Genomic DNA, 72,089 nt, shown 5'->3' with positions numbered 1-72,089 from the left:
AAGAATAGCAGGCTGGATTTGGCCTGTGGACCATAGTTGTAAACTCCTGGCCTGAGGGATGACTTCATGTGCACGTCAGGAAGAAGGATTAAAGTGGTACAGAAAACCATTGTTGCCTTTAAAATAAGCATATACTTTAAATCTTTAAATGACTTCTGTTTACCATAGGAGAGAGTACAAGCTCCCTAGTGTAGCAGGGACCCGTTATCTAACAATGAGCTGTATTCATCTAAATAAAAGTAAAGATATGTTTAGAATAGAATAGCAATGTTTCTTGTCACATTTGCTCTCGTGCGCGCGCGTGTGTATGTTGTTCATTAAAATCACATTCAGTTTCTTACTCTCTTACCCTGCCAGACTAAACTCATCTTAGATCTTGACATTTGGGGGCTCCTGGATGGGTCAGTTGGTTAAGCCTTTGACTCTTGGTTTCAGCTCAGGTCCATGAGATCCAGCCTCTACATAGGCCCGCATCAGCCATTGTTGGTGGAATCTGCTGGAGATTCTCTTCCAGCCCCCGCCTGCTCCCCCACCCCTCACACTCACATGTGTATGCTCTCTGTCTCTCAAATAAATAAAATCTTTAAAAATAAGATAAAATCTTGACCTTTTAACTTAGATTATTATTACAATGATAACAGCTACCATATATAGAGACTTGGTCTCTGCCATTTCACAGGCAAGGAATGCAAGGCTCAGAAGTTGATTAAGCATTCCCCCAAACTATATTGCTACTAAGTGGCAGAGCCAGCATTTGCATATGGCCATCTATTCAGAGTACATGATCTTGAATACCATGTTATACTCCATGAAGCCTGGAGGGAGTTAAATTATACCAGAAAAGCAAATAGTTGAACAAATAGTGAAGAATTTTCTTGATTTTAATAATGACTTGTGATCTCTGTCAAATAAATAAATAAAATCTAAAAGAAATGTTTAAAATAATGACTTGTTAAAAATATTACATGCTAAGTTTGATTTTACAGCTATCACAGATAGTCTCTATTGGGAATTTACATAAAGAATATTAAGGGAAATTACATTTCTGCAGACATTGTAGAATGAATGTCCTTAAATTCTCAGCTATCCAACACTAGATAATATGAGCAAGTACTGATATATTTGGGGGTGGGCCTGAATGCATGCATAGAATTGGAGAGAAGTCATGGAATTCTGAAAGCAGATTTTTAGAAGGTCATGTATACTTGATAAAGTTCTATAACTTAAAATAAATTTTCAAGGGTGATACTTCATTTTTTTAAATAATTTCAGAAAGGCATATACATTTTAAGCTGATATCCAGAAACTATTGTGTCCTTTCTTCCCTTGCCAGGCTGAAACACTTTTCCAGCTAATCTGCCCCAACGAAGACTTCTGTCCACCCCCACCAAATCCTGAAGACATTATCACTGATGGGGACAGTTTACAACCGGAGGCTTCTGAATTCAGTGTCATACCAGAAGCTAACTCAGAGACTCCCAAGGAAAGCACAAGCCTGGGAAACCCAGAGGAGGCCTCTCAATAATGGATATACAGCAAATTGAATACCCCACTTTGGAAATCCCTCCTGGCCTCAGGGTCTTCTTCATGGAAGAACTGAAAAATGTTAGAAAATGGCAGCCAGTTGACATACATAATTACCAAGAGGAGCAGGTCATAGAAATCCAAAAGGGGATTTTCCTTAAAGAGGACATTGTAAGAACACAAAACACTTAAAAAGCACATTGGCTTGCCTGCTTCAAGATACCAAACCTGTAGAATTAGCAGATAAATATAAATGGATTGGCTCCCGGGGTATAGTAGCTATGAATATGAAAGTGTACCTATGCATTGTTAATAATTCTGTCATATTCAGAAAGCTTTTTCTTACCGCTTTGGATCTTTGTTTGAAAGCCACATCTTCAAAAACGGGTCACCTATTCCCTATAAAAAATATTTTTTTATTATTTTGATTCTGTTTTCTTTATGGGTATGTGCATGATGACACCAATGATAAAAGCACATGTAAATAGTGGAGGAAAGCTTAAGTATCATGATCTAGGCAGGAGCCTGCGTTTGGAAAAGGTTTGTTTTTTTTTTCCTATCTTGAGAATTATTGAAAATGCCAGTATTAAAGTACACATTTTTATAAATCATGAGTCCATTACTCAACATTTTTTAATGTTAGTAGTGATATTTTTAATGTGACTCATTTACACACTAGGAAAGCTTTTTAGGACTGAAGAAATGGAAGGGAAAATTTGGATATGCTCATTAGTATGCAGAAATTCTGTTTAGTCAGGTAACTAAAGCCTAATTGTATATGGACCCAATTTAGTCCTAACTATCCTAATGATATTAGACAAATTGTTCAACTTATATCCCTCACTTTCTCCATATGTAAAGTGGAAACTGTTACATATTGCCTACTATAGGAGAATAATTTTGAAGATAAAAGCAATGCAATCCTTAGAATGGTATTTCTAGGGGGAAAAAAGTTGTTTTCCCCTTGATTTGGAGGTGAATATCAAAAATCTCATGCAGCAAATAATTGCTTGCTGTCAATCCCCCAACACAAAAGATCACAATGTTTTTATTGCAACTAAGCTTTTAAAAAAAAAACCTGTTTCCGGGACGCGTGGGTGGCTCAGTTGGTTAAGCAGCTGCCTTCGGCTCAGGTCATGATCCCAGCGTCCTGGAATCAAGTCCCGCATCCGACTCCCTGCTCGGCGGGGAGCCTGCTTCTCCCTCTGCCTCTGCCTGCCACTCTGTCTGCCTGTGCTCACTCTCTCTGACAAATAAATAAAATCTTAAAAAAAAAAAAAACCTGTTTCCTAAATTAGTATTTTGTAGTCTTATAAGACTTATAAGACCAGTAAACATAGTAACATGGAATTGTGGTTTTGAATCTTAAAAAGGAAAGCACGCTATAAATTCTTCATATTCCTTTTCTGCTAGGTAAACCTGAACCACTAAGGACTCTGAATACAATATGACAGTTGGTAAACCCTAATACACTTAACACAAAAATGTTAGGGCTATACATAGCCAGCAAATCTAGTTACAGTGGCAGTGACTGTTAAAATTTTTCCAGATGCCAAGTTCTGATGGTTTGCTCTATTTGAGCAATAGTTTGGATTTATTTCAATAATTAAATATATAAAAAGTTTGTTGTGCATTCTGGCCTACATTACCAATCAGAGAGCCATTGCTACAGTAGAAAGCACATAGTTGCAATGAGGCTATGACTTCTCCAGATTTCAGAGACAATCTTAAAGGAAGCTGGCTCTGTCAGGTCATAGATTCATAGAAATTGGAAAGAACCAAGGCAGGTAGCTCTTGCCTCACCTTTCCAGTCCCCTATGGATATAACTGAATCCGAATGGAAGGAAAACTTTCCCAGCCTCTCAGGCTGCTCCTAACTCCTCTGCCCATTGTACACCCTATCTCCTACCTCTTTGGCCCTCTCTCTTCCTCTCCTTCCCCCTTTTGTAATGTCCTACAAATCAGGAATAGTAGAATCACATTATAATTCACTTTGTTTTATATATTCAGATTTTTCCTAAATCAAATCATGTTTCCTGAAATTCAACTATGCCATGTGCTAAATGTACAATGCATACCTAGAAGCACCAGGTATTGGCCCTATCCCTCAATACGAGCAATATAAAAGGTTCCACTATATGAAAGTACTGAGTCCGAATACAATTGCAGTAAGTTGCACCAATTAAGATATTGTACTTTGTTATAGTCTTAAGAGTTAAGGCCTCTTGAATGCAGCATACACATTTGTAAGCAACCAATCAGTGTAGGCCCAGAATAGTAACTAGGAAAGACTATGATAGCTTTACTGCAGCTATCTATATGTAGACAAAGAAGGAAATGCTCTGTGGTCTCATGTCTCAACCCATATTGTACTGTAATTTATCCATTAGCCAGCATCATCATCTCTCTTCCAGGTTATTTATTAAATACTATTTAAATGTTTAAAAGCTCCTGAATATGATTAGTTGTGATTAAAATATTATACAACTGTTAAAAACATTGTGTTAGAGAACTTTAGGTATATCCTATTGCCTCAGAATTAATAGAAATTATTCTAAAAGCTTTCTTTCAGCTATCTTAATTACTGCAAATCGGTTTTTTTTTCATAGTTTTAAGCCAAAAAAGGAAAAATTTTTTAGTTTTGTTTTAAAACCATAAACCTGAAGTTACATGAATAAAGTTAACATGTTGTATATGATACAGAAATTTCAGTAGCTAATTTAAAATTCTTAATATTGTCATCAATAAATTTTGATTCATGTGTTTAAAATGTTTAGTTATATACATGCTTATTAGCCAAAAATGATAAAACCATTCAATTTAGTGATCTGTATGAAAACCAGTTCCCCAATGTTGCTGCTGTGTCTTTATTTATCTAGTTGGTATGCCTGCCCAGAAAAGCAAATAGGTAGGTAGGTAGATACTATAAATGTAGGTATTTTTCTATAGGAAAACTGAGTTACAATTTCCCCATCCCTGATGATATTTAGTCGCCCATAGTAAAATGGCCATGTTAATGGTTAACTTCTAGAATGGTAGTTTCTGAGATTAGCAGCCCTTTATCTAAAATAATGGCCATGCTAATGATTATAACTTCTGTCATAGCTATAGTTCCCAAGAAAGCAGCCCTTTGTCTAAAGTCCTAAAAACCTCAAAAAATTTTGTTGAAATTTGATCACTGAGTAGTATTGATCCTTTAAAGCAGGAATTAAACAGTTTTCTTATAAGTAAGTTATTTACTGCTATTGATACTGAATAATTTATCTCGGTTAATTTTCTTATATGCATTTCAAAGGCATAAATATGATGATTCATAATTTTCACACTGTTAGCAGTAAGTTTTCAGACGAAATAAAAGTGTTTTGATGCCTTTCAAGTGGTTTCCTATTTTTTAATATTAAAACTTTGCATATATGCCAAGAAATTAAAGATTGTCTTGGAACCTATTTGTTGATATAACTATTATTTAAACAATTGTCCAGCTGTATACTTGATTTTGTTTCTAAGCATTTGTCAACTGTGTCAGGTTTGTGAGAAAGGCAATCAAATGATACCTGGGTTGATTTACTTAGCAAATTGTTCTAGATGCCAGCATCAGACCTCATTCTATTTGAAATCAGTGTTTGAGGGATGGGCTATGGCTTTATAGTACATTGATTGCCTACAAACTGTTTTCACATCTCACTTAGTATATGAGAATATGAAATGTTTTTCATATTTACTTGCTGAATGAGAACCTGAGATGTTTTTTTCTCTTTGGTGTTTGAGTCCACAACAGCTTACTTGAAATACATAAGAGACTGCTGACGTTCTTTGTATGCAAAAATCATTCATTGAACTATGATTTGCTCTTAGATCAAATAACTAAAACAGAGTGACGTTTTCTGTCAATTCCAGGTAATTTCCTAAAGCTTCTCAGAATGCATTCAGAAGATAACAGGACTCCTTCAAAACTGACAGTTTATCTGAGATTATTCATAAATCAAATTTAGGAAAAATAAAGTTAATTGAATTTTTAAACAAGTAGTTATATTGTCCTTCAGGCACCTTGGAGCTCATACAGTACTCAACACTTCTTTTGGTGTTGTTTTAAAAAAAAACAAAACAAGCGATTTGGGGCACCTGGGTGGCTCAGTGGATTAAAGCCTCTGCCTTCGGCTCAGGTCATGATCTCAGGGTCCTGGGATCGAGCCCCACGTCAGGCTCTCTGCTCAGTGGGGAGCCTGCTTCCCTTCCTCTCTCTCTGCTTGCCTCTCTGCCTACTTGTGATCTCTGTCACATGAATAAATAAGATCTTTGAAAAAAAAAAACAAGCGATTTGATGTTTGAATTCTTTAATGATGGCTTTTCTAAAATGTTAGGGGCACTTGGTGAGGCTCAGTTGGTTAAGCGGCTGCCTTTGACTCAGGTCATGATCCCAGGTCCTGGGATGGGCCCCACATTCGGCTCTCTGCTCAGCAGGGAGCCTGCTTCTCCCTCTCCCACTGCTGCCCCCCCTACTTGTGCTCTCTCTCTCTCTCTGTCAAATAAATAAATAAAATCTTTAAAAAAAATTAAATGGTTTAACACTTAGAATCCCATGTCACATTTTTTTAAAAGATTTTATTTATATTAGAGATAGCATGAAGGGAGGAGCAAAGGGAGAGGAATAGATTCTGTGCTGAGCACAGAGCCTGATGCTGGCTGGGCACAATCCCATGAACCTGAGAGCATGACCTGAACCAAAATCAAGACTCTGACAACCGACTGAGCCACCCAGCACCCCCCACATCACATTTTTTAAGGCCAGTTTTCTTTGCATTAATACAGTTTAGCTGTGGGGCTGCAGTGAAATGCTGTTCCCATACAAGTTGCTGTGTTTGCTCTTTCTGGTGATGATGATTCTTAGGGCCATTTGACATAATCATTAGAATTTGAATCCTAGTAGCCCATAAGAGTCTTTTCACCTATCACCACAGAGGGATTCATGCTGGTAACTCCTATTAATGTTAATGGGACTTGTGTAAATCCTCTTCCTCTCAATGAGACAGTTGACCCCTAAGAGAAATATTCTTTAGATTTGGACACTTGCTGAACTAGAAGCATTAATAAATTGTTCTATTCAGGAATTTCTTGTGTGGGGAAAAAAATAGACTGTACCAAATTAGCAGAGGATTTGTTTGTAGAGCATGAAAAGATAAAATACTACCTCTTAATTTTCTCTTCCCATTTCTAATAATATCTAATATTTTAATATCTATTAGATACATTTTCATCTTGCTTTGTTTTGTTGCTTTGGCACCAACCTTTTATTCTAGAAACTAATAAGCAAGAATCAATTATTATTATGTCTTTCCTGTAAAAATTGTATTTCAGGGTATTCAAATAGTTGTTGAAGGAAAGTTCTTATAGAAGAATCACCATTAATAATTACTTGAAGAATGAAAAAAATCACCATTTCATAAACCCAGTGTAGCAATGGACCTAGGCAATGATTATCAATGGTTGCTAAAACCTTTAGTTGAAAGTTTGATGCAGACATCACGTGAACCCAGTGATCTTAAAAATCACTATAAGGAGAAAATAAGATGCTATAAGCCTCCTAATGCATTGTAATAGGAAGTACACAACACTAACTGGGAAGAATTCTTGCTAAAATAGAAATTAAAATAGAAATTAAAAACAATCTGAATATAATCAAGCCTCTAGATCTAACTACCAATTTATAGACATTAGGGGGATAGAAGAGCTTATTCAATGACACCATGAAAATACAATGTAAAAAGTTCTACTACTGGGTATTTACCCCAAAGATACAGATGTAGTGAAAAGAAGGGCCATCTGTACCCCAATGTTTATAGCAGCAATGGCCATGGTTGCCAACCTGTGGAAAGAACCAAGATGCCCTTCAACGGACGAATAGATAAGGAAGATGTGGTCCATATACACTCTGGAGTATTATGCCTCCATCAGAAAGGATGAATACCCAACTTTTGTAGCAACATGGACGGGACTGGAAGAGATTATGCTGAGTGAAATAAGTCAAGCAGATAGAGTCAATTATCATATGGTTTCACTTATTTGTGGAGCATAACAAATAGCATGGAGGACATGGGGAGTTAGGAGAAGGGAGTTGGGGGAAATTGGAAGGGGAGGTGAACAGTGAGAGACTATGGACTCTGAAAAACAATCTGAAGGGTTTGAAGAGGTTGGGGGGTGGGAGGTTGGGGGAACCAGGTGGTGGGTATTAGGGCACGGATTGCATGGAGCACTGGGTGTGGTACAAAAACAATACTGTTATGCTGAAAATAAATTTTTAAAAAATGATTATTAAAAAAAAAGTTCTACTGGACAAATAACCTGACTTTATCAGCAAATAACTTGCACAGAAAAAAATGAAGGGAGCACTGTTACAGATTAAAGGAGACTTCAGAGGTGTACCAAACCAAGTGCAACATGCTGACCTTGTTTGGACCTTGTTTTGAATAAATGAGACCTTCAGAAAGAGCAAAACAAACAAACAAAAAAAAAACCGATTCATTTTGAGACAATCAGGGATTGAATATTTCCTGGGTGTTAGTTGACATCAAGGAATTAATTTTAACTACTGGGTGTGGTGATGTTAATTTTTCAAAAAGCATTATCTGTTAGAGATTTTTAAAAAAATAGGTGAAGCAAATACATATAATAAAATGTTAATGATTAAATCTAAGTTTTGCTACATGGGATTTTTTTTCTGATTTTGTATTTTTGTGTTTAAAACTTTTCATAGCAAAATTTTTAAATGATAAAAGTCTATTGATTAATTTAATAATAAATTATAGGTAGTATCTAACTTTACGACACAACTACTTTTGTATTTCTGCAAAGAAGGACTTATATGTTCAGTCCTGTCCTGTGAATTTTGTTTTGTAATGTTTTGAAACCATGGGCTATAAAAACAACATATTTGAATTTATTACTTTGGGTCAATGGCTTCTAGGGCCAGAGAGAATTTTGCCGAGCAGCTTCTTTGGTACAAGGGCAATTGGGAAAAATAAGTATGTTTACAGAGTCTGTGTCAAATTGAAAATGAAAATAGCATTACTGAGTCACATGGAGTGGGGAAATTTATATTCTTGCAACTTTCACAGCCTGTGTTTTGTGCTTTGTTGGTTAAAGGTCAATGATAAAATTTTAATGCTTTTTAACCTCTAAAATATTTCTATCTGCATGTTTTCATATGTTGCAACATGTAGACTGCTACTAATTTCCAACATGAAACCTCTCTGGTGCCTGTACACATTTGGGCTTGTGACCACTACTCTATGTCAATCTGTTGAATATAATCATTTTTTTAGAAACGAAACTGAATATATACATATTGTAAAATAGAATATGTCCCAATTATCCACATCAAAAATTTAATCTTATTTCCTATATTAACAATATAATTCAACTGTTAGCACTGTTACTCTCAACAATTGTTGCTGACAGGGTAATAGATCCCCCATTCTTCTTAAAGGGCTGCTACTGATTGGAGATCAGTTATTTTTATCCAGTTAGAGCTACCAGTGGAACAAGTTAGTAAGTCAATTGAAATGTGAACAGATTTTTTATTTTAATTTTTAAAATTTGAGTATAGTTAATGTTAACATTAGTTTCAGGTGTACAACATAGTAATTCAACATCTCTATAGGTTATGCTATGCTCACCACAAGTGTAGCTACCATCTGAAATGTAAACAATTTTTTAAAATTGAAGTATTGATATGGTAGTATAAAAAGATCTATTTATCTTGCTCACATACAGGTAAAATTACAACTCGTCACTCCTCAATCCCCACATTCACTCAGCAGGGCACATAATCTTAGAAATATCTTCCTGATCACAGCTTCCTCTGTTTTCACAACCCACGGTTCTCATTTTCTATCAGATTGTTACAGTTGGTCTTCTTGACACAAAGTTCCCCATTCTACTCTCATTACCTGTTGAGGCAGAAACCACTGCATGGATTCCTTCTCAGGCTTACACATGGTGAATTGGAGTTTTTAAGCATAATAACACACCAAAGTTAAGTAAGAGTGAAGCTCTTGAGTGTGCAACCTTAACCTGCACCAAATATGGCTGTGAAAGGGTGTAGCTTGGGACTATGAGGTCCAGGTAGAAAGTAGAAAAGGAAATGAAGGGTGACACTTACAGTGCCTACTTTGTAGCAGGCACTATTCTATTAACACTTATATTCTCAAAATAACATGTAAGTACTGATCATTCTCTGTTTTACAGATGAGATCTTGATGATGAAACTGAAGGGCAGATATAAAATGATTTGTCCAAGGGCACGTAGTTAGAAAGATTTGGATTGCTCCTCTGGATTCTTTATGCACTGAAATGGGTTTGTGATCTGGTAACAAGATTATACTCTTTCTCATCTTAATGAGCTTATCTATCTGCCCTTCTAGTGACAGTTTCACTTAAATACAAATAATAGCCCTGATCATATCACTTCTCTCCCTAAAAAAACTTTTCCATACTAATTACAATCTGGCTTCTTTAGCATTGCATATGAGAACACTCTCCCCCTCAAAAAAATTATATTTCTGTTTGCCTTCATCTTCTGTCATTCTACCTCTCCTCCTCACACTTTACTCTTCAGCCACAATGAACTCCTCAGGATCTTCAAACTCTTTGGCCCATTGCATATATCATTTCTGGAATGCCATAACCTCTCTCTGTTACCACTACACCCCTTTTCTTCTAATCAACTTTCTATTCTGCCTTTAAAACCCAGGTTTAATGTTATTTCAATTGCCAACACTTTGGTAACCTCCCTTGGCAAAGCTACTTTTCCCTCTGTGCTCCCTGCAGTCCTGTTCATAAAATCTTTATCTCACTGAATTCCAAGTTTCCTGATTTTATTTCTGTCTCCTAGATAGTGAAAAATTTGAAGGTAGAGATCCTGCTATTCATCCATGTATCTCCAGTACCTAAACAACCCTTGGCTCATAGCTATGCATGTCCTGTGTAACCCTGCTCCTCTGGCCATACTAGTTTCAATCTGGGGTGGAAACAGGCCCCTGAAGCACTTTGGAATTAAAATTCATCAAGAGTTTGACATTCTGAGTGGCTGGCCCATAAAACAAAATTCACTTTAGCTATCAGCAGCTATATCTTTTATCAGGTGGCCAAGGGAGCAAAGTCAGTTTGCAAAGAAAGAAGCATTGGTGAGATGCTGAATTGCCAGGTGAACTTAATATTGGTTTCTGTGACTTTTCTAATTCCAAGATCCGGTCCTCTCAAAGGACCAGTATCAATGCTGCTCTTCAGTTTTTTGAGACACTCCTGACTCCTCATAATAATATTTCCTTTGATGTTCAGGAAACGTGTATTGGTTTGATACTGGCAAACACCAAGTTTTAGCTAAATAAATATGTTTGGAAAGATGATAGAGTAGTATGAGGACCCTAGGCTTGCCTCATCCTTCAAACAGCTACATAATTATCAAATCATCCTGAATACCCAAGAAATCTGAGGGCTGACAGAATAAAATTCACAGCTAGAGGGAGAGAAGAGGACACATTGTGGAAGGTAGGAGGTGCAGAGATGTGACTTGGAGGAGAAAGGATTGCAGGTGCTGCAGAGGGGAAAGAGCCCTGGTCATGGAGAAGAGAGAGAGAGGAACACACAGGGGTTTTAATAAGGAAAACACTTCTATAAAGACATTGACTGGGAAAATGGGAGGGACTGATTTTTGTGAGTTTTTACAACCAGCGGGGCTCTAACACTGGAGTTTTGGAGGTCCATGCCATGGCTGGTGTGGAGCCTGGTGGGGGCTACAGTGCTCCTAGGGAGAAGGAGGGCAGATAGGCCAGTAGTGGATGTTATGGTCTGAAGATCCCTTGGGACACACTGGAGACATGGTTGCCCCTCTTTGGAGAGCATCTGGGAGAGGTGGCATTGCCTCCCCAAGGACAAAAGAGCCTGTGGGCACCATTACCCTCCCCATTCCCTCACATAGTGCATAGGTGCAGAGAAACCTGCTGAGAGCAGCTAACCTTGATACTAGCTCTTTGCTGCACTTTACTCCAAAGTCCACCACCTTGTACTTTGGTGCAGCTGCCCTTCTGGGACAAAATTGCATCAGTCCTAGCCTACTGAAACCCTACCCCAGAGGATCAGTGCAGGTCCCTGCCACACCAGGTCCCTAAAGTTGAAGTTTTAAAACTCAGCCAACCTACCTGGGATAGAACACAGGTGCACAGGGGCTGCTGGGTGGGCAGATGGCCTGGACACAGGGTGAAGGCAGAGATCTAAGGGATGCTCAGGATACATGAGGAGAGATTGTTGCTCTTTTGGGAGGGCTTCCCAGACAGGGATGTGCAGGAACTCCCTTCTCATCAACAATGGCGCCATTTCTCTCCCCAATCCATCTGCATAAACTAACTTCAGAAAGTGGCACAGTGCCAATAGCGACAGCCTCAACTGCTTACAAAAAGCCCTGCCCCCTTGCACTCTGTGGGTGCTACTTTTCTAAGTCAAACATGCTTGAGAACCAGAGCAGTGGGCCCCTCCAGAAAACCAGCATGAAACCCCCTCACATGCCATGTATACTGACCACAGAGTTCTTCAAAACTTCAGCTCTCATGTAAATAGGACCAGGTCTCTTAAGCAGGCAGAGCATGCTTAGTTAAAACTCAGCACACTCTTGCTGAGAGTCCAAACACTCCCTATTGCAGGCAAGGAGAAACTCTGCAGAGTACTGACCTAAGGGAAGCAGCAGCCCAAACACAGCGCCAGAGTACACACAGCATATACCAGAAACACTTCCTGAAGCACTGGACCCTGGACAGTATATGAAATTTTCTTAATAAGGCCATTACTCTCAGGGGCACAAACCATAACAGACTGTCCTAACACAGAGAAGACAGAGACCTTGACAAAACACCAAGATGGAGGATTAGATCCCAAAGAAAGAACAAGAAAAGGCCATGGCAAGATATCTAATCAAAACAGATATAAACAATATACCTGATTGAGAAGATAAAGCACGCTCATAAGGATACTAACTGGGCTTTAGAAAAGCATAGAAGACATAGAAAGCACCAGGGAGTCCCTTACCATGGAGATAAAAGACCAAAAAATTAGCCAGGCAGAAATAAAAACTGCTAGAGCTCAGATGGAAAATTGACAGGATGTAATGACCACAAGGATAGAAGTATCAGAAGAATGAATAAGTGATAACTGAAGATAAAATTATGGAAAATAATAAAGCTGAAAAGAAGAGGAAAAGAAAAATATTGGATGACAAATGTAGATTTAGGGAACTCAGAAAATCCATAAAGTATAATAACATTCATATCATAGGAATTGCAGAGAAGAGAGAGAAAAAGGGACCACAGGTTTATTTAAGGAAATTCTAGCTGAAAACTTCCCTGATCTGGAGAACAAAACAGACATCCAAATCTAGGAGACACAGAGAACTCCCAACAAAACCACAACAGCAGCCAATACCAAGACATATCACAATTAAATTTGAAAAATACAGAGATAAGAATCCTGAAAGCAGCAAGGAAAAAGAAATCCTTAACCTACAAGGGAAGACAAATAAGGAGCAGATCTGTCCATAGAATCTTGGCAGCACAAAAGAAAGTGGCAATGTGAAGAGGAGGGGCAAGATGATGGAGAAGTAGGAGACCCTGTTTCAACTGGTCCCTTAAGTGAGCTAAATATCTACCAGAACACTCTGAACACCCATTAAGTCAGCCTGAGATGTAAGATTATATACTTCTGGATCTCTACAGGGGCAGAAGACATCAGTGGAGAGGTAAAGAGGAGTGGAAATGCTTGGAATGATATTGGAGGATCAACAGAAGGGGGAGGGAGCCACCAGAAGGGACCAATTGGAAAGTAATGCCCCAATACGAAAGTGTCCTGTGATTGGGGACCAGCATTAACTTGGAGTCTGGTTGAAGACACTCAAAAGGAGCAGAAGAGCTTAAGAGGTAACTCTTGGAATCTGGCAGACACGGGCATGGGCCTAAGCCCATGGACCCAGGACAGCTACCACCAATGACCACCCATGCTGGAGAGAGTGTGGTGGTGCCTCTGTGGTACCTGAGCCCCTGGGGTTTCACAGCTTGCACCACCACTGCACTGGGTGCATGTCTGCCTACATGTGAGAGAGACTAGTGTGGGCGCCAGCCGGCGTTCTTTAGGATCCCAACCTCCTGCCACTGGCTAAGGGTTTGGATGCTCCCAGCCCATGCCTGAGAGAACCCAGGGCAATCTCTGCTTGGGATCCCTTGACAGTGGCAGCCTTCTGCGACCTGTGCAACCATGAGGTCTAAGTGTGCCTTGCATGTGCCTGGACCCCAGACAGCAGTCCCGGCAAAGGCAGCCCCTGGAAGTGGGCTCTCTGGACCAATATTGCTCGTGGTTTTAGTGGCACAGGGGTGCAGAGACAAATGAGCGACAAGGCAACACTTGAGACAGTGGCAGGGGGTGTGCACGACCTGTGGGAGGTTGCGCCATTCACTGGAGTTTGCAGGGGGGAGTCTATGTTCTGGACCAACCAGAGGGGAACAAACTGAGGCTTCTCTCTGAGACAGAAGTCTGGGTGCAGTTTGCTTTCCACTAAACCTCTGAAAGCCGCAAAAAGCAGCCAAAGGACAAAAACCTCCAGAGAATAAAAGCCTGAAAAACCGGTTTCCACAGAGCCCAGCCCCTTGATAGGGGCAGGACAAGTCAACCCAAGAGAGACTGACTGAAAAACAATGCAGCAGGCCCCTCCCCCAGAAGGCCAGCAAGAAGAACAACGAGAGGACAACCACCAAAGGGTCCCCATAAAACTGTAAAACCCCGGAGACAAGATGGTGGGGAAGTAGGAGGAGGCGCCGTTTCAACCTGTACCCTAAAGTGAGCTGATTACCTACCAAAGAACTCCGATCACGCATGAAAGCAGCCTGAGATTAGAATTATACATGTCTGGATCTCAATGGGGGCAGAAGACACCAGTGGGCAGGTAAAGTGGAGTGGGAATGTTGGGCTGATATCAGAAGATACACAAAAGGGGGAGGGAGCCATCAGAAGTGACCCATTGGAAAGTAATACCCCAATACGAGAGTGCCCTGCGTCTGGGGGACCAGCGTTAACTTGGAGTCTGGTTGAAAGCGCTCAAAAAAAGCAAAGGATCGTGGGGGGAAATTGTGGGAATTGGGGTGGTTAGGGCAGGGGCTTAAGTCCCAGGACCCAGGACAGCCACCTCTGGTGCTGAGCCAGAAAGAGTGCGGCAGAGAAACCAGGTCTTGGTTCCTGAGCCGCGAGCACGTCTGAGAGTGCATGGGGTCTGGCTCCCGTGAGGGGCTCGGAGCCTCGCCAGCTGTCAGAAGCACAAAATTTTGTAGTCCCCATGCATGCGCCGTGCCGCACTATCAGAGCCTAGTCGCGCCCCACACCCTCCCCTAAGAGAGGTGCGTGCAGGCACCAGCCTGGCGCTCTCGGACCTGGAAAGACCAGGCATTCCCAGCCCAGGCCAGTGGGAAAATCTCAGTGTGCCATTGCTGCTTGGAACCTCTCCGGTGGTCTGGAGCTGCCCAGACAGCTGCCGATGTCATGGTTTTGGGTGCAAGCAGGAGTTCCTGTGTCCCCAGGGACTGCGACTCGGAACCTGCTCTGCCAGGGGCCAAGGTGGGAACTTATGTGCTCTGCAGCAGTCAGAGGGGAACAGACTGAGGCTTCTTTCTGAGAGGGAGGTCTGGGTGCAGTTTGCTTTCCCCTAAACCTCCAAAAACCATCAAAAGCTTTCAAGGTGAGAGAAAACAAAGGAACAAACAAACATAAAAACCTCCAGAGAACAAAAGCCTGAAAAACCGGTTTCCTCAGAGCCCACCCCCTTGAGGGGGGCGGGAGAACTTAACTCAGGGAACGCTGCCTGGAAACCCACCTGGCAGGCCCCTCCCCCAGAAAGCCAATGCGGGGGGGGAGACAAAAAGACAAGAGAACAACCACCACTACTTCATAGATACAACTTTTATTTTTAATTCGTTCCCACTATTCTGGTTCATTTTTTTAATATAGATAATTTTTTAACCTATTTACTGTCACAGTGAGATGTCCAGTACATCAAATTCCATAATAACCTTTTAACCTGAACTTTTAGATACATATATCCATGTTTTTCTTTTTCTTTTTTCTTTTCTAATTTTTTTAAATTTTATTTTAGTTTAGTTTAGTTTATTCTTTTTTTATTTTTATTTTTTAATATCCATATAGAGTTAAATGTCAAGGTAATCCTCTTTCCCCAATCAATGCTACCCCTATAGGTAAACCAATGTTTAATACCCCTTTATCTTAGGAAAGTTGAGTCCTTTAACAAAGATATCAAGATACATCCAGGAAAAATCAAAATAAACTTCCTCATCCACACTGAGAATTTATAACCACTCTCCCATCTTTTTCTTCTGCCAGTGTTTCTGTGTATTTGTGTTTGTCCTGACAGTATATCTTATACTTGGGGTTCTTTTTGACAAGGTTCTTTTTTTTTCTTTGCTTTTATATATATATATTTTTTTCTCTTGTCATATACTTTTATAAGTATTATTGTTTGTCTGTTTTTGTTTGTATACTTCATAAATCATAGTGTGGGGCCCATTTGGGCTTAGCCTTCTCTTTTATCTTTCTTTTTTTCCCTCTCTCTCTCTCTTTCTTCTCTCTCTTTTTTCTTTTTTCTCTCTTTCTTTTTTCTTTCATTTGGGTGGACTACTGATTGCTCAGAAGCATCCAAGTGTGCACCTTGACTGCACCACGGTTGATACATCCAGCTACATCCGTTCAGCCGTCTCTCACCAAAATGAATAGGAGGAGGAATGCCCAACAGAAGAAAAATTCAGAGGATGGTCCTTCTGCAACAGAGCTAATGGCTATCGACATAGACAATATGTCAGAAAGGGAGTTCAGGCTAAAAATTATCCAGGAAATAGCTAGGTTGGAGAAAGCCATGGATGGCGAAAAGGAATTGATTAGGGCAGAACTGAAAGCCACCAGGGATGATGTTCACAATGTTAGGGCAGAACTGAAAGCCAACAGGGATGATATTCACAATGTTAGGACAGAACTGAAAGCTACCAGGGATGATGATCACAATGCTCTCAATGAGTTCGAATCTAATCTAAATTCTCTAAAAGCTAGAGTAACTGAGACAGAAGATAGAATTAGTGATCTGGAGGACAAACAGATAGAGAGAAAGGATCAGGAGGAAGCTTTGAACAAACAGCTTAGAAGCCACAAAAACAGAATCATGGAAATAAATGATGCCATGAAACGTTCCAACGTCAGAATTATTGGAATTCCTGAAGGGTGGAGAAAGAAAGAAGTCTAGAAGATATAGTGGAACAAGTTCCCCATGAAAATTTTCCCAATCTCGTGAAAGGAACCAGCGTTCATGTACTAGAGGCAGAATGGTCTCCCCTCAAGATTATAGATTATTGAAAGTTCTCGAGACACCTAATAGTAAGAATGAAGAATTGTAATTGTAGGAAGGCGCTCTTGAAGGCAGCTAGGACAAAGAAGCTCCTTACGTACAGAGGAAAGCCCATCAGAATAACATCAGACCTGTCCACAGAAACCTGGCAAGCCAGAAATAGTTGGCAAGATATATTCAGGGCAATAAATGAGAAGAACACGCAGCCAAGAATACATTATCCAGCAAGACTGACATTCAAAATGGATGGAGAGATAGAGTTTCCAAGACCGGCAAGCCTTAAAAGAGTATGTGACCACCAAGCCAACACTGCAGGAAATATTAAGGGGGGTTCTATAAAAGAGGAAAAAATCCTAAGAATATCCTTGAACAGAAATATAGAGACAATCTATAGAAAGAAAGACTTCAAAGGTAACACGATGTCAATAAAAACATATCTATCAATAATCACTCTCAATGTGAATGGCCTAAATGTGCCCATCAAATGACACAGGGCTGCGGACTGGATAAAACGACAGGACCCATACAAGAGACCCATTTCGAACCTAAGGATACACCCAGACTGAAAGTGAAGGGATGGAGAAACATCTTTTATGCCAATGGGCCTCAAAAGAAGGCTGGGGTAGCGATTCTCATATCAGATCAATTAGATTTTAAACTAAAGACTATAGTCAGAGATACAGAAGGACACTACATCATTCTTAAAGGGACTATCCACCAAGATGATCTAACAATTGTAAATATCTATGCGCCGAATATGGGAGCAGCCAATTACATAAGAAAACTGTTAATCAAGATAAAGAGTCATATTGATATGAATACATTAATAGTAGGAGATCTTAACATGCCTCTCTCAGAAATAGACAGATCATCGAAGCAGAAAATCAGTAAGGAAACAAGAGTATTGAATGACACATTGGACCAGATGGACCTCATAGATATATACAGAACATTCCACCCTAAAACAACAGAATACTCATTCTTCTCAAGTGCACATGGAACCTTCTCCAGAATAGACCACATTACTGGATCACAAATCAGGACTCAACTGATACCAAAACACTGAGATTATTCCCTGCATATTCTTAGATCACAATGCGTTGAAACTGGAGCTCAATCACAAGGAAAAGTTTGGAAGGAACTCCAACACTCTGAAGCTAAAGACCACCTTATTTAAGAATGCTTGGATCAACCAGGAGATCAAAGAAGAGCTTAAACAATTCATGGAAACCAATGAGAATGAAGACACTTTGGCCCAAAACCTATGGGATACAACAAAGGCGGTCCTAATGAGGAAATACATAGCCATCCAAGCCTCCCTCAAAAAACTGAAAAATCCAGAATACACCAGCTGTCTCTACCTTAAGGAACTGCAGAATCACCAACAAATTAAACCAACTGCACACATAAGAAGGGAAATAATCAATATTAGAGCAGAGATCAATGAGGTAAAAACTAGAGATACAGTAGAACATATCAATGAAACTAGAAGCTGGTTTTTTGAAAGAATCAATAAGATCGATAAACCACTGGCCACACTAATCCAAAAGAAAAGAGAGAAAGCTCAAATTAATAAAATCATGAATGAAAAGGGAGAGATCACAACTAACACCAAGGAAGTAGAAACAATCATCAGAAGTTATTATAAAAAGTTATATGCCAATAAGTTAAGCAACCTAGATGAAATGGATGCATTCTTAGAAAACTATAAACTCCCAAAATTGAACCAGGAAGAAACTGACAACCTGAATAGACCGATATCTAGTAACGAGATTGAAGCAGTGATCAAAACCTCCCAAAAAACAAGAGCCCAGGACCTGATGGATTCCCTGGGGAATTCTACCAAACTTCCAAAGAAGAAATAACACCTATTCTCCTGAAGCTGTTTCAAAAAACTGAAGCAGAAGGAAAACTTCCAGACTTTTTTTATGAAGCCAGCATTACCCTGATCCCCAAACCAGGCAAAGACCACACCAAAAAGGAAAATTTCAGACCAGTATCACTGATGAATATGGATGCTAAGATTCTCAACAAGATCCTAGCAAACAGGATTTAAATCCATTAAAAAGATTATCCACCATGACCAGGTGGGATTCATCCCTGGGTTACAAGGATGGTTCAATATTCGCAAATCAATCAATGTGATAGAACAAATTAATAAGACAAGAGAGAAGAACCACATGGTCCTCTCAATTGATGCAGAAAAAGCATTTGACAAAATCCAGCATCCGTTCCTGATTAAAATGCTTCAAAGTATAGGGATAGAGGGAACATTCCTGAACTTCATAAAATCTATCAATGAAAAACCCACAGCAAATATCATCCTCAATGGGAAAAAGCTTGCAGCCTTCCCGTTGAGATCAGGAACACGACAAGGATGCCCACTCTCACCACTCTTGTTCAACATAGTATTAGAAGTCCTAGCAACAGCAATCAGACAACAAAGAGAAATAAAGTGTATCCAAATTGGCAATGAAGAAGTCAAACTCTCTCTCTTCGCCGATGACATGACACTTTATATGGAAAACCCAAAAGACTCCACCCCCAAACTACTAGAACTCATACAACAATTCAGCAACATGGCAGGATACAAAGTCAATGTACAGAAATCAGTAGCTTTCTTATACACTAACAATGAAAATACAGAAAGGGAAATTAGAGAATCAATTCCATTTACTATAGCACCAAGAACCATAAGATACCTGGGAATAAACCTAACCAAAGAGGTAAAAGATCTATACTCGAGGAACTACAGAACACTCATGAAAGAAATGGAAGAAGACACAAAAAGATGGAAGACCATTCCATGCTCTTGGATCAGAAGAATAAACATTGTTAAAATGTCTATACTGCCTAGAGCAATTTATCCTTTCAATGTCATTCTGATCAAAATTCCACCAGTATTTTTCAAAAAGCTGGAGCAAATAATCCTAAAATTTGTATGGAATCAGAAGAGACCCCGAATCGCTAAAGAAATGTTGAAAGACAAAAATAAAACTGGGGGCATCACATTACCTGATTTCAAGCTTTACTCCAAAGCTGTGATCACCAAGACAGCATGGTACTGGCATAAAAACAGACACATAGACCAGTGGAACAGAGTAGAGAGCCCAGATATGGACCCTCAACTCTATGGTCAGTTAATCTTCGACAAAACAGGAAAAAATATACAGTGGAAAAAAGACAGTCTCTTCAATAAATGGTGCTAGGAAAACTGGGCAGCTATATGTAGAAGAATGAAACTCGACCATTCTCTTACACCGTACACAAAGATAAACTCGAAATGGGTAAAAGACCTCAACGTGAGACAGGAATCCATCAGAATCCTAGAGGAGAACATAGGCAGTAACCTCTTTGATATCAGCCACAGCAACTTCTTTTAAGATATGTTTCCAAAGGCAAAGGAAACAAAAGTGAAAATGAACTTTTGGGACTTCATCAAGATCAAAAGTTTCGGCACAGCAAAGGAAACAGTCAACAAAACAAGGAGGCAGTCCATGGAATGGCAGAAGATATTTGCAAATGACAGTACGGACAAAAGGTTGATATCCAGGATCTATAAAGAACTTCTCAAACTCAACACACACAAAACAGATAATCATATCAAAAAATGGGCAGAAGATATGAACAGACACTTCTCCAATGAAGACATACAAATGGCTATCAGACACATGAAAAAATGTTCATCATCACTAGCCATCAGGGAGATTCAAATTAAAACCACATTGAGATATCACCTTACACCAGTTAGACTGGCCAAAATTAGCAAGACAGGAAACAACGTGTGTTGGAGAAGATGTGGAGAAAGGGGAACCCTCTTACACTGTTGGTGGGAATGCAAGTTGGTGCAGCCACTTTGGAAGACAGTGTGGAGATTCCTCAAGAAATTAAAAATAGAGCTTCCCTATGACCCTGCAATTGTACTACTGTGTATTTACCCCAAAGATACAGATGTAGTGAAAAGAAGGGCCATCTGTACCCCAATGTTTATAGCAGCAATGGCCACGGTCGCCAAACTGTGAAAAGAACCAAGATGCCCTTCAACAGACGAATGGATAAGGAAGATGTGGTCCATATACACTATGGAGTATTATGCCTCCATCAGAAAGGATGAATACCCAACTTTTGTAGCAACATGGACAGGACTGGAAGAGATTATGCTGAGTGAAATATGTCAAGCAGAGAGAGTCAATTATCATATGGTTTCACTTATTTGTGGAGCATAACAAATAACATGGAGGACATGGGGAGATGGAGAGGAGAAGGGAGATGAGGGAAATTGGAAGGGGAGTTGAACAATGAGAGATTATGGACTCTGAAAAACAATCTGAGGGTTTTGGAAGGGAGAGGGGTGGGAGGTTGGGGGAGCCAGGTGGTGGGTATTGGAGAGGGCATATATTGCATGGAGCACTGGGTGTGGTGCAAAAATAATGAATTCTGTTATGCTGAAAAGAAATTAAAAAAATAATAAAAAAAGCTGTAAAACCTCAACATCAGAGGAAAACAATATACTTAGCTCCTTGTATTGCCCTAAAACCTATATATTTCATAGATACATTATTTATTTTTAATTTGTACTCACAATTCCTGTTCTTTTTAATTTTTTAACCTACTTAACATTATAACTAGGTTTAATACAACATACTCCATAATAACATTTTAACTTGAACTTTTTTCATACATACACCTGTTTTTCTTTTTCTTTTCTATGTTTTAATATACATATAGATGTAAGCTTCAAGGTAATCCTCTTTCCCTAATCAATACTACCCATATATATAAACCAGTTTTTAAAGGATTTTTATTTTATTTATTTGACAGACAGAGATCACAGGTAGGCAGAGAGGCAGGCAGAGAGAGAGAGGGGGAAGCAGGCTCCCCACCAAGCAGAGAACCTGATGTGGGGCTTGATCCCAGGACCCTGTGATCATGACCTGAGCTGAAGGCAGAGGCTTTAACCCACTTAGCCACCCAGGTGCCCCTACCATCTCACTTTTTAAAAAGAAAATTGACATTGAACTTAGAGCAAGCCTTGAAGAAGAAAGGCAAGAAATGTTTGTTAGGCACAGAAATAACTGAAGAGAGCTCATATTGGGAAACAGCAAGAGATAAAAATGTAATCAATAGTAAGTAAATATATTGAATTTCAAAATTGTCATTCCAAGAGCACTGGAAGCAATTACTTTCAATGCCATAAGCCCTAAGACTCCAGTAAAACTGGAGTCACCCAGGCACCCCTATAAACCAGTATTAATCTCCCTTTATCTCTAGAAAGTTGAGTCCCTTAACAAAAATATCAAGATACACCCAAGAAGAATCAAAATAACCTTTCTCGCCCACATCAAGGATTTATAACCACCCTCCCATCTTTTTCATCTGTCAGTGTTTCTTCGTATTTGTTTTTGTTCTAGTATTACATAAATCTTATCCTTGGGGTTCATTTTGGCTGGGTTCTTTTTTTTTTTTCTTTTTTTTTTTTTGTCATTTACTTTTGTCGGTATTTTTGTTTGTATACCTTATAAGTCTTCCTTTTGTGCCTCATTCTGGTTGGATTTTCTCTCCCCCCCCTCTTTCCTACTCTCTCTCTCTCTTTCCCTTTTTTCTTTATGTTTGGTGGTGACTTCCAATTGCTCTGAAATGTTCCAGGCTGCACCTTGCCTGGATTGTGGTTGATATATTCATCTATACATCCCCTCTACAACCTCTCACCAAAATCACTAGGAGGAGGAACACCCAACAGAAGAAAAATTCAGAGATGGTGCCCTCTCCCTCAGAACTATTGGATATGGACATAAACAGTATGTCAGAAGGGGAATTCAGGGTAACAATTACCCAGGCAATGGCTAGGTTGGAGAAAGCCATTGGTGACAACATAGAATCTCTAAGGGGTGGAAGTGAGAGCCGAGCTGGGAGAAGTTAAAAATGCTATTAGTGAGATCCAGTCTAATCTAAATACTCTAACAACTAGGGTAACTGAGGCAGAAGATAGAATTAGTGATCTAGAGGACAAAATGATAGAGAAAAAGGATCAGGAGTAGGCATGGAACAAACAGCTTAGAAGCCATGAAAACAGAATTAGGGAAATAAATGACACCATGAAACGTTCCAATGTCAGAATTATTGGGATCCCTGAGGGGGTGGAAAAAGACAGAAGACAAGAAAATATAGTTAAATAAATCCTGGATGAAAATTTTCCCAATCTGGGGAACAGAACAAGCGTTTGTGTTCTAGAGGCAGAAATAACACTCACCAAGATCAACAAATGTAGAAAGACCTCAAGACACTTAATTGTGAAACTCATGAATCATAATTTTAACAAGAGCTTCTGAGGGCAGCTAGGGGAAAGAGATTCATTACATACAGTGGAAAGTCCATCAGAATAACATCACACCTGTCCACAGAAAAATGGCAAGGCAGAAAGGGCTGGCAAGACATATTCAGGACACTAAGTGAGAAGAATATGCAGCCAAGAATACTTTATCTAGCAGGGCTGACATTCAAAACAGATGGAGATACAAAGAGCTTCCAAGACTGGCAAGGTTTTTAAAAGAGTATGTGACCACCAAGCCAGCACTACAAGAAATATTAAGGGGAGTTCTATAAAAAAAAGAAAGAACCCAAGAGTGACATAGATCAGAAATTTATAGAGACAATCTATAGAAACAAGGACTTCACAGGTAACATGATGTCAGTAATCACTCTCAATGTGAACAGCCTAAATGCTCCCATAAAATGGCATTGGGTTGTAGACTGGAAAAAATGACAGGACCTGTCCATATGCTATCTACAAGAGACACATTTGGAACCTAAAGATACATCCAGACTGAAAGTAAAGGCATGGAGAAGCGTCTTTCATGCCAACAGGCCTCAAAAGAAAGCCAGTGTAGTGATTTTCATATCAGATAAATTAGATTTTATACTAAAGACTGTATTCAGAGATAAAGAACAACACTACATCATTCTTAAAGGATCTATCCACCAAGAAGATCTAACAATTATAAATATTTATGGCCACAATATGGGAGCAGCTAACTACATAAGCCAACTGCTAATCAAGATAAAGAGTCATATTGATATGAATATATTAATAGTAGGGGATCTAAGCATGCATTTTCAATAATAGATCATCCAAGCACAAAATCAATAAAGAAACAAGAGTTTTAATGACACATTGGACCAGATGGACCTCATAGATACATACAGAACATTTCACCCTAAAACAACAGAATACTCATTCTTCTTGAGAACACATGAAACTTTCTCCATGATAGACCACATACTGGGTCCACAAATCAGGGCTCAACCAATGCCAAAAGAATGAGATTATTCCTTGCATATTCTTAGACCACAATGCTTTGAAACTGGAACTCAAACACAAGAAAAAGTTTGGAAGGAATTCAAACACCTGGAAGCTTAAGAATGTTTGGATGAACAAGGAAATCAAAGAAGAACTTAAACAATTTACGGAAACCCATGAGGATGATGACACATTGGTCCAAAACCTATGGGATATGGCAAAGGGAGTCCTAAGGGGGAAATACGTAGCAATCCAACCCTCACTCAAAAAAATTGAAAAATCCAGAATACACCAGCACTCTTTACACCTTAAAGAACTGGAAAACCAACAACAAATTAAGCCAACCCCAAGCATAAGAAGGGAAATAATCAAGATTAGAGTAGAGATCAATGAGATAGAAACTAGAGATACAGTAGAACAAATCAATGAAACTGGAAGCTGGTTCTTTGAAAGAATCAATAAGATCAATAAGCCACTGGCCAAACTAATCCAAAATAAAAGAGAGAGGACCCAAATTAATAAAATTATCAACAAAAGGGGAGAGATCACAATTAACACCATGAAAATAGTAACAATCATCAGAAATTATTATGAACAGTTTTATGCCAATAAGAAACCTAGACGAAATGGATGCATTCCTGGAAATCTATCAAATTTTAAGACTGAATTAGGAAGAAATTGACAACCTGAATAGACCAATAAATAGTAACAAAATTGAAGCACTGATCAAAAACCTCCCCAAAAACAAGAGCCCGGGGCCTGACAGATTCCCTGGAGAATTCTACCAAACATTCAAAGAAGAAATAATACCTATTCTCCTGAAGCTGTTTCAAAAAATAGAAACAGAAGGAAAACTTCCAGATTCTTTCTATGAATCCAGCATCACCATGATCCCAAAACCAGACAAAGACCCCATCAAAAAGGAGAATTTCAGAACAATATCCCTGATGAATATGGATGCCAAGATTCCCAACAAGATCCTTGCTAATAGGATCCAATAGCATATTAAAAAGATTATCCACCATGATGTGGGATTTATCCATGGGATACAAAGGTAGTTCAACATTCACAAATCTATCAATGTGATAGAACAAATCAATAAGAGAAGAGAGAAGAATCACATGGTTCTCTCAATTGATGCAAAAAACCCACATTTGATATGATACAGCATCTGTTCCCGATTAAAATGCTTCAAAGTATAGGAATAGAGGGAACATTCCTCAACTTCACAAAATCTATCTGTGAAAAACCCACAGCAAATATCATTCTCAATGGGGGAAAGCTGGCAGTCTTCCCTTTGAGATCAGGAACATGAAAAGATGGCCACTCTCGCCACTGTTGTTCAACATAGTACTAGAAGTCCTAGCAACAGCAATCAGACAACAACAACAACAACAAAAGGTATTCAAACTAGCAAAAAAGAAGTCAAACTCTCTCTTCGCAGATGACATGATACTTTATATGGAAAACCCAAAAGACTCCACTCCCAATCTACTAGAAGTTATACAGCAATTCAGTAATGTGGCAGGATACAAAATCAATGCACAGAAATCATTTGCTTTCTTATATACTAACAATGAAAATATAGGAAGGGAAATTAGATGATCGATTCCATTTACTATAACACCAAGAACCATAAGATAACTGGGAATAATCCTACACCAAAAAGGTAAATGATCTATACTCGAGGAACTACAGAACACTTGTGAAAGAAATTGAAGAAGCCAAAAAAGATGGAAAAGCATTCCGTGCTCACGGATTGGAATAAACATTGTTAAAATATCTGTACTGCCTAGAGAAATGTATACTTTTAATGCCATCCCAATCAAAATATCACTGGCATTTTTATAAGTGCTGAAACAATCCTAAATTTGTATGGAACCAGAAAAGACCCCAAATTGCTAAGGAAATTTTGAAAAAGAAAAACAAAACTGGGGGCATCATGTTGCCTGATTTCCAGCTTCACTACAAAGCTGTGATCACCAAGACAGCATGGTATTGGCATAAAAACAGACACATAGACCAGTGTTTCAGAGTAGAGAGCCCAGATATAGAACCCCAACTCTATGGTCAACTAATCTTTGACAAACCACGAAAAAATATACAGTGGAAAAAAGACAGTCTCTTCAATAAATGATGTTGGGAAAATTGGACAGCTAGGTACAGAAGAATGAAACTTGACCATTCTCTTACATCATACACGAAGATAAACTTGAAATGGATAGAAGACCTCAATGTGGGGCAGGAATCTATCAAAATCCTTGAGGAGAACATAGGCAGTAACCTCTTCAACATCAGCCACAACAACTTCTTTGAAGACATGTCTCCAAGGGCAAAGGAAAGAAAAGCGAAAATGAACTTTTGGGACTTCATCAAGATCAAAAGCTACTGCACAGCAAAGGAAACAGTCAACAAAACAAAGAGGCAACCCACGGAATGGGAGAAGATATTCGCAAATGACACTACAGACAAAGGGTTGATATCTAAGATCTATAAAGAACTCCTCAAACTCAACACACACAAAACAGATAATCTCATCAAAAATGGGCAGAAGATATGAACAGACACTTCTCCAGAGAAGACATACAAATGGCTAACAGACACATGAAAAAATGTCCATCATCATTAGCCATCAAGGAGATTCAAATCAAAACCACATTGAGATGCTACATTACACCAGTTAGAATGGCCAAAATTAGCAAGATAGTAAACAACGTGTGTTGGAGAGGATGTGGGGGAAAGGAGAACCCTCTTACACTGTTGGTGGGAATGCAAGTTGGTGCAGCCACTTTGGAAAACAGTGTGGAGATTTCTTAAGAAATTAAAAATAGAGCTACCCTATGACCCTGGAATTTACCCCAATGATACAGATGTAGTGAACATAAGGGCCATCATACCCCAACGTTCATAACAGCAATGGCTACAGCCACCAAACTGTCGAAGGAGCCAAGATGACCCTCAACAGACATATGGATAATGAAGAGATGGTCCATATATACTGTGGAGTATTAAGCCTTCATCAGAAAGGATGAACACCGAGAAAAAAAAAAAAAAAAAAGAAAGGATGAACACCGAACTTTTGTATCAACATGGACAGGATTGGAAGAGATTATGCTGAGTGAAATAAGTCAAGCAGAGAGAGTCAATTATCATATGGTTTCACTTACTTGTGGAGCATAAGGAATAACATGGAGGACATGGGGAGAAGGAGAGGAGAAGGGAGTGGGGGAAATCAGAGGGGGGAGACATAAGATGAGAGACTGTGATCTCTGAGAAACAAACTGAGGGTTTTTGGTGGGAGGGGAGTTAGGGGTTGGGAGGGCCTGGTGGTGGGTATTAAGGAGAGCACGTATTGCATGGAGCTCTGGGTGTGGTGCATAAAGAATGAATCTTGGAACACTGAAAAAATAAAATTAAATTAATAAAAAAAAAGAAAGTGGCAATGTGCTGAAGGGGAAAAATATGCAGCCAAGCATACTTTATCCAACAAGTCTGTCATTCAGAATAGAAGATAAAGAGTTTCCCAAACAAAAACAAAAGGAGTTTGTGACCACTAAACAAGCCTTGTAAAAAAAAATATTAAAGGGACTCTTAAAGTGTGAAAGACAAAAAGAGACAAAGACTAGAAAGGAACAGGAAAAAATCCCCAGAAACATTGACTTAATAGGCAGTACAATGGAACTAAATTCATATTTATCAATAGCCTCTCTGAATGTAAATGAGCAAAACATGCCAATCAGAAGACATAGGGTATCATAATGGATAAAAACAGCAACAACAGCTACAACAACAAGGAGCACCAGCATGGCTCTGTCAGTTGGGTGTACAACTGTTGGTTTCAGCTCAGGACATGATCTCAGGGTCATGACATCAAACCCTGCATGGGGTTCTGTGCTCAGCAGAGTCTGCCTGAGATTCTTTCTCTCCCTCTCCCTATGTCTCTCCCCCAAACCACTTCTGTCTCTCTCTAGAGTGAATAAATAAATCTTTAACAAGAGCAATAATTAAACCTATCTATATGCTCCCTACCAGAGACTCATTTTAGACCTAAAGACACCTGAGGATTGAAAGTGAGGGTATGGAACACCATTTATTATGCTAATGGATGTCAAAAGAAAGCCAGAGTAGCCATAATTATATCAGAAAAACTAGATTTTAAACTGAAGACTTAATGAGAGATGAGGAAGGGCTCTATATCATAATTAAGGGGTCTATCCAACAAGAAGTTCTAACAATTGTAAATATTCATGCCACAAACTTGGGAACACCCAAACATATAAAATGATTTATAACAAACACAAAAAAACACATTGATATCAATACATTAGTAGTTAGGGGACTTTTACACCCCACTTATAGCAATGGACAGATCATCTAAGCAGAAAATCAGCAAGGAAACAATGGCTTTGAATGACATACTGGACCAGATGGACTTCACAGATATATTCAGAACATTTCATCTTAAAGCAACAAAATACACAATCTTTTCAAGTGCACGTGGGATTGTCTCCATAATAGATCACATATACTGGGTCACAAATCAGGACTGAACAAATAATAATAATAATTAAAAAAAAGATTGAGATCTTACCATGCATATTTTCTGACCACTATGCTATGAAACTTGAAAAAAAAAGCACAAGAAAAAAATGTGGAAAGTTCACAAAAAACATGGAGGTTAAAGAACATCCTACTCAAGATGAGTGGGTTAAGCAGGAAATGAAAGAAGAAATTAAAAAAAATACATAGAAACAAATGAAAATGAAAACACGATAGCACAAAACCTTAGAATTGCAGCAAAAGCAGTTATAAGAAGAAAGTATATAACAATACCTCAGAAAGGCCTACCTCAAAAAGCAATTAAAAAAATTAACATATAATGTATTATTTGTTTCAGAGGTACAAGTCTGTGATTTATCAGTGTTACACAATTCACAGCATTCACCATAGCACATCCCCTTCTTAATGTCCATCACCAAGCCACCCATCCCTCCCACCCTCCTCCCCTCCAGCAACCCTCAGTTTGTTTCCTGAGATTAAGTCTCTTATGGTTTGTGTCTCTCTCTGGTTTCATCTTGTTTCATTTTTCCCTCTCTTTCCCTATGATCCTCTTATTTATCAAATTCCAGATCAGTGAGATCATACGATAACTGTCTTTCTTTGATTGACTTATTTTGCTTAGCATAATACCCTCTAGTTCCATCCATGTCATTTCAAATGGAAAGATTTTGTTTTTTTTGAAAAACAAATCTTAAATACACACCCTAAACTTATACATAAAAGAGTGACAAGAATAACAACAAATGAAGCCTGAAGCCTGCAGAAGAAGGGAAACAATAAAGATTAGAGCAGAAATAAATGATATAGAAATAACAATAACAACAAATAACAATAACAATAACAACAAAAACCCAGAAGAACAGATCAATGAAAGTAAGAACAGGTTATTTGAAAGAATTAATAAAATTGATAAAACCTTAGACAGACTTATCAAAAAGAGAAAAGAAATGACCCAAATAAATAAAATAACAGATGAAAGAGGAGAGATCTCAAATGACAACACAGAAATATGGTTAAAAGAGGATATTATTTAAAATTATATATCAACAAATTGAGCAATCTGGAAGAAATGGATAAATTCTTAGAAACATAAAAACTACCAAAACTGAAACAGAAAGAACAGAGAATTTGAAGACACCCATAGCCAGCAAGAAATTGAATCAATAATAAAAAATCTCCCAACAAAAGTCCAGGACCAGATGGCTTCCTGAGGGAAATCTACCAAGCATTCAAAGAAGAGTTAATACCCATTCTTCTCAAACAGTTCCAAAAGAAAGAAGGAACAAAGGGAGGGAGGGAGGAAAAGGAAGAAAGAAAAAGAAAGAAAGAAAGAGAGAGAGGGGAAGGAAGGAAGGAAGAGAAAGAAAGATGGAAGGAAGGAAGGAAGGAAGGAAGGAAGGAAGGAAGGAGAAAGAAAGAAAGAAAGACTTCCAAATTCATTTTCTGAGGCCAGCATTACCTTGATTCTAAAACCAAGTCCACCTAAAGGGAGAATTACAGGCCAATATCCCTGAAGAAAAATGGATGCAAAAAATATCAACAGGAAGGTAGCAAATTGAATCCAACAGTACATTAAAAGAATTATCACCATGATCAAGTGGGATTTATTCCCAGGCTGCAAGGGAGGTTCAATATTTGAAAATCATTCAATGTGATACACCACATTAATAAAAGTAAGGATAAGAACCATAGGATCCTCTCATTAGATGCCAAAGAAGCATTTGACAGAGTATAGCCTTCATATTTGATTTAAAAAACCCTCAAAAAAATAAGGATAGAGTTAACATACCTCAGTATCCTAAGACCATATATGAAAGACCCACAGCTAATATCCTCAATGGGGAAAAACAGAGCTTTTCCTTTATAGTCAGGAATGAGACAGGGATGTCCACTCTCACCATTGTTATTTAACATAATACTGGTAGGCTTAGCCTCGGCAATCAGAGAACAGTAAGAAATAAAAGACATCCAAATTGGCAAGGAAAAGGTCAAACCTTCACTATTTATAGACAACATGATACCCTATGTAAAAATCCCAAAAGAGTCAACTAACAAATTGCTAGAACTGACACACGAATTCAGTAAAGTCACAGAATATAAAATCAATGTACTGAAATATGTTGCATTTCTATACACCAATAATAAAGTAGCAGAAAATGAAATCAAGGAACCAATCCCATTTACAATTACACCAAAACCCACAAGATATCTATGAATAAACCTAACCAAAGAGGCAAAAGATCTATACTCTGAAAACTATAGAACACTTACAAAAGAAATTGAAGATGACACAAAGAAATGAAAAGCATTCCATACTCATGGATAGGAAGAACAAATACTGTTAAAATGTCTATACTACCCAAAGCAATCTACACATTTAATGCAATTCATATCAAAATACCATCAACATTTTGTACAGAGCTAGAACAAATAATCCTAAAATTTGTATGGAACCACAAAAGAAGACAAATAGCTGAAGTAATTTTGAAAAAGAAAAGAAAAACTGGAGGGATCACAATTCTTGACTTTAGGTTATATTACAGAGTTGTAGTGATCAAGATAGTATGGTACTGGCACAAAAACCAACACATAGATCAATGGAACAGAATAGAAAACCCAGTAATGGACCCACAACTGAATGGTTAACTAATATGTGACAAAGCAGACAATAATATCCACTGGAAATAAGACAGTCTCTCCAACAAGTGGTATAGGAAAAACTGGAAAGCAACATGCAGAAGAATGAAACCGGACCACTTTCTTACACCACACACAAAAATAAATTCACAATGGATGAAAGACATAAATATGAGATAGGAAACCAATAAAATACTTGACAACACAGGCAGCAACCTCTTTGACATCAGCTGTAGTCACTTCTTACTTGACATGTCTCCAGAGACAAGAGAAATACACAAAAATGAAATGATGGGACTTCATCTAGATAAAAAGCTTCTGCACAGTGAAGCAAACAAACAACTAAAAGTCAACCTTTAGAATGGTAGAAGATGTTTTCAAATGACATATTTGATGAAAGGTCAGTATCTAAAGTCTATAAAGAACTTATCAAGTCAAAAAACAAATAATCTAGTTAAGAAATGGGCAGAAGGCATAAACAGACATTTTCCAAAAGAAAACATACAGATAGGTAACAGACACAAGAACAGATGTTCAACACCACTCATTATCAGGGAAATACAAATCAAAACTATGATGAGATATCACCTCACAGCTCTCAGAATGGCTAAAATTAATAAGACAGGAAACAACAGGTTGGTGAGGATGTGGAGAAAGGAAACCCTCTTACACTGTTGGTGGGAATGCAAACTGGTACAGCCACCATGGAAAACAGTATCGAGATTATTCAAAAAGTTAAAGTAAAACCAAACTATGACCCAGAAGTTGCCCTACTAGGTATTTACCCAAAGGATACTAAGATACTGATTCAAAGGGTATCATGCACCTCATGCTTATAGCAGCATTATCAACAATAGCCAAACTATATGGAAAGAACCCAAATGTCCATCAACTGCTGAATGAACAAAGAAAAAGTGGTATATGTAATGGAATATTATTCAGCCATCCAAAAGAATGAAATCTTGCCATATGCAACAATATGAATGGAGCTAAGAATTATTAGGCTAAGTGAAATAAGTCAGTCAGAGAAAGGCAAATACCATACAATTTAACTCACATGTGGAATTTAAGAAATGAAAGAGATGAGCATGGGAGTAAAAAAAGAGAGAGACAAACCATAGAACAGACTCTTAACTATGCAGGCAAACTGAGGGCTGTTGGAGGGCAGGTGTGCAGGGGGATGTGTTAAATGGGTGATGGCTATTAAGGAGGGCACTTATTGTGATGAGCCCTGGGTGTTGTAAGTGATGAATCACTGAACACTATTCCTGAAACTAATGTTGCACTGTGTGTTATTTAACTGCAATTTAAATAAAAACTTTAAAAAGGAAAATTAATAAACACATCTGGGAAATTTCATTATTAGAACATCCAAAACCACCTTTATGTGTGTATGTATGTGTCTGTTTATTTGCAAATGCATTTATATACTGTGAGATTTGAAATTTTACTGTGAAAAGCAACTGCTAAAATGGAAATCAGTTTTATACTTAGGGTATTTCAAACCTAGTGCCTTTGGTTCAAGTGATCTGAGATTGTTCTTTTTGATCTGGATTGATTTTAGAAATATACTTGCAAAGTAATACTCTGGAATAAGATTTAAAATACTGGCTCTTATGTTCAAATATAGTCTAAGGTTCTGCAGAAGTCAACCTTTGTCGGTATGGAAGAAATTAGCATAATATGTAAACATTTAAAATAGTTTTACAGATATGTAAGTGCACAAACATGTGATATATCCTACGTACCATACACTAAGGCGTTTAGAATTTAAAGTCAGATATAGGCATTGTATCAGAAAGTGATTTCCTTTGGTTGAGCTTATACAATAGCAGCAAAAAGATTTGTGCAAAACTTAAAACTGCTCTTATTAATCTTTAGTATTAGTGGGAAATGTTGTCTACAGGAAGTGCCATTCATTTTCTTTTATTATTATTATTATGTTCAATTAGCCAATATATTAGTTTTTGATGTAGTGTTCAATGACTCATTAGTTGCCTACAGCACCCAGTGCTCACCACAATGTGTGCACTCCTTAATACCCATTATCCTGTTACCCCATCCCCCTACTGCTCTCCTTTCTGTAACCCTCAGTTTGTTTCCCAGAGTCCAGAGTCTCTCATGGTTTGTCTCCCTCTCTGCCATTCATTTTCTAAATCTGGATTTGAAAACTGTGGGAAAATATAAGCTGAATCTTTTCTTAAAAAAAGATTTTACTTACTTGTTTGACATACACACACACACACACACGCACACACACCCACGGAGTACAAGCAGGGGGAGCAGCAGAGGGAGAGGGGGGAACAGGCTCCCCACAGAGCAGAGGGAGCCTGATGTGGGACTCAATCCAAGGGCCCCAGGAGCATGACCTGAACCAGGCAGTCATTTAACCAACTGTGCCACGCAGGTGCCCAAGATAAGCTGAATCTTGAACATCATTTTTTTTTAAGATCTTTTGAAAATAATTTTTGGCTGCTAGATTTGAGTTGGCAATCCATTTTCAGGCACATCCTATTTTAAGAGAACACTCCATCAAAAAAAATCTAGATTTATAAAGATCAACATTCTAGAGGCACACCATGCCTATTACAAAGTGGTTCTTTGCTTTACCAATAAATTCAGGCTTTTTCAAAGTAGGAGTTCCTAGGAGTTCCCAGGTAGTACACATCAGCACTGCATATACTTTTAACTTATAGGCAGAGAGAAGTAGGTGTATTACAGTAGAACCACAGTCAAATGAAGATCAAATTGAAAATATAGCAATTTTAAAATGATTGTGGAAGTAAAAGAGAAGATATGGATTGACAAAAGTCCAGTTTGAGCACCAGCTTGCTGGACTACATCTGTGGCATTAAGTGTGTTGCACTGAAAATGAAGATTATTTAAGGAGCACAGTGTTCTCTTAATAGTAGAACCTATTAGATTGTTCTCATAAGTCTATATGAAGTTGCCATTCAAAAATATCCCTTTACACTTGATTCATATTTTTCATTAATGTTACATGGCCACAGTCTTCTTGACCAGAAGATTGTATGGTAAATATTTTTTTCTTCTAATATGTCTAAGGGTAAGTTTTGAAACTGTGGAATTCACAGTGTGACATGGGCATTATAAATGAACAAATGTTCATCTTTAGTAAAACCTTGGAAGACTGTGTGTGTAAACCTATTTCAGATATAGAAAAGGGAATAATATCCTCTGGAAATGTGAAATATCATGAGTGTGTGATATACACTTATAATTAAGATTGAGGTGGCTCTGTTTCTATCTTATTTTATTTTTTCCTTCCCTTCCCCTATGTTCCTGAGTTTTGTTTCTTAGTCTTCTCCCCATTTTTAAGTTGGATTATTTGCTTTTGGTGTGTTGAGTTGTACAAGGTGCTTATATATTTTGGATACTGTTTTTTGTATATGTCACTTGAAAATATCTTCTCCCATTCTGTAGGTTTCCTTTTAGTTTTGTTGATTATTTCCTTTGTTGTGCAGAAGCTTTTTATTTTGATGTAGTCACAATTATTTTTGCTTTTGTTTCCCTTGCCTCAGGAGACATATCTAGAAAAATGTTGCTGTGGCCAATGTCAGAAAAATTACTGCCTGTGCTCTTCTAGGATATTTATGGTTTTAGGTTTCACATTTAGGGGTTTAATCCATATTGAGTTTATTTTTCTATATGGTGTAAGAAAGGGTCCTGTTTCCTTCTTTTGCATGTAGATGTCAAGTTTTCCCAACACCATTTGTTGAAGAGACTTTCCCATTGCATATTCTTTCCAGCTTTGTTGATGGGTTTGTTTCTGGGTTGTCTATTCTATTCTATTGTTCTATGTGTCTTTTCTGTTGGGGCAGTACCATACTGTTTTGATCATTACAGCTTTATAATATAACTTGGAGTCTGGAATTGTGATACCTCCAGTTTTGCTTTTCTTTTTCAGGACCGCTTTGGCTATTTGGAGTCTTTTGTGGTTTCATACAAATTTTAAGACTGTTTATTATAGTTCTGTGAAAAATTGTTAGTAATTTGATAAATATTGTATGAAATATGTATATTGTTTTGGGTAGTACAGATGTTTTAATAATATTTGGTGTTCGAATCAGTGAGAATGGGATATAATCTCACATCTTTATCCACTAATCAACTGATGGATATTTGGGCTTTCTCCATAGTTTGGCTATTGTAGAGCATTTGACTCTTAATCTCAAGTCAAGTGAATTATTTTTTTAAAATGTATTTTTGGATTCAGTTTCCTAATATTTTGTTGAGGATTTCTGCATCTATGTTCCTCAGAGATATTGGCCTATAGATTTCTTTTTTTGGTGGTAACTTTATCTGGTTTTAGAATCATGATAATTATGGTCTCATAGAATGAATTTGGAAATATTCTTTCCTCTTCTATTTTTTTTTTTTTTTTGCAATAGTTTGAGAAGATTGGGTATTAACTCTTTAAATATTTGGTAGAATTTACCTGTGAAACCATCTGGTCTTAGACTTTTGTTTATTGGGAGCTTTTTGTTACTGATTCAAGTTTTTTGCTGTTTATCAGTCTGTTTAAATTTTCTATTTCTTTCTGTGTCAGTTTTAGTAGTTTATATATTTCTAGGAATTTATCCATATCTTGTAAGTTGTTCATTTTATTGGCATGTAATTTTTAATAATATTCCCTTATAATTGTTTCTATTTCTGTGGTGTTGATTGTTATTTCTCCTCTTTATTAGTGATTTTGTTTGAATTTTCTTTTTTTTCTGATGAGTCTGGCTAGGTGTTTATTAATTTTCTTGATTTTTTTCAAAGAACCAACTCCTCATTGATCTGTTCTATTGTTTTGTTTGTTTTTTGTTTGTTTCTATATAATTTATTTCTGCTCTGGTGTTTATTATTTCCTTCCTTCTGCTCGTTTTGGGTTTTGTTTGTTTTTTTTTTTCTAACACCTTTTGATGTAATTTTATGTTGTTTGATATTTTTCTTGTTTCTTGAGTTAGACCTGAATTGTTATAAACATCCATCTTAGGACTGCTTTTGCTGCATCCCAAGATTTTGGAGCACTGCATTTTCATTTTTATTTGTTTCCATGTAGCTTTTGATTTCTTCTTTGATTTTCTGGTTGACCCATTCATTGTTTGTTTGTTTGTTTTTTTTTGTTTTTTAAATATTCCTCAGTATATTGTATTTATTTCTACTGGAAGGATATTTTTTCATTTTATTTTATTTTATTTCTTTTCAGTGTTCCAGAATTCATTGTTTATGTACCACACCCAGTACTCCATGTAATATGTGCTCTCCATAATACTCACCACCAGGCTCACCCAACACCTCAACCCCTTCCCCTCCAAAACCCTCAGTTTGTTTCTCAGAGTCCACAGTCTCTCATGGTTTATTTCCCCCTCCAATTTCCCCCAACTCATTTCTCTCCATCTCCCAATGTCCTCCATGTTATTCCTTATGCTCCACAAGTAAGTGAAACCATGTGATAATTGACTCTCTCTGCTTGACTTATTTCACTCAGCATAATCTCTTCCAGTCATTGTTTAGCAGCATGTTATTTAACCTCCATGTATTTATGGTCTTTCCATATTTTTTCTTGTGGTTGACTTCTAGTTTCAGTGTTTTGGTCAGAAAAGATGCATGCTGTGACTTTGATCTTTTTTAACTTGTTGAAGCTTGTTTTTTGGCCTAATATGTGATCTGCTTTGGAGAATGTTCCATGCCTACTTGAAAAGAGTACATATTTTGCTGTTTTAGGATGGAATGCTCTGAATATATCTGTTAAGTCCCTCTGGTCCAGTGTGTCATTCAAAGCCATTGTTTCTGTTGTTGATTTTCCATTTAGATGATCTGTCTTTTGGAGTAAGTGTGGTGTTAAAGGCCTCTACTATTATTTTATTACTATTGATTAGTTGTTTTATGTTTGTTACTAACAGTTTTATGTATCTAGGTGCTCACATGTGTGTAAATATTTAGAATTGTTATATTTTCTTGTTGAACTTTCCTCTTTATTATTATATAATGTTTGTTTCTCATTACAGCCCTTGTTTTAAAGCCAATTTTGTCTGATATAAGAATTGCTACCACAGCTTTCTGTTGATATGCATTTCCATGATAAATGTTTCTTCATCCCCTTACTTTCAATCTGCTGGTGTCTAGTTCTGAAATAAGTTTATTATACAAAGCACAAAGATAGGTCTTGTATTGTTTGTTTTGTTTTAGAGAGTGAGAGAGTGCATACATGAGCAGGGGGTGGTGGACAGAAAAAGAGGGAAAGAGAGAATCTTAAGAAGGCTCCACACCTAACATAAAGCTCAACACAGGACTCAATCTCATATCCTGAGATCAAGACCTAAACTGAAACCAAGAGTCAGACACTGAACTATCTAAGTCATCCAGGTTCCCTGATGGACCTTGATTTTTATGATTCTTCCACCCTGTGTCTTCTGAGTAGGGCATTCTGTCCATTTACATTCAAAGTAATTATTGATAGATATGTATTTATTGCCATTTTGTTACTTGTTTTGTGGTGGCTTTTGTAGTTTTTTTTCCTGATCCTTTCTTCTGTTGCTCTCCTTCATGGCTTTTGGCTTTTTTTTTTTTTTAACCTGATATATTTGGATTCCTTTGTTTTTATCGTTTGCATATCTATTACTGGTCTTTTACCTGCCATTACCACTAGGTTTGTATATAACATCTGCATGTTGCAGTTTATTTTAAATTATGTTTGCTTAAGTTTGAACCCATTTTTTACTCCTTTCCCCCCATGTTTTAGATATCGGTGTCATGTTTTACATCTTCTTTTTTGGTGAGATCCATTACTGATATTTCCACTCAAAGAGTCCCCTTTATTATTTCTTGCAGGGATGATTTAGTGGCCATGAACTTTAGTTTTTGTTTGTCTGGAAAACTCTTTCTCTCTCCTTCTATTGTGAATGATAGGCTTGCTGGATTGAGTATTCTAGGTTGCAGAATTTTCACTTCCAGCACTTTAAATATATCATGCCACTTTCTTCTAACCTGCAACATTTCTGCTGTAAAACCTGCTGATAACCTTATGGTGTTTCCCTTGTATGTAATTATCTTCTTTTCTCTTGCTGCTTTTAAATTTTTTTCTTCATCACTACTTTTGGCCATTATAATTACTATGTGTCATGGTGCAGACCTCCTTGGGTTGGTTTTTGTTTGTGCCTCATGAAATTTGGCCTCTCTGATTTTCAAAATCAAATACTATGGCAATTCATCTTCCCTGTGCAGTCTCCCTGGTTTGGTAGTCTGTTTCTTGTTCCTCTCTGCACCCACAGCTCCCTCTGTCTTGCACCCAGACCTGTTAGATTTAGCTCATCACCAAATTTCTGCCCTTTTTATTCTCTTGGATGTGGCCTCTTCTCTACATTTAGCTGTGGAGTTTATCCTGCCAGTGTTTGGGTCATTTTCTGGATTATTTGCAGTGATGTTAGTGTTACCTAGTTGTATCCACAACACAAGATGGGTTTAGGGTCCCCCTAATCCACTATCTCCCCTGAAAGTCTCTAACAAATTATTATTAATGAATATTTAGGTGTTTCCTCTTTGTTGCTATTGCAAGCACTACTTGGTATTTACTCAAAGACTATGAAAACACTAATCCTAAAATTATATATGCATCCTATGTTTATTGCAGCATTACTTACAATAGCCAATTATGGAAGCAGCCCATTTCCATTGACTGATGAACAAATAAAGAAAGTGGTATAAATATACAATGGAATATTATTTGGCCATAAGAAAGAATGAAACAAAACAGATATAAGTACTATGTCTGTAACAAAATTTAAAACAATAATCACAAGGATAGTAGCTGGGCTTGAGAAAATCATAGAAGACACCAGGTCCTTACTACAGAGATAAAAGACCTAAAAACTAGTCAGGCCCAAATAAAAAAACACTATAACTGAGATACAAAACCAACTGGATGTAATGAGCACAAGTATTGATAGAGTGGAGTAATGAATAAGTGATATAGAAGATAAAATTATGGAAAATAATGAAGCTAAACAGAAGAGGGAAAGGAAAATATTGGGTCACAAATGTAGAATCAGGGAACTCAGTGACTCCATAAAGCATAATAACATTTGTATCATAGGATTCTCAGAAAAAGATGAGAGGGAAAAGGGGTCAGAAGGTTTATTAGAGTAAATTTTAACTGAAAAATTCCCTAATCTGCAAAGGAAACAGATATCCAAATTCAGGAGGCACTAAGAACTTCCATGAAATCAACAAAGCGAGGCCAACACCAAGGCATATCAGTAAGATTTGCAAAATACAGAGATAAGTAAAACATCCAGAGAACATCAAGGGAAAAGAAATCCCTAAATCAGGTTAGCAGCAGACTTAACAGAAACTTAGCAAGCCAGAGAAGAGGGCATGATATATTCAATATGATGGATGGGGAAAATATGCAGCCAAGAATACTGCATCCACCAAAGCTGTCATTTAGAATAGAAGGAGCTATAAAGACCTTCCCAGACAAACAAAACTAAAGGAGTTCATGACCATTAAACCACACCAGCAAGAAATATTAAAGGGAACTCTCTGAGTGTGAAAGAAGCCAAAAGCAACAAAGACTAGAAAAATGCAAGGAAAATCTCCAGAAACAACAACTGGACAAATAATACAATGGAACTAAATTCATATCTAGCAATAATCACTCTGAATGTAAATGGACTAAATGTTCCAATGAAAAGACATAGGGTATCAGAATGGATAAAAATACAAGACTAATCTGTATGATGCCTACAGAGACTCATTTCAAACCTAAAGATATCTGCAGAGTGAAAGTGAAACAATGGGTAAATGTCTATCATGCCAAGGGATAAAGTCCAGAGTAGCCACACTTATATCAGAAAAACCAGACTTTAAAACGAATCCTATAACAAGAGATGAAGAAGGGCACTATATCATAATTAAGGGGTCTATCCCATAAAAAGATCTAATAATTGTAAATATTTATGCCCACAAATTGGGAGCACCCACATATATAACTAATAAAAACATAAAGGAACTTATTGATAACAATACAATAATAGTAAGGGACATTCACAACCACTTACATCAATGGACAGATCATCTAAGCAAAAAATCAACAAAGAAACAATGATTTTGAATGATGCACTGGACCAGATGGACTTAACAGATATATTCAGAACATTTCATTCTAAAGCAGCAGAAGACACATTCTTTTCTAGTGCACATGGGCCATTCTCCAGAATAGATCACATACTGGGTCATAAATCAGGCCTCAACAAATTAAAAAAAGAGAAGATTGAAATCATACCATGCATATTTTCTGACCACGATGCTATGAAACTTGAAGACAACCACAAGAAAAAAAAAAATTGGAAAGACCACAAATACATGGAGAAAAAGAACATCCTAATAGAGAATGAGTGGGTTAACCAGGAAATGCAAGAAGAAATTTAAAAAATGCATGGAAACAAATGAAAATGAGAACACAGCAGTCCAAAACTTTTGGGATGCTGCAAAAATAGTCATAAGAGGGAAGTATATTAACAATATGGTCTACCTCAGTAAGGAAAGGTATCAAATATCTAACCTTACACTTAAAGGAGCCAGAGGAAGAACAGCAGATAAAACCTAAAACCAGGAGAAGAAAGGAAGTAACAATGACTAGAGAAAAAATAAATGACATAGAAACAAAGAAACAAAAAAGCAGTAGAACAGATCAGTGAAACTAAGAGCTGGTTCCTTGAAAGAATTAATGAAACTGATAAACTGTTAGCCTGACTTATCAGAAAGAAAAGAGAAAGGACCCAAATAAATGAAACCATGAATGAGAGAGGAGAGAGTATCACAAACACCACAGAAGTACAAAGAATTATAAGAGTAGACTATGAAAAATTATATGCCAACAAAGTGGGCAATCTGGACGAAATGGATAAATTCCTAGAAACATATAAACCATGAAAATTGAAATATGAAGAAATAGAAAATTTGAATAGACCATAATCAGCAAAGAAATGGAATTGGTATTCAAAAATATCCCACCAAACAAAATTCCTGTGCCAGATGGCTTCAAAGACAAATTCTACCAAACATTTAAAAAAAAAAGTTAATACCTATTCTTCTCAAACTGTTTAAAAAATAGAAATGGAAGGAAAACTTCCAAACTCATTTTACAAGGCCAGCATTACCTTGATTCCAAAGCCAAAGACCCCACTAAAAAGGAGAATTACTGGCCAATATCCCTGAAGAACATGGATGCAAAAATTCTCAATATGATACTAGCAAATCAAATCCAATGGTACCCTAAAAGAATTATTCACCTCAATCAAGCAGAATTTATTTCTGACCAGCAAGGGTGGTTCAATATTCATAAATCAATCAATGTGATATACCACATTAATGAATAGGATAGGAAGTACAACATTCACTCTCAATAAAATCTCTCTACAAAGTAGAGATAGAGGGAACATACCTCAACATCATAAAGGCCATATACAAAAGTCCCACAGCTAATGTCATCCTCACTGGGGAAAATCTATGAGCTTTTCCTCTACAGTCAGGAAGAAAACAGGTATGTCCACTCTCACCATTGTTATTTAACATAGTACTGGAAGTCCTAGCCACAGCAACCAGAAAACACAAAGAAATAAAAGGCATCCAAATTGGCAAGGAAGAAGTCAAATTTTCTTCGTTCCCAGAGGACATGATAATTCTATGTAGAAAACCCAAAAGACTCCACCAAAAATTTGCTAGAAATCATACACTAATTCAGCAATCACAGAATACAAAATCAACATACAGATATCTATCACATTTCTATACACCAATAACAAAGTAGCAGAGAGAGAAGTCAAGGGATTCATCCCATTTACAACTGCCCAAACCCATAAGATATGAAAGAATAAACCCAGACAAAGAGGTAAATGATCTGTATTCTGAAAACCATATTGAGGATGACACAAATGAAATGAAAAACAGGGGCACCTGGGTGGCTCAGATGTTAAGTGTCTGCCTTCAGACAGATTTCAGCTTGGAGTCCTGGGATCAAGCCCTGCATCAGACTCCCTGCTCAGGAGAAAGCCTGCTTCTCCCTCTTATACTCCCCCTGCTTGTGTTCCTTCTCTCGCGTGTCTTTCTCTGTCAAATAAATAAATAAAATCTTTGGGAAGAAAAGAAATGAGAAATATTCAATGCTCATAGATTGCAAGAACAAATGTTGTTAAAATGTCTACACTACACAAAAAATCCGTACATTGGATGCAATCCCTATCAAAATACCACCAGCATTTTTCAAAGAGCTAGAACAAACAACCCTAAAATTTGTATGGAACCACAAAAGAACATAAGTTGCCAAAGCAATCTTGAAAAATAAAAACAAAGCTGAAGGCATCACAATTCCAGACTTCAAGCTATATTACAAAGCTGTAGTCATCAAGACAGTATGATACTGGCACAAAACCAAACACCCAGATCAATGGAATGGAGTAGAAAACCCCAAAATGGACCCACAACTGAATGGTTAACTAATCTTTGACAAAAGAGGAAAGAATATCCTTTGGAAATAAGACAGTCTCTTCAACAAATGGTGTTGGGAAAACTGGAAAGCAACATGCAGAAGAATGAAACTGAACCACTTTCTTACACCATATGAAAAAATAAATTCAAAATGGATGAAAGATTTACATGTGAGACAGGAAACCATCAAAATTCTAGAGAAGACAGGAAGCAACCTCTTTCACATTGGCCATATCAATTTCTTACTAGGCACATCTCTAGGGGCAAGGGAAACAAAACCAAAAACAATCTATTGGGACTTCTTCAAGATACCAAACTTCTGCACAGTGAAGGAAACAATCACAAAAACTAAAAGGAATCCTATGGAGTGGAGAAGATATTTCCAAATGACATATCTATAAATGATTAATTTATAAAATCTATAAAGAACATACCAAGCTCAACACCCCCCCAAAAAGAAATAATCTTTTTAAGAAATAGGCAGAAGCATGAACATTTTTCTGAAGAAGACATACAGATGGACAACAGACACCTGAAGTGATGCTCTACATCACTCATCATCAGGGAAATGCAAATCAAAACTACAATGAGATGTCACCTCACACCTGTTAAAATTAATAACACAGGAAACAACAGATGTTGGTGAGAATGTAGAGAATGGGGAACCCTCTTACACTGTTGGTGGGAATGCACACTGGTGCCACCGCTCTGGAAAACAGTATGAAGGTTACTCAAAAAATTCATAATAGAACTACCCTACAACCCAGCAATAACAGTACTATGTATTTACCTAAAGAATCAAAAAATGCTCTTCCAAATGGGCACAACCCCCCGATGATTATAGCAGCATTATCAACAGGAGCTAAATTATGGAAAAAGCCCATATGTCCATCAACTGATGAATGTGTGTGTGTATATGTGCATTTGTGTGTGTATACATATACATACAACAGAATATTATTCATCCATCAAAAAGAAGTATCTTGCCATATGTAGCAAAGTGGATGGAGCTAAAATGTATTATGCTAAGGAAGACAAATACCATATAATTTCACTCATATGTGGTATTGAAGAAACAAAGAAGCAAAGGGATAAAAGAGAGAGGGAAGAAAACCAAGAAACTGACTCTTAACTACCGTGCACTGATGGTTAGCAGAGGGAAAGTGGGTGTGGGTGGGTAAAATAAGTGATGGGGTTTAAGGAGTGCGCTTGCTGTGATGAGCACTGGGCATTGTATGGAAGGGTTGAATCATTATATTGCACATCTGAAGCTAATATTACACTGTATATTAGTTAATTGGTATTTAAATAAAATTTTTTTTAAAAAGAAAAGAAATGGCACTCATATGAAAGCAGCCTGTTGACCAGAACCAGAAAGCTAGGAATCATTATGTCCTCTTTTGTCTCTTTCACTATTCCATACTAATTCTTGTCATCAAATCCTTGAGTCTACTTTTAAATTTGTCTTTACTATGTCTTTTCCTTTCTATCCCAACTGTCACTGTAGTTGTCTAAAATATTATCACCACTCAGCTGGACCCCCGCACTAGCCCGCTAACTGAACCGATCCGCTTTTCACCACTTGTGATCCCCTACGATCTTTTAAACACAGTGCTACTAGTACAATCTTTCTAAAAATGAAAATATGACCACATCATTCCTCTGCTTGAAATTTTTCAATGTCTTTCTAACCCCTATCTTTACCACTTTATGGTCTAAGCTCCAACCATTCAGAATTATTTGCAGTTCATTGAAGGTGCCATGCTCAGTTGTTTGTGCATTTATTCAAGCCATTCTTATTTTCTTGAAGGCTTTTCTCTACCTGTATACCTTTTACATTAAGACTCTGAGGCATCACCTTTTTTCCAAACTTTCCCTGTTACCACTACTCCAGGTTAAGTGCCAAGTTAAAATACATACATTCCCTATACCTCACTATATTGCCTAGCATGTCATTGCCTGTTTTTTATAGGTCTATCTGTTCAGTAGACTGGAGAGCAACTTGAGAGTAGAAACTGTGTTGAAGTCATCTTAGGGTTTCTGAGTTATATTTTCTTAAGTCTTGGTTTTGTATATTTTAGAATAATATAACTATTCTCAGCAAAGTCAGGTCTAAGTTTTCTCTGAACATTGTGTCCTACAATTCTCCTATCGTAACACAAAATCAGTTAAAAACTAAAACACTCTGGGGTGCCTGGGTGGCTCAGTTGGTTAAGCATCTGCCTTTGGCTCAGGTCATAATCTCAGGGTCCTGGGAACTGAGCCCCTTGTGGATCTCCCTGTTTGGTGGGGAGCCTGCTTCTTCCTCTCCTTCCGCTTCTTGCCCTGCTTGTACTCTCTTACTCTCTGTCAAACAAACAAATAAATAAATAAAATCTTAAAAAATAAAAAAACAAAACCACACTCTTTTTGAGGGGGCTGGAAGTTCTTATTTCCCCTTTCCAATTCCAAATTCCATTCCCAAGAAATCCCCAGATATTCCCAGCTGCCTCCCTGCTTGGGATTCCCTCACCTTAATTTATTTTGTAAGTTAATTTATTGTTCCTTAAGGTGACCACCAGCTTGGTCCCAGTGTCTGTTGTTCCCTAGAATTCACCCTCCCATGTGCTCCCCACTAACAAGCCAATAAAATCCTTACCTCACCAAAAAAAAAAAAAAAAAAACAAAAACAAAAAAAAAAATAACATAAAAAAAAAAAAAAAAAAAAAAAAAAGTTGCTCAGAACTCAGAATACAGACTGTGTCTCCTTTCTTGGAATGAAGAAGAGAAAATGTCTACAAAATGTGAAATCAAACCTGAATTAGTGTCTTGATAAACAATCTTGTGACAGAACAAAGATGCAGCTTTAAGGACAATAAATTCTACGAGTAAAGATAGCCTTTGAGTTTCTCAGTTTTGTCTTTTTACTTTGCCTAAAGCAGGTCCAAATTCTCCAGTGTTTTCTTTCAAGTATAAAACACACTTGGTACTAATTTAAATAAATTGTACATTCTAAATTCAGTTCAGTTTAAAATTGAGTATTTATAATAAAGAAGATTTTGCTAAATTAAAATGATATGAATAGAAATAAAGGTTATTTAGGCTATATAGAGCTTGGTTGAAAACATTTCTTGACATAACAGTTTCTGATTGGGAAATCATGGAATTTTAGAGCTAAAAAGATACCTTTTAGATAAGGAACTATCTCAGCATTAGTATGATGGCAAAAATAAATTACTGTGTACACTTATAACTTGTAAAAATGAAGGATTCTATATTCTTCCTACTCATTTTTCCAGCAAGGAAAGGCCTACTTAATTCTATTTCATGTATCTGCCATATAGTTTAGACTTCTAGACTTTCAGGAGATGGGAGCTTCTTAAAATTGTTCACCAGCAAAAGGATTTCAGAATTTCAGTCAAAGCTTTCAGTATGGATCCAAGTTAAATTGGGTCAATAAGCTGAAGTTTGTATATTACAAATGCTGCTTTCATTCAGTTTGAACGTGCTGAGTGGCAGGTATGATATGCCTACTGAAATAGGAGCTTTGATTTCAGACACTCTAAATATGAAAGCAGGGGAGAGGTAAGACAAAATACCAAACAATTAAACAAATGAGGTCAACAGAAAAAATACAACAAGCAAAACAATTTTCTCTTTAGAATGGGGAGTGTGTTTTTTTAAAGTCAGGTTTACCTATTATTAATTCAATTTTATGATTTACTAAGATTAATAATTAATTAGTACCTAATACATAGCAATATCTGTAACAGACATTTTTCAGGTGTTTTATATACATAATTCAAATCAGTGAAGGAGGCACTATTATTATCCCCATTTTTATAGATGAAGAAGCATAAAGAGATTAAATAACTTGGCCAATATCACACAGCCAAGAAGCAAACCAAGGCTCCAACCCAAGCAATCTTGTTCTAAAGCTGGGACAATTGAAACATATGGTGGTTTGGTACTTGAATTTTATAAAAGCAATAAATAAATCTAAATGCATAATACCCACACTTCCTGCCTCTTTCCCCCTACAACCCTTACATTCTCTCCTTTATTTAGGGGGTTAATCAAAGAAGAGAAAACAGCAGTCAAATGTTTAATTTTGATGCAAATCTCTCTCATTTATTTAAAGCACAACATGTTGGAAAATTTTAGTTGTTCAATTTCTGTAGACTTTTTAAACCAACAACTTTAGAGTAGAAATGCTATGATAACCATCTATAACCTCACTGTGGCAGAGTTTTCTTATTTGACTTCCATTAAAAGAAAGAAACATATTTCATATTTAGAATCTTCCAGTCTAATAATGTAGGCTGCTGAGGAAAAGGTTTATAGGTGTAGTTTTCACTATCACAGAGCAGTGCAGAGTATGCTACACCATCAGATAAATGAATGCCTAGTCAAATATTTCAACAAAATTAAATGAGTCCCATCTAAAGTGGGCCATCTTGCCCATGAAAATTGGGGCCTGACAAGTAAACTGGATCAATCAGGCCCAAGTTGTTTGCTAAGGAGTCTGTATTATGTCCTGGAACTGAGAGACAGATCACATCCTTTTTCAACTAATGTGAGAGATATGGCCCTGTTCAATTCTTAAAAAATACTGGAAAGTGAGTAAAAGATTGAAATTTGAACTAAGTGGCACATTCAAGCTTAATTGGTGTGTCAAAAGAAACATATAAAGATCATATTTTTCAAAGGCGCTAAACTTTAATCTGATATAACGTGGCAATAGAATGCAATCAAAGGTGCCAGTTTATCTTTGAAAGTGTATAATCTTGGTATGCAACTCAAACTATTTATTCTGCCTGATTTAATTATACAGTCTGTTTGACAACACTCAGTCAAGCAATCCATTCTAATGACTTCTGAAGAGATTACCTGAGTCCAGGTACATAAATGTTGCCAGAACAGTAATGAATGGCTAGATCATCTTCTTTTGACATGAATAGCAACACTGATTCAAGAGTGTGAAGTGTTGTTTAGCAGAAGAAAGAGTGAGTGCTAATGATATGCTGTAAATGTGTGCTGGAAAAAATGCTGAGGACAGGTGCAAACAATTTTCTATGTGGAAAATCAAATATAGCTGTAATGATATGTGATATAGAACAGCAGATGTTTCCCAGAACAAGTATCACTTCCATCACTAATGCTTTTCTTATTTTTTAAGCCATTTTCATTGACCCACAGAAACACTGCATTGTTTGGGGTTTAATAAAAACAGAGTTAATTAAAGTGTAACACAAAACAACATTTTATTTTACTTCTGTGCATGATTTGCTAGCAGAAGGAAAACGGTTTCATTCTTTAATTATGTCCAAATGCTAATGTCATTATATTTTTTCTTGATAAGGCTGTGATCTTTCCTGTTTATGACCAAGTGATAAGAAAGTCATATTATTTTTTACTAAAATAGTTATGACTATGAAATACATATTTTAAGTTTTTTTCAAAAATATTCATTTTATGCATATTTGAAGTTGGCATTCTTATGAGAATGAATGCCATTGAGTCTTATATATTTTTCTATTACTAAACCAGGCAAGAAATCTATGCTCATAGATATAAATGTTCTCATTTATAGACCTTTGTGTCTATAGAAGGGAGAGAAAACTAAGGGAAATGGAAGGAAGCACATGGGTGTATAAATGTATAACTGCAAAGGGATAGGAGTGGTGGATAAGGGATGCTAGTACTGTAATCCACAAGTTACTGCTGAGGGGGGGCTTTTATGGCTGGATTGGGAAAGCTTTCCCAGGTTACTGGTACTAAGGAGGAGTCATGCCCTTTTTAAGAGGAAATAATGAAGAAAGAAAGAAATTACAAGTTGGTTCCTTTTACTCTTCCAAAGTTAGGATACTGTGAGCAGAATAGTGTGGAATAATCTAAGGAACTCAGAATATAGATGGAGGTGTGCCAGAATCCAGAAAGATATCCTTGAATTTTGAAACTTGTGGGAGAAACTAAAACATTAGGAAAAGTGAGAGAGGTTGGAGCCCTAAAGACAGATGGTGGGGAAGATGAAACACATGTATTCCTTAACTTTTTAGTAATTAAGGGTGATATAATAAGAATGCATAGAGTAGAGTTTAGACAAAATTGGAGAGTTTAAATCCTTTGTGCATCATCTATGGACATTGCATTTTAGAGCTTACTTATTTTATTTTTTTATTATTTTTTAGTGTTCCAGGATTCATTGTTTATGCACCACACCCAATGTTCCACGCAATACATGCCCTCCTTAATACCCACCACCAGGATCACCCACCCCCACCCCTTCCCCTTCAAAACCCTCAGTTTGTTTCTCAGTAAAAATATATTGTGATAAACTCATATTAAGATCTAAGAAAGAGATTCAATATGTCTTTTTAATATGGAAGTTATTCTCAGAACTTCTGACAAAGGGAGTGTGTGTGTGTGTGTGTGAGAGAGAGAGAGAGAGAGACAGAGAGAGACTGGGACAGGGACTAATGGTGTGAGTGGAGCAAAGGGAAATATTACTCAAAGGCAAGGTGCAATATGACAATTTCAGTTTCAAGTGAAGGACAACCCAACTCAAACTAGTTTAAATAAGAGAGAAATCTATTGTTCTGTGTAAATGGAAAGTCCAGAGCTGGTTCCAGTCACTCAAAGGATAGCTCTCACTTTTCCTCCTTGACTATGATTTTCCCTGTGTATGCTTTATCTTTTGGAAAATTCCCTCCCATTGTATTAACAAGTATAGATTTATACCATCTTTATATCTTTTAATTACATAGCTAGAATTTCTTACTCAAATTCTAGCAAAAATTTCTAACAATTTCCCCCACAGACTAGCTTAGATCACTTGCCCATTCCTGAACTAATCATTTTGGCCAAGGAGATGGGATACTCTAATTGAAAATGCCTGTCATCTTACAACTTCTCTGGTCAGTCAGAGAAGTCAATAGAAAAAGGTTCTATTAGTAGAGAAAAAATGAGGTGGAAAAATTGTGTTAAGTAGACAAAACCGTAGCTAACACAATAGACTACCAGCAATATGTCCAAACTTATGATGTGAGAAGGGCATATATAATATGGGTGTAGCAAAAACAAAGTAATATACTCAAATCTCAATTATCTGGATGTTCTATATAGAAGTATAGGTGGAACATATGACCATTTTTTTTCAGGTAATAGCCTTCTTTTTTTTATGGGATGCTTCACAGTTTTGTGTGTTATCCTAGTTCAGAGGCCATGCTAATCTCTGTATAATTCCAGTTTTAGTATGTGTGCTGCTGAACTAGCACAACAGCTTTCATTCTTGATTAATATTTCTCCAGTACACTCTTTGGACCAATTGCCCCAGAATTTGGGGAAATCTTGTTAAAAATAATTTTCTGGGTTCTATCCTAAATCTGTTGAATCAGAATCTACAAATAAATTCCTCTTGGCTGGGAATCTACAGTTTTAGCAAGAAGTCTGGGTGAATTTTATGCATCCTAATGCTCCAGAGCCATGGCTCTATGTTATTTAGACATACTGAATTGCTGGGAGACGCTATTGGAATTGGTTTTGTAATATAGGATGTAAACCAAGTAAGTCTATTTTTAGTGCTCAACAAATATTTGATGCATTGAATAATTGTTCCTTATTACTTCAGAATAATTAAGTAGAAGCCCTAAGAACTAATAATAATTCAAAATCACAGGTATTTTTTTTAATGTGGGGATTTCTGGCTATGGTGTAGTAATGAGGACAGCAAAAATTCTTTACTCTCAAACAACTCTAAAACTTGACAATATTGTTTTAAAAAATCGCCATTTCAGGAATCTGGAACAGAAGAGAAGCAACCAACAAATTGAGAAACATTTTTTCTGAATTTCAGGAAAATTCAGAAAACTAAATTTTAGGAAAGAACAATGAAAGTCTGTGGCATACTTGTCTTGGGATTCTACCCTCTGTCCACAATATCAGTGTAAGGTAGTTCTATCACAATGGAGCTGGCAGTGAAAATCAGCAGCATTGCTAGTAGAAGGGGCTAACTTTATTTGAAGTAGAGAATGAAAAACTTATGTCCAATAGAAATGTCAAAAAAAAGCAGCTACCTCAGTAGAAGGAGCAGGAATGCTAGCATCTATGGTAATCTCAGGGTGAAGCCCTGTATGGAATCAGTGGAAAACCAAACAACCAGCTGAAACTTAACAGAAAAATTTTAGATATGAAAGAATCCTGGTGGAGCTCTCCTCGGCTGTCCAGGAGGTTACATCAATGCAAAAGGAGACCTGAAAGGATCTGGTGGAAATTAATGTCTGGGCAGTACATGAAAACGACCCGAATTTGTACATATACATAAAGTCACACACAAATCCATCAGCAGTGTGTGGATGCCTTACTGACACAGTTATTTGAGCACAACCTCTGACCAATTGTTAGCTGACCATTAAATTAGGAAAACTAAGAAGTGATTCCTAGGAAGCCAGGCTTAAAGTAAACAAAATGATTTAAAAAATAAGCACAAACACCAGAGACCACAAAGCATAGGGAAGACAGATTCCACTGAAAAGCTACAAATAAATGAAATAAAACTAGCAAAAACAGCCAGCTTCAGGGGAAAAAAACAAGAATCCAGAGCTCCTACAATATATTTCATAAAATGTTGAGTTTTTAAAAATAAAATGTCAAGACATGAAAAGAAATAAGATTCAAGGGTAGGATCAAGATGGCAGAGTAGGATGATCCTGAGTTCACCTTCTCCTGTCAAAATTTACACTAAAATTTGCAACTACATATAGAACAACTATCTGTAAGAATGAACTGAAAACTAGCAGAACAGATCATACACAACTAAAGATATAAAGAAAAAAATCACCTTGAGATGGAAGGAGAAGTGGAGATGTGATTTGGTCAGGACCCACACCCTCAGCACAGCAACCCACAAGCAGGAGGGGTATCACAGTTTCAGAAGTCTTCCTTGAAGAATGGGGGGTTTGCACCCCACATCAGGATTCATAGCCAGGGGGACTTGCAGGAGAAAGATGAGCCCCCATAATGTGTGACTTTGAAAACCAACAAGGTTTATGTTCAGGAGAGCTGGAGGGCACTAGGAAACTACAACTCTGCTCTTAAAGGGTGTGCACACAGTATCATTCATTCTGAGTACCAGCACAGAGGCAACAGTTTGAAAAATACCTGGGTTACATGTGAAGATTCCCTGACTAGGGTGGGTACAGAGAAGCAGGGGTCTATTAGAATATTCTCTGAGGACAGAAGCACTGGTAGGTACCTTTTCCTTTTTTAGTTTTTCCCTTCTACCTAGGCCCCAGAGCTGGTGAACCCTATTTCTGACATTCTCCATCTACTGTACAAACTCTGTTTTTGCAATCCTGCCTGACATTCCCCTTCACCTTCCCCAAACCACTCACTGGGCTAGGGCCCCTTTCCAGCACCTTACTGCTTGCCAATCCTGGTGGACATCCTTGGCTGGCAGCAGAGGCCCTCTCAAGCAGCTCTCAGCCCTGAAGCTCCTGGTGGACATCCTCAGCTGGCACTGGGGTCCATCCCAAGGGCTCCTGTCCCAGGGGACCAGCCCTCCACACAAGAATACTTCACAGCAAGTCACATAGAAGGCCTGCTCTGCCCACCAGTGCACCCATAGCTGTCATAGCCAGACCTGGGAGACAGCCATGTTGGGGTTCAACTCCATACATCAGCATATCCACAATAGTTGTGGCTGAGCCTCTCAGCTAGGTGGGTTGAGGACCAGACCCACTCACAAGAAAGCCTGTAGCAGTTATAGCTGGACGTTGCAGACAGCCATACTGGGGGTCACCCCTAATAACAGCAAGTCTACACCACCTGTGATGCAACAATGAAGTGTACAGGCAGCCCCCACATGGGTCATTGCTGGGTCATCTGGCTCAGGTGATGGGTAGGTGGGTAGGGGAGTTGTGGTGTCTGTACTACTGTAATCCAAAGCTTTAGCATAAAGCCACCCCTTCAAAACTGGAAGTTATAACTGATTTACTCAATATGTGGAAACAATTAGAAAGTTAGGCAAAATGAGGATACAGAAGAATATGTTCCAAGTGAAAGAATAAAACAAAAACTCAAATAAGACCTAAATGAAATGAAGATAAAAAAATCCACTAGAAAGTGAGGATGCTCAGAAGATGGTGGAGTAGGAGGATCCTAAGCTTGCTTCTTACCACAGACAAACTTAGATAACACACACATCAGTTCACTTAACCCAGAAAATCACTAGAAGACTGGTCGAGCAATCTTTCCACAATTAACTGTAGAGGAGGCCACTTCAAAAACAGTAGGAAGGGTGAAGACCTGGTAGGGAACCAAACTCCCAGCAAGACAAACCACAAATGGGAGCGCGCCGCAGTCACGGAGAAAAGGGAAGAGTAGACCGCACACCAAGGCACCTCACGCGTGGAAGATTTGCAGTGGGAAGGTAAGTCTCCATAACATTTGGCTATGAAAACTAGTAGGGCTTAACTTTGAAAGTTTTTTTTTTTTTACAACCACCAGGGCTTAAGTTCAGGTACTTAAAAAACCAGCAGGCTCAACCATGGGAGAGCTGTAGGGTGATAGGAAACTGAGTCCCCACCATTAAAGAGACAGCATAACAAAAAACCCCCACTGAGATACAGAATAAAAGCAACAGTTTAAAAGACTTCTGTGTATATATGAAGGCAATTTCTTACTAATCTCAGAATATATGCTGGAAGGGCAGGGATCTTTAGAAGACTTCCCCAAGAACGAAAGAATGGTAGGTATCATTTCTCTATCCTCCTACCCTCCACCAGCCTAGATGCTCAGTCATCTGTGGCAACCAGCATAAATATCCTCCACCTAACTTTCTTATTTTTAACATTTTTTTAATTTATTTGACAGAGATCACAAGTAGGCAGAGAAGCAGGCAGAGAGAGAGGAGGAAGCAGGCTCCCTGCTGAGCAGAGAGCCCCATGTGGGGCTCGATCCCAGGACCCTGGGATCACAACCTGAGCCAAAGGCAGAGGCTTTAACCCACTGAGCCACCCATGTGCCCCTTATTTTTAACATTTTTAATTTTCATCCAATTAGTTAACATATAGTGTATTATTACTTTCAAGGGTAGAATTTAGTGATTTGTCAGTTGCATATAACACCCAGTGCTCATTACATAAAATGCTCTCCTTAATGCCCATCACCCAATTACCCCATTCCCCCACCCACTTTTCCTCCAGCAACCCTCAGTTTGTTTCCTATAGTTGAGTCTCTTATGATTTGCTTCCCTCTGTTTTATCTTATTTTATTTTTCCTTCCCTTCACCTATGTTTATCTGTTTTGTTTCTTAAATTCCACATATGAGTGAAATCATATGGTGTTTGTCTTCCCTGCCTGACTTATTTATTTTTTTTAAGATTTTATTTAGGGCATCTGGGTGGCTCAGGGGATTAAGCATCTGCCTTTAGCTCAGGTCATGATCCCAGAATCCTGGGATGGAGTCCCAGATGAGGGTTTCTGCTCACCAGGGAGCCTCCTTCTCCCTCTCCCTTTGCTTGCCACTCCCCCTGTTTGTGCTCTCTCTCTCTCTCTGTGTAAAATAATTAAATAAAATCTATTTTTGAAGGTGGGGACAAGATGGCGGGGAAGTAGGAGGAGGCGCCTTTTCAACCTGTACCCTAAAGTGAGCTGATTACCTACCAAAGAACTCCGATAACCCATGAAATCAGCCTGAGATCAGAATTACACACATCTGGATCTCTACAGGGGCAGAAGACACCAGTGGGCAGGTAAAGCGGGGTGGGAAAGGCGGACTGATATTGGAAGATAAACAAAAGGGGGAGGGAGCCACCAGAGGTGACCAGTTGGAAAGTAATACCCCTAATACAAGCGAGAGTGCCCTGCCTCTGGGGACCAGCATTAACTTGGAGACTGGTTGAAAGCACTCCAAAAGAGCAAAAGATCGTGGGGGGGAAATTGTGGGAATCGGGGCGGCTAGGGACAGGGGCTTAAGTCCCCGGACCCAGGACAGCCTCCACTGGCGCTGAGCCAGAGAGAGTGCGGTGGAGAAACCAGGTCTTGGTCCCTGAGCCGCCAGCGCACCCGAGATTGCATGGGTTCTGGCCCCTGTGAGGGGATGGGAGCCACGCCAGATGGCAGAACGCGTGAGCCCTGCTACAGAGCCTGAGATGCGCTCACCCCTCATCCTCCCCTGAGAGAGGTACAAAGGCCCAGCCAGCGGTCTTTCACAACACGCCATTGTTTCAGAGCCTAAGACGCGCGCCCCAAACTCTCCCCTGAGAGAGGTGCGCGAAGGCCCAGCCTGGTGCTTTCGGACCTGCGCCCCATTCTCAGAGCCTGAGATGCACGCGCGATGCACAGCCTCCCCTGAAAGAGGTGCGTGCAGGCCAGGCGCTCTTAGACCCAGAAAGACCAGGCACTCCCAGCCCGGGCCAGCAGGAAAATCTCAGTGTGTGATCGCTGCTTGGAACCTCTCTGGTGGTCTGGAGCTGCCCAAACAGCTGCCGCTGCTTTGGTTTTGGGTACAAGCAGAAGATCCTGCATCCCCAGGGACCGCGACTGGGAACCTGCTCTGCCAGCGGCCAAGGGGGGATTTATATGGGCTCTGCAACACCCACAGAATAACAGATTGAGGCTTCTCTCTGAGAGGGAGGTCAGGGTGCAGTTTGCTTTCCTCTAAACCTACAAAAACCATCAAAAGTGGTCAAGGTGAGAGGGAAAAAAAAAAGGTGAACAAACATATAAACATCCAGAGAACAAAAGCCTGAAAAAACCGGTTTCCTCAGAGCCCATCCCCTTGAGGGGGACTGGAGAACTTAACTCAGGGAACATCATTGACTGAAAACCCACGTGGCAGGCCCCTCCCCCAGAAAACCAGCCAGGAAAGAAAAAAAAAAAAAAGACTACAAGAGAACCACCACCACTACTTCATAGGACAATTTTTATTTTTAATTTGTTCCCACTATTCTGGCTCATTTTTTTATATAGATAATTTTTTAACCTATTTACCATCACAGCGAGCTGTCCAGTACATCAAATTCCATAATAACCTTCTAACCTGAACTTTTTGATACATACACTTGTGTTTTTCTTTTGCATTTTGATTTTTTGAATTTTTTTTAAATTTTAGTTTAGTTTAGTCTTGTTTATTCCTTTTTAATTTTTATTGTCTAATATTCATATAGAGTTAAACTTCAAAGTAATCCCCTTTCCCCAATCAATACTACCCCTATAGGTAAACCAATTTTTAATCCCCCTTTAGCCTAGGAAAGTTGAGTCCTTTAACAAAGATATCAAGATACATCCAGGAAGAATCAAAACAACCTTCCTCGCCCACACTGAAAATTTGTAACCACTCTCCCATCTTTTTCTTCCAGTGTTTCTGTGTTTTTGTGTTTGTCCTGATAGTATATAAATCTTACACTTGGGGTTCTTTTTGACAAGGTTCTTTCTTTATTTGCATATATATAATTTTTTTCTCTTGTTATATAATTTTATCAGTCTTTTTGTTTGTCTGTTTTTATTTGTATACCTCATAAATCTTACCTTGGGGCCCATTTGGCCTGGACCTTCTCTTTCATCTTCCCTTTCTTTCCTCTCTCTCTCTCTCTCTCTCTTTTTTTTCTTTTTCTTTTCTTTTTTTCTCTCATTTGGGTGGGGAAACCTGATTGCTCAGAAGTGTTCCAGGGTGCACCCAGACTGCACCACAGTCGATAGAACCAGCTACATCTGTTCAGTCATCTCTCACCAAAATGACTAGGAGGAGGAATGCCCAACAGAAGAAAAATACAGAGGATGGGCCTTCTGCAACAGAGCTAACGGCTATCAACATAGACAATATGTCAGAAAGAGAATTCAGGCTAACAATTATCCAGGCAATAGTTAGGTTGGAGAAAGCCATGGGTGACCAAACGGAATTGATTAGGGCTGAGCTGAAAGCGACCAGGGATGATGTTCACAATGTTAGGGCTGAGCTGAAAGCTACCAGGGCTGAGGTTCACAATGCTCTCAATGAGTTCCAATCTAATCTAAATTCTCTCAAAGCTAGGGTAACTGAGACAGAAGATAGAATTAGTGATCTGGAGGACAAACAGATAGAGAGAAAGGATCAAGAGGAAGCCTGGAACAAACAGCTTAGAAACCATGAAAACAGAATCAGGGAAATAAATGATGCCATGAAACGTTCCAATGTCAGAATCATTGGAGTCCCGGAAGGGGAGGAGAAAGAAAGAAGTCTAGAAGATATAGTGGAACAAGTTCTTCATGAAAATTTTCCCAATCTCGCGAATGGAACCAGCGTCTATGTACTAGAGGCCGAATGGTCTCCACCCAAGATTATAGATTCCAGAAAAACATCAAGGCACCTGATAGTCAAATTGAGGAATCAAAATTGTAGGTATAATCTCTTGAAAGCCGCTAGGAAAAAGAGGCTCCTTACTTACAGAGGAAAGCCCATCAGAACAACATCAGACCTGACCACAGAGACCTGGCAAGCCAGAAAGGGCTGGCAAGATATATTCAGGGCACTAAATGAGAAGAACATGCAGCCAAGAATACTTTATCCAGCAAGACTGACATTCAAAATGGATGGAGAGATAAAGAGTTTCCAAGACTGGCAAGGCTTAAAAGACAATGCAACCACCAAGCCAACACTGCAGGAAATATTAAGGGGGGTTCTATAAAAGAGGAAAAATCCTAAGAATAGCATTGAACAGAAATATAGAGACAATCTACAGAAAGAAAGACTTCAAAGGTAACACGATGACAATAAAAACATATCTATCAATAATCAGTTTCAATGTGAATGGCCTAAATACGCCCATAAAATGGCACAGGGTTGCAGACTGGAAAAAACAACAGGACCCATCCATATGTTGTCTACAAGAGACCCATTTTGAACGTAAAGATACACCCAGACTGAAAGTGAAGGGATGGAGAAGCATCTTTCATGCCAATGGGCCTCAAAAGAAGGCTGGGGTAGCGATTCCCATATCAGATAAATTAGATTTTAAACTAAAGATTGTAGTCAGAGATACAGAAGGACACTACATCATTCTTAAAGGGACTATCCACCAAGATGATCTAACAATTGTAAATATCTATGCCCCCAATATGGGAGCAGCCAATTACATAAGAAAACTGTTAATCAAGATAAAGAGTCATATTGATATGAATACATTAATAGTAGGAGATCTTAACATGCCTCTCTCAGTAAGAAACAGATCATCCAAGCAGAAAATCAATAAAGAAACAAGAGCATTGAATGACACATTAGACCAGATGGACCTCATAGATATATACAGAACATTCCACCCTAAAACAACAGAATACTCATTCTTCTCAAGTGCACATGGAACCTTCTCAAGAATAGACCACATACTGGGTCACAAATCAGGACTCAGCCAATACCAAAACACTGAGATTATTCCCTGCATATTCTCAGATCACAATGTTTTGAAAATGGAGCTCAATCACAAGGAAAAGTTCAGAAGGAACTCAAACACCTGGAAGCTAAAGACCACCTTGCTTAAGAATGCTTGGATCAACCAGGAGATCAAAGAAGAACTGAAACAATTCATAGAAACCAATGAGAATGAAGACACTTTGGTGCAAAACCTATGGGATACAGCAAAGGCGGTCCTAAGGGGGAAATACATAGCCATCCAAGCCTCCCTCAAAAATAGTGAAAAATCCAGAACACAGCAGCTGTCTCTACACTTTAAAGAACTGGAGAATCAACAAATCAAACCAACTCCACACATAAGAAGGGAAATAATCAAGATTAGAGCTGAGATCAATGAGGTAGAAACTAGAGATACAGTAGAATGTATCAATGAAACTAGAAGCTGGTTTTTTGAAAGAATCAATAAGATCGATAAACCATTGGCCACACTAATCCAAAAGAAAAGAGAGAAAGCCCAAATTAATAAAATTATGAATGAAAAGGGAGAGATCACAACTAACACCAAGGAAGTAGAAACAATCATCAGAAGTTATTATCAACAGTTATATGCCAATAAGCTAAGCAACCTAGATGAAATGGATGCATTCCTGGAAAACTGTAAACTCCCAAAATTGAACCAGGAAGAAATCGACAACCTAAATAGACCAATATCTAGTAACGAGATTGAAGCAGTGATCAAAAACCTCCCAAAAAACAGGAGCCCAGGACCTGACAGATTCCCTGGGGAATTCTACCAAACTTTCAAAGAAGAGATAACACCTATTCTCCTGAAGCAGCTTCAAAAAATTGAAGCAGAAGCAAATCTTCCAGACTCTTTCTATGAAGCCAGCATTACCTTGATCCCCAAACCAGGCAAAGACCCTACCAAAAAGGAGAATTTCAGACCAATATCACTGATGACTATGGATGCTAAGATTCTCAACAAGATCCTAGCAAACAGGATCCAACAGCACATTAAAAAGATTATCCACCATGACCAGGTGGGATTCATTCCTGGGCTACAAGGATGGTTCAACATTCACAAATCAATCAATGTGATAGAACAAATTAATAAGAGAAGAGAGAAGAATCACATGGTCCTCTCAATTGATGCAGAAAAAGCATTTGACAAAATCCAGCATCCATTCTTGATTAAAACGCTTCAAAGTATAGGGATAGAGGGAACATTCCTGAACCTCATCAAATCTACCTATGAAAAACCCACAGCAAATATCATTCTCAATGGGAAAAAGCTTGCAGCCTTCCCGTTGAGATCAGGAACACGACAAGGATGCCCACTCTCACCACTCTTGTTCAACATAGTATTAGAAGTCCTAGCAACAGCAATCAGACAACAAAGAGAAATAAATGTATCCAAATTGTCAGTGAAGTCAAACTCTCTCTCTTCGCAGATGACATGATTCTTTATATGGAAAACACAAAAGACTCCACCCCCAAACTACTAGAACTCATACAGCAATTCAGTAACATGGCAGGATACAAAGTCAATGTACAGAAATCAGTGGCTTTCTTATACACTAACAATGAAAATACAGAAAGGGAAATTAGAGAATCGATTCCATTTACTATAGCACCAAGAACCATAAGATACCTGGGAATAAACCTAACCAAAGATATAAAGGAACTGTACTCGAGGAACTACAGAACACTCATGAAAGAAATTGAAGAAGACACAAATAGATGGAAGACCATTCCATGCTCTTGGATCAGAAGAATAAACATTGTTAAAATGTCTATACTGCCTAGAGCAATCTATACTTTTAATGCCATTCCAATCAAAATTCCACCAGTATTCTTCAAAGAGCTGGAGCAAATAATCCAAAAATTTGTATGGAACCAGAAGAGACCCTGAATCATTAAGGAAATGTTGAAAAACAAAAATAAAACTGGGGGCATCACATTACCTGATTTCAAGCTTTACTCCAAAGCTGTGATCACCAAGACAGCATGGTACTGGCATAAAAACAGACACATAGACCAGTGGAACAGAGTAGAGAGCCCAGTTATGGACCCTCAACTCTATGGTCAGTTAATCTTCGACAAAACAGGAAAAAATATACAGTGGAAAAAAGACAGTCTCTTCAATAAATGGTGCTAGGAAAACTGGGCAGCTATATGTAGAAGAATGAAACTCGACCATTCTCTTACACCGTACACAAAGATAAACTCGAAATGGGTAAAAGACCTCAACGTGAGACAGGAATCCATCAGAATCCTAGAGGAGAACATCGGCAGTAACCTCTTTGATATCAGCCACAGCAACTTCTTTTAAGATATGTCTCCAAAGGCAAAGGAACCAAAAGTGAAAATGAACTTTTGGGACTTCATCAAAATCAAAAGCTTCTGCACAGCAAAGGAAACCGTCAAGAAAACAAAGACGCAACCCACGGAATGGGAGAAGATATTTGCAAATGACAGTACGGACAAAAGGTTGATATCCAGGATCTATAAAGAACTCCTCAAACTCAACACACAAAAAACAGATAATCATATCAAAAATGGGCTGAAGATATGAACAGACACTTCTCCAATGACGACATACAAATGGCTATCAGACACATGAAAAAATGTTCATCATCACTAGCCATCAGGGAGATTCAAATTAAAACCACATTGAGATACCACCTTACACCAGTTAGACTGGCCAAAATTAGCAAGGCAGGAAACAACATGTGTTGGAGGGGATGTGGAGAAAGGGGAACCCTCTTACACTGTTGGTGGGAATGCAAGTTGGTGCAGCCTCTTTGGAGAACAGTGTGGAGATTCCTCAAGAAATTAAAAATAGAGCTTCCCTATGACCCTGCAATTGCACTACTGGGTATTTACCCCAAAGATACAGATGTAGTGAAAAGAAGGGCCATCTGTACCCCAATGTTTATAGCAGCAATGGCCACAGTCGCCAAACTGTGGAAAGAACCAAGATGCCCTTCAACAGACGAATGGATAAGGAAGATGTGGTCCATATACACTATGGAGTATTTTGCCTCCATCAGAAAGGATGAATACCCAACTTTTGTAGCAACATGGACGGGACTGGAAGAGATTATGCTGAGTGAAATAAGTCAAGCAGAGAGAGTCAATTATCATATGGTTTCACTTATTTGTGGAGCATAACAAATAGCTTGAAGGACATGGGGAGTTAGGAGAAGTGAGTTGGGGGAAATTGGAAGGGAAGATGAACAATGAGAGACTATGGACTCTGAAAAACAATCTGAAGGGTTTGAAGAGGTGGGGGTGTGGGAGGTTGGGGGAACCAGGTGGTGTGTATTAGAGAGGGCACGGATTGCATGGAGCACTGGGTGTGGTAGAAAAACAATGAATACTGTTATGCTGAAAATAAAATGATTAAAAAATATATATTTTTGAAGATTTTTTAAAAAGATTTTATTTATTTATTTATTTATTTATTTAATTGCCAAAGAGAGGACAAGCAGGGGGAGCGGCAGGCAGAGGGAGAGAAAGAAAAAGTCTCCCCGCTGAGCAGAGAGCCCCTGTGGGACTCAATCCCAGGACCTTGGGATCATGACCCGAGCCAAAGGCAAACGTTTAAATGACTGAGCCACCCAGATTTCCCTTCTTTTAGCAATTTATGTCTATGTTTGATACATCACTGCAGGCATGTCATATTCTCTATTGTATAATTTATTATGTTGTTCTCATACTATTTTCCCTAATGGGGAGGGACCTGTTGTCTCACTGATTCTTCTCAGGTGCATCACTTGGTTTTTTGGTTGAATTGAAAAATACTCTATTATAAAGATGCATTTCTGTTTATCATAAAATACATTTACTATATTTAAAATTATATTTTCTTTTTTATAAATGTCAATATTTATTGGCATCTAATTATAGATCTTGGGAACACCTTGTCATAGAGTAAACTTGAAGAAACAGGTCAAAATAAATACCACCTCGAGTTTTGTGATTTGGTTTATTCTACATGACAGCTGAAATAATGGTAATTTTTATTATAATCCTTTACATATTAGTTATGTGATTGTTGATCTTATTTTAATGATCCAAACTTTGTCTCTGTCATTTGTAATTTCTCCCAGTATTCTTTGAAAGCATGCAAGAACATTTTCAGCCTAGACCTTCCACTTTTTAAGATGGTCATTTCAGAAAGTTTCCTTCAGTGCGAATTCATAATCTTAACTCTAGAATTTGCCATTGAACTTCAATCCACAATATCTGAAAGTGTATCATGTCTATCATCTTGATGGATTTCTCAAGATATACAAGTAATTCAATGTTTGACCTCTCTTTTGGATGTTTTTTAGACATTTAGGTCTACTAAATTAGCAAGGTTTACATCAATTTCTTACTTTCTTCCTTTTATGATTTCTCACTTTATGATATTGATTCTACAAGATGAATTCAACATTTCTCTCAAGGTTCCCTTTTCAATAAAAGTATTTTTTTCATTGACTGCTTCTTTGACTTCTTAGAAGTTGTGTATCTTGAATATTTAGGAAGAGTTTTTTTTTTTTTTTTCCTAAATCACCTTATGAAGTTTGATATTGTTGGACAATTTTCCCATTTTGACATTTGTGATGAGGTTTTTAAACAAAGGACAATTTTCATTCCTAGTACTCTTTTCGGATTATAATACATACAAACAACAGGCACACATCTGTCTTAATGAAGCAAGGGTGTGACTGCGGAACTCTACATATTTCTTTGTTTGCTCCAAATAAATGAGCCAATATAAAGGTTGCTTTCCTGTTCCTAACTAACCAACAGCTGCTCCAGCAGCAGTTGGCATGGATTGGCATCCTTGCTGACATTTTTAGAGGCATAGCCATAGGGTAAATGAACCTACAATTTAGTCTAGACTATTTCCACAACAGGTGTGCCTACAAAAGAAGTTCATGATCCATTTTAAAGGATTTGTGTCGGAAACACAACACAGCTGCTGACAGCTGTTAATTCTGTGTAAAGGCTCTTATCTTTCCAAGACAGTTAATTTTATAATTTTCTTGAGGATTGTAATCTACAATGCATGAACAATAGATTAATTCTGAGAGAGTTTAAAATAAAATAAAATTGAAAGACTACTGTCACTGCAACAAAATTTAAAAAGCTGTTTTTCTGCATTAAGGAGAATTATCATTCTATGTCTGTACCAGGCATGTTAATGGAGCAATTCACATATAAAATAGCTTTAAAACATGAGTTTTCTGTGAAAGAAATATTATTTTTGAAGTATAGGCAGGAAGGATTTTCCATCGATGAGTCTTTTTTTCAGGGCAACTTGCATACAAATTGAAGATCGCCTCTTCTATTGAATTATATAATGAAAAATCAATGAATTTAATGGTTGACAAACACTGACATTCAAATAAAGATGTTGCTGATGTTTTCATAAAGACCAATAGGCAAAATGAAATTCCATGACTTTGATTTATGCAACAGTAAATGTCTGTCTTAATGTTGTACAAATGACTATATAATGAGACAATAATAACTGAGGGAATCAAGGGAAAGGGAACAGAAGCCAAATTTCCCCACTTTATGCAGTTTACACAAATGTATTAGCAAAACTGAGCAAGGTTAAAGAAAAAAGTCCCTTTGTTCTCTCATTTCTCCAGTAGATTTTGTTAGGGGAGAAATTCTTCTACATCATTTACTAATGTGCCTTATCCTTGCCCCTCTCTTTTCCTCTTACCAAAAAAGAGTTTTAAGATTTCCTCCCTTATTTTTAAAATTTATTCTTTCCGTTCTGTATCTTAGATTAATTTTTATGTGATCTTTATAAACCAAGTGTCAAGGCAACAAAGAAAACATTAAAAAATTAATAAAACTGCCAATGTTATTTGTCTCAAATAAAACCATTTACTTTGTTATTGACAGCATGAGAAAACCCAGTATATGCTTTATGGGTAGTCTGAATGATATCTTTCCTATTTTACCCAGATTTACATGGGGATTAAAAATATTTACAAGTAAGAGACTATAGACTTCTCAGTGAATGTAAAAGGAGTGATTAGAAACAATAAACATGAAGAGAGATGATAGTAAAAATGGTAAGGTACATAGACTGGAAGACTCAATGATTTTAAAAAATTAATAGTGTGGGGATTCTTGAATAATTGAGTTGGAAAGAGAAAAATAATGGGTTAGAGTAGGATCCTTGAATCCAAGAGTTTGGAGGTAATACAATGACTGCTGAGATGTAGAGCATAACCATAGGAGTGAATGGATAAAGTGGAAAAAAGTGAGAACTTTTTAAAGATAACACAGCAGAAATGAAAAGCAAGGGTTTGTATGGATTATCTGTAAAAATGTAGTCAGCAGTAATACTGATAGTATTCATAATGGAGAGTGTAAGACAATGAGTCAGGTGCTAAGTGTTGAAATGAATGAGGAAAAGTTAACAGAATTTTAGTCATTAAAAATAACAAGAAAGTGTAGAGATGATATGACTATTGGCGTAAACTTCATAGGACCTTGGGATTTGAGGAAATAGGGAGAATTGATTTTGAAGTAGCAACATGGAGCTTGGAAGATGTATATTTTATGTCCTGGCTCTAGATTAGAGGAGTGTGAGACTGAAAATATTACTTGAGAGGATTACAAAAAATGTAGTATCTTCATTGGACATTTAGATTTCAATTAAAGAAAAAGAGAAGGGAATGTTATGAAAAGAAATTAAAAAATATATTGGGACTGGACAATTGGGAAGATGATGGAGCAGGAGGATTCTGAGCTCATTTTTTTCATGGACACACCAACTTAACAATCACATCTATTGCAGCTATCTCAGAGAACTACAACCAAACCCATGTACTTTAGCCTGATTCCTAGGAAAACCAATCACTGAGGCATCAGGTATGCAGAAAGGAAGGAGTTATTCAAGAGGCAGCCAGAAGAGGAGACAGGAGGGCAGGATTTAAATCTGCCTCGCCAAAGAGAAAGAGAACAAGTTTTTTTTTTGTTCATAATTATAGGGGTTGAAATTACATATATATTGGTGAAAAGGCAGGGAAACTTATGGTTGACTATCCATGAGGAAAGATGGAACATGTGCATGGAGCAAACATATGTAACAAACATCTGGTATTCACTTGGGGTGGAGACTTGACATTGGAATGAGGCAAAATTCAACTCCTGACTTCAGGAGGTTATCTTAGAACAAAGATAAAGGGTCTATGAGCATGCTCCAAGAGCGGGTGTAAAGTGAATGGGGTTCTGGACTCATTATCTCAGGTAAGGAGTGCAGAGCTTTGCTTGTTCAAGGGTTGGAAACATCAATTGACCTGCAGTACAGGCTTCTGCTGAGGCAGCTGTTGGATCTGTTAGTGGTGTCTGAAAAGGCACAACAGCTGATTAGGGAAAAACAGTCTCTGAAAAATAGCTTTAAATTTTCTGGTGGTTTCAACTTCATACACTCTATGGGGCACAATTTCAATCCCCCTGAGTTATGATAATTTCTCAGTCTTTTTTTTTTAAGATTTTATTTATTTATTTGACACAGATCACAAGTAGGCAGAGAGGCAGGCAGAGAGAGAGGCGGAAGCAGGCTCCCTGCTGAGCAGAGAGCCCGATGTGGGGCTCGATCCCAGGACCCTGAGATCATGACCTGAGCCGAAGGCAGAGACTGTAACCCACTGAGCCACCCAGGCGCCCATAATTTCTCAGTCTTGAAGGAATTGAGATAATAACCACTCTGGCTACTTCTTTATCTCCTTGGGTGAGTTAGGTTTTGGGTAAATAACAGTTTTTGCAAATCACAACTGTAAGCACAATTCCTTTGATGATTAATATACCTAAATGCAGGGCTAAGCAGAAGTTTCTGAACTATACATCACAGCAGCAGGGGAAATAGAAGAAACATGGAATCAGATGTAAGTTTTTTCTTGTTATTAAACAACCTAAAGACTAGCAGAACAGACCTTCCACAGATAGTTGTAGAGAGAAGGCTACATTGAAAAGGGATTCAGGTAAGGTTCGGAATAAACTGTCAGTGCAAATCACCACAAATGGGAAGGACATCAAAAGCACAGAGGAGAAAGGGGATAAGACCCCATACTGGGCACCCTCAGTCATGGGAACCTGCCATGAGAAGATCAGTACTAATAACATCTGGTTTGAAAGTCAGTAGGCTTTGCCTCCAGGAGAACTGGTGGGCTAAAGGAAACTGAGTCCCTATCCTTAAAGAACCAGATACTAAATAACTTGGCCTAAGACAGCACAAAAACAATAGTTTGAAAAGTGACTTTGGCATATGTGAAGGAGATTTATTGACTAATTTTAGGACATGTGTTGGAGAGGCAACAATCGGCAGGAGATTTTTTCAAGAACAAAAGTTCTGGTGATTTTTCTTGCCTTAAGCTAGTTTTAACACTCTGCATCTACCTTGCTAGAATTGCATACCCCCTCCTGGTGTTTCTCTTTTGTCCCATCCCACTGAACCTAGAAGGAACAGAAGGCATATCCAGGAATAACAGGAAGTTCTCAAAATGTGAACCCAAGTAGGTCTACACTAACACAAAATAATTACAATGCCCCCAAAAAAAGATAAAGGGAGTTTTTTTTAAGAGAGAGGGGTAGGGATAGGCAGAAAAAGAGGAAGAGAGAGAATCTTAAGCAGGGTCCATGCCCAGAGTGGAGCCTGATGTAGGGCTCAATCTCATGACCCTGAGATCATGACCTGATCCAAAATCAAGAGACAGACCCTTAACCAGCTGAGCCACCCAGGCACTCCAAAGGTAAAGAGAGTCTTAAAAAACAAGTGGATATATACAAGGGAAAACCCATAAGGCTATTAGCTGATTTTTCCACAAAGAAGGAGGGGCATGATATATTCAAAGTGAAGAAAGGACAAAACCTTCAACCAAGAACACTCTAACCAGCAAGTTTATCATTCAAAATTGAAAAAGAGATCAAGAGCTTCCTAGACAAATAAAGCTTAAAAGAGTTCACCATTACTATACCAGCCTTATAAAAAATGTTAAAAGGATTTTAAGTGGAAAGAAAAAAAAAAGCAGAAGCAAGAAAATTATGAAAAAAAATTATATTGGTAAAAGCAATATATAAGAAAGGTGGTAAGTATATTGGTCACCTATAAAGCCAGTATGGAGGTTAAAACACAAAACTGTAAAAACCAATTATATCTACAAAATTAGTCAAGGGATATACAAAATAAAATATGTAAAAATAGGATACCATGTATGTAAAACATGGATGGGGAGGTAAAAACGTAGTGCTTTTTAGAATGTGCTCAGACTTAAGTGACCATCAACTTGATATACACTGCTATACACACAAGATAGTACATATGAACCCCATGGTAACCTCAAGTCAAAAACCTATGGTAGATATACAAAAAATAAAGAGAAAGGAATCCAAACTCGGCACTAAAGAAAGCCATCAATCACAAGGGAAGAGAGCAAGAGAAGAAAGGAACAGAGAAGAACTACAAAATAATGAGAAAACAACTACCAAAATGGCATTAAGTATATATCTATCAATAATTACTTCAACTGTAAATGAACTAAGTTCTCCACTCAGAAGACATAAGGTGATTATATAGATTAAAAAAGAGACCCATCTCTGTGTTGTGTACAAAAGACTGATTTCACACCGAAAGACATGTAAGCCTGAAAGTGAAGGGCTGGAAAAGCATATACTATGGAATGGAAGCAAAACAAACAAACAAACAAACAAACAAACATAGCAATACTTATATCAAACAAAATAGACTTTAAAACAAAGACTGTAGCAATAGACAAAGAAATGTACTGCATAATGATAAAGGGAAACAATCCAACAACAGGATATAACAATTATAAATATCTATGCATCCAACATAGGAGCACCCAAATATTAAATTAATTATTAAAAGAAATAAAGGAGACTTTGACACCACACTTACATCAATGGATAGATTGTGTAGGCAGAAAATCAAGGAAACAATGTTTTTGTATGATACATTGGACCAGATGGTCCTAACACATAGAGTCAGAACATTCCACAGAAAAGCAGCAGAATACACATTTTTTCAAGTGTACATAGAACAGTCTTCAAGATAAATTACATATTAGGCCCCAAAACAGGTCTCAATAATTTGAAAAGAATGAAATCATATTATTTTTTTTCTGAAAACAATAATATGAAAATAGAAATCAACACAAGAAAAAATCTGGAAAGAACATAAGTATGTGGAGGATAAACAACATTCTACTAAACAACAAAAGGGTCAACCAAGAAATCAAACAGGAAATTAAAAAAAAAACCATAAAGACAAATGAAGATGGAAACACAACAAATCAGAATCTGCTAAAACAGCTCGAAGAGAGAAGTTTATAGCAATAGAAGACTACCTTAAGAAATAATAAAAATTTCAAATAAACTACCTAATCTTATACTTAAAAGAGCTAGAAAAAGAGGAATAAAGAAAGCCAAAGTTAGCAGAAGGAAAAAAAGCTAATCAAGTTTAAAGCAGAAATAAGTGAAAGAGAGGATCAAAAAAAGAGAGAAAAAAATTGATGAAACCAGGACCTGGTTCTTTGAAGAGATAAACAAAATTGATAAACCTACACTAAGACTCATCAAGAAAGAACAGAGAAGACTTAAATTAATAAAATGATGAAGGAGGAGAAATAACAACTGACACCACAGAAATACAAAGGATTATAAGAAAATATTATAAAAGGGGCACCAGGGTAGCTCAGTGGGGTAAGCTTCTGCCTTCGGCTCAGGTCATGATCTCAGGGATTGAGCCCCACATTGGGCTCTCTTCTCAGCGGGGAGCCTGCTTTCCCCTCTCTCTCTGCCTGCCTCTCTGCCTACTTGTGATCTCTTCCTCTCTCTGTCAAATAAATAAATATTTTTAAAAAAGAAAATACGAAAAGCTACATGGCAACAAAGTGGAAAACCTAGAAGAAATGGAAAAGTTTCTAGAAACATACAATCTTCCCAAACTGACTCAGAAAGTATAGAAAATTTGGAGAGACCAGTTATTAATAGTGAAATTGAATCAGAAAAAAAAGATCCAGGATCAGATGCTTCCACAGGTGAACTGTACCAAATATTTAGAGAGTTAATACATATTCTTCTTAAACTAATAGAAGAGAAAAACTAATAGAAGAGAAAAAAAACTTTCTAAATTAATGTTATGAGGTCAAAATCATTCTGATATCAGAAACAGACAAAGACATACAAAGAATCCCACAAAAGCTACAGGCCAATATCTCTGAGGAACACAGATGCAAGACACCCCTTCAAAATATTAGCAAGAAAACCAATATTGTATTTAAAAATTCATTCACCATAACCAAATAAGATTTAGTCCAGGGATGCAAAGGTGGTTCAATATTTGCAAATAAATCAACATTGTACATCACATTAACAAAAAAAAGGATAAAAACCATATGATTATCTGAATAGATGGAGAAAAATTTTGATAGAGTACAATGTTCATTTATGATAAAAACTCAACAAAGTGAGTTTAGAGGAAATATACCTCAACATAATAAATGCCATATGTAGAAAACCCACAGTAACATTATACTCAATGGTGAAAAACTGAGAACTTTTCCTCTAAGATCAGGAACAAGACAAGAATATCCACAAGCATCACTTTTATTCAATATGATACTGAAGTCCTAGCCACAGCAATAAGATAACAAAAAAGAAATAAAAGGCATCCAAATTGGTAAGGAAGAAGCAAAACTGTCACTATTTGCAGATAATATGATAGTATGCATAGAACACTTTGAAGACTACCAAAAAATTATTAGGGCTGACAAATGAATTTAGTAAAGTTGTAGGAAACAAAACTGATATACAGAAATCTGTTGCATTTCTATACACTAACAATGAATTATCAGAAAGAGAAATTAAGAAAACAATCCATTTACAATGGCACCAAAAATAATTAAAAAAAAAATAAAAGAATAAACTAACCAAGGAGGCGAAAGACCTGTACTCTGAAAACTTGTTGAAAGAAATTGAAGATGACACAAATGGAAAGATATTCCATACTCATGGATTGGGAACACAAATATTGTTAAAATGTTCATAATACCCAAAGAAGTCTATAGATTCAATACAATCCCTATCAAAATACCAACAGGGCGCCTGGGTGGCTCAGTCATTTAAGCATCTGCTTTCAGCTCAGGTCATGATCCCACAGTCCTGGGATCAATCCCCACATGTGTCTCTCTGCTAAGCAGGGAATCTGCTTCTCCCTCTCCCTCTGCCCCTGCTTGTGTGCTCTCTCTCTCTCACACTTTTTCTCAAATAAATTTAAATAAATAAATAAATAAATAAATAAATAAATAAAATCTTAAAAAAAAAAAAAACCCACCAACAATATCTTTTAAAGAACCAGAGAAAACAACCCTAAAATTTGTATGGAACCACAGAAGATCAAAAATTGCTAAAATATTGAGAAAGAACAAAGTTGGAGACATCACAGTTTTAAAATTCAAGATATAGTATAAAGCTGTGGTAATCAAAACAATATGGTACTGGCACAGTATAAACACATAGATCACTAGAACAGAGTGGTGAACCTAGAAATAAGCCCACACTAATATGGTGAAATAATCTACAATAAAGGAAGCAAGAATATACAATGGGAGAAAGAGAACCCCTTCAACAATTGATGCTGGAAAAACTGGACAGCTATATGCAAAAGAATGACACTGGACCATTTTCTTACACCATACACAAAAATAAACTCAAATTGGAATATAAAGACCTAACTGTGAGACTGTAACCATAAAACTCTTAGAAGAAAACATAGGCAGAAATCTCTTTGACATCAGCATTAGCAACGTATTTCTGGATGTATCTTCTCAGGCAAAGGAAACAAAACCAAAAATCTTCTGCATAATAAAGAAAACCATCAAAAAAATGAAAAGGCAACCTACTGAATGGAAGATAATATTTTAAAATGATGTATGAAAACAGTAAATAAAAATGTATTTATTTTAATAGATTCTTTAAAAAATGTTTGTATTTAAAGTCAATTTAATTACATATACTGTGTTATTGGTTTCAGAGGTAGAATTCAGTGATTCATCAGTTCTATGCAACACCCAGTACTCATCACTTCATGTGCCCTTATAAATATCCATTACTCAGTTACCCCCCCCCCCCCCCCCCCTCCCCTCCAGCAACCCTTAGTTTGTTCCCTGGAGTCAAGAATCTCTTATGGTTTGCCTCCCACTCTGTTTTCCTTTTATTTATTTTCCCTTCCATTACCCTATGTTCATGCAACCATTTGCAACCTACAGAATGGGAGAAGATATTTGCAAATGACATTACACTTAAAAAGTTGATATCCAAGATCTATAAAGAACTTCTCAAACTCAACAGCCAAAAAACAAATAATCCAGTCAAGAAATAAGTAGAAGACATGAACAAATACTTCTCCAAATAAGACATACAAATGGCTAACAGACACGTGAAAAAATGTTCAACATCACTTACCATACAGGGAAGAGCAAATCAAAACTACAATGAGATACCACCTTACACCAGTTAGAATGGCAAAAATTAACAAGGCATGAAATGACAAGTGTTGGTAAGGATGTGGATAAAGGGGAACCCATTTACACAGTTCGTGGGAATGCAAGCTAGTACAGCCACTCTGGAAAATAGTATGGAGTTTCCTCAAGAAGTTAAAAATAAAACCACCCTATGACCCAGCAACTACACTATTGGGTATTTACCTCAAAGATACAGATATAGTGAAAAGA

Source organism: Enhydra lutris, unplaced genomic scaffold (assembly GCF_002288905.1).
Source record: "Enhydra lutris kenyoni isolate GAN:26980312 unplaced genomic scaffold, ASM228890v2 scaffoldscaffold102, whole genome shotgun sequence".
Taxonomy (NCBI): Eukaryota; Metazoa; Chordata; class Mammalia; order Carnivora; family Mustelidae; genus Enhydra; species Enhydra lutris.
This window is presented reverse-complemented; position numbering follows the sequence as displayed.